Genomic DNA, 72,089 nt, shown 5'->3' on the forward strand with positions numbered 1-72,089 from the left:
GTAGGAATGGAATGATTTGACAATTTACTAGATATGTGAAGTAAAAGAGGCTGAGTAGTTGAGGACTGACTCTGAAGAACTAAGATAGTCTATATTTATCCTCACAATAACACACACACACACACCATATCACACAGATAACAATGGAATGGCACATGGTGGATAGGAGCAGGTTGCAACACATAGCCAGAGAGGAGTTTTGAAGAATAACCAGAGTAAAGGATGAAATCAAGAAATCATGTGAGAGAAGGAAAAGCTGGGCTGGTCATGTCATAAGAGCAGGGGAATACAAGAGGAGAGCCAATGTGCTCCATTGGAACCCTGGCAACATTGGGATAAAGGAAAGACTTCATCATGTTGGGTGGACTCCTTGTTGTGAACTTTTGGGAAGATGTGGGCAACAAAGAGTTGATGGGATAGACAGACATGATTAAGAGCTACGTGGTTTCAGGAAATTCCCAAATCAACGAGACCACAGATCCATTTGAGTTCTGCCACCAAAAATAAGTGAATGGCCTACTGCTTCTTTAGAGGAAGAACCTCATGAGTACAGGGGGTATCATTATTTAGATCCTCAGAACCATGTCTTCCGTAAATTATTCCTGAGGTTCATTTAGCTTTGGTCTGTGGCTCCAGGTGCATCCTTAGAGAGGTCATAAAAATGTTAGATCAGTTTTTTCTAGGAGGGGCAATAGAGATGCCTCTGAAGAAAACTGAGAAGCAGCTGATATTTATTTTTGGTGCATTCTCTTCCATCCCACAACATTTCTATTCCTGTCCTTACCCACTTAGGCTACTGCTCATAAACAACCATTACGTGAAATGTGGTAGTAGAACCTTATAGAAACCTGCAGTCACCTGTTCTCAAAAGCCCTCTTCAAGCGAATGTGTCACCTACCCTCTTGTTTTCTCACTTCTGCTCCTGTAGCTTCCCCTGCCTTTCTCCACCTATGGAAACCTTTTAAGACCCAACTTAGATGCCAACTTTTCCATGAATCCTTCCCGATAAAACCCCAGTGAGAAGTTGCAGGATCATAGATCCTGAGGTGGAGATCATTTACTTGTCATTTCTTATAGCACAATAGTATTCCATTACAATTGCAGCTTATTCAGTCAGTTCTCTAACTGATGGGCATCCCCTCCATTTCCAATTCTTAGCCACCACAAAAAGAGCTGCTATAAATATTTTTACATAAATTAGGTCCTTTTCCTTTTTTTGAAATCTATTTGGACTACAGACCTAGTAGTGGTATTGCTGAAAGGGTATGCATAGCTTTATAGCCCTTTGGGTATAGTTCCAAATTGCTTTCCAGAATGGTTGGATCAGTTCACAACTCCACTAAGCGTGCTTTAGTGTCTCAACTTCCCCATATCCCCTTCACCATTTGTCATTTTCCTTTTCTGTCATGTTAGCAAATCTGATAGGTGTGAGGTGGTACCCCAGAGTTGTTTTGGTTTGCATTTCTCTAATCAATAGTGATTTAGAGCATTTTTTCGTATAACTACAGGTAGCTTTGATTTCTTCATTTGAAACCTGTTTGTTCACATCCTTTGACCATTTATCAATTGAAGAATGGCTTGTATTTTTATAAATTTGACTCAGTTTTCCTTGTATTCAAGAAATGAAGCTTTTATCGGAGAAACTAGCTGTAAAAATTTTCCCACAGTTGTGATTATTAACTGTTTATTTCCCTCCATCCTGTCCCTAACCCATCCTCCCTCTAATCTTTTTCTCTCTCCAGAAAGATAAGTTTTAAGGAGATAGATTTAAGTCTCACGTGAGGAAAAATTTTCTAACAACTAGAGGTATATAAAGGACAGTGGGTTTTCTCCCATGAGGTCTTTAAGGGAAGGCTATATGACTCCTGAGAGAGAGGGCTGTGACAGATATACTTAGGAAAGTCTAACTTGGACTGTATAGCCCTTTTGGTGTCTGTCCCACTCTGATTTTCTCTGATCATAGATTTAGAACTGGAACACTGGCCTTGGAGTCAGGAGGATTTGAGTTCAAATCCAGCCTCAGACTAAGCTGTGTGACCCTGGGCAAGTCACTTAACCCCAATTGCCTCCAAAAAAAGAGAAAAGCAAAGAGCTGGAAGATACACTGGAGGTCAGCTGGTCTAACCATTTTACTCTATTTATTTTTTAATTCGAAGTAGATCTGGGTGGTATAGTGAATAGAGAATTGAACTGGTGGTGATCCTACATCACTCACTAGATGTGTATACCTGGGGAAGCCATTTAACCTCTGTGTGCCTCAGTTTTCTCATTTGTAAAATGGGGATAATAATAGCATCTAAGTCTCAGACTTGTTGTGAGGATAAAATGAGATATTTCTAAAGTGCTTTGTGAACCTTAAAGTGTTATATAAATGTGAGTTATTATTCTATTGATTCACTTTTATTTCCTCCCCTTAAAAATGAAGGTCAAGTCTCCCAAATCACCTCTCCCATCACTTCTTACCTAGACTATTCCAATAGCCTCTTAATTAATGAAGCCCTTCATTTTACAGGTAAGACAGACAGGTAGTAATTGGCTGAGTTAGGCTTTCAGGCCAGTGATTGTCCCCCTGTACCACAATAGAGGAAAAATTTCTATAGTGAATCACCTTTGCTTCTGTTCCAACCTTCTCTTCTTCTTTCCTCACTGCTCCACACACTTAGTTACAAATATCCTTCCTCGCCTGGATTGGCTGAAGGGAGAGGGGAATCAGGCATCTCAGGGTAAAAGTATGTGGGGCACCGCTGTGCTGGCTTTCCTGCTACTTGTCTGCTCATCCCCACCTCTGTGCTCCTGCCTAGACTTCTTGATGTGAGATTGTTTCTCTTATAAATCCCCTTAAAAAGTTCAGTCTTATATCTCCATCTACGTCAGCCAGTCAGTCAATAAGCATTTTAAAAGCTCCTATTATATACCAGGTACTGTGCTAAATACTAGAAATACAAAGAAAGGCAAATAAATATGTATCATATTTATGCAAATGTATATATGCATATGCATATGTATATGCATATGCATATGTATATTTTATATGTATGCATAAGTCCCTGCTCTCCAGGAGTTCACAATCTAATGGGGAGACTGTGCAAGTAACTATATACTAAATATGTATATACGTGTATACACACACACATATACATATATATACATACATATACATATATATGTACATGTACGTATATATACATATATGTACATATATACATATACGTGTATATATACATATATACACATAGGTATACATATATACATACACGTACATATACAGTATATATAATATATGTGTGTGTGTGTGCATAATATATGCATACCTATATATACACATAAACTGGGAGCAATTTCAGAAGGAAGGCATTAAGACTAAAGGGTGATCTGAAGTCTATTTGTAGAAGGTGAGAACCAGTGGGCAGAGATGAGGAGGGAGAGGTTTGCAGGCCAAAGGAAGAGCCTGAGAAAATGCCCAGAGAAGTGAGACACAGTGTCTTGTATGATGAACAGCAAGGGGGACAGTACGTGGACAAGAGTAAAATCTAAGAAGGCTGAAAAGGTGGAGGGAGGTCAGGCTGTGAAAGACATTAAATATCAAACAGAATATCTATATTTGATCCTGGAGGTAATAGGGAACTGCTGGAATTTGTCGGGTAGAGGAGTAACATGGTCAGATGTGCCAGTTAGGAAGACTAACTTGACAGCTGAGTGGAGGATGGTCTGGAGTAGGAAGAGATTTGAGAGAGGGAGATTAACATGTAGGCTATTGCAATAGTCCAGACATGACATGATGAGGGCCTGCAGCAAGGTGGTGGCAATGTCAGAGGAGTCAAAGGGAGGAGTGATAAAGGAAGAATTATTGTAAGGAGGTTTTTCTCTTATTTTAAACCCAAATCTACCTCTCCATTTCCCTCTCATTGGTCCTACCTCTTCCTCCAGGGATCAAGCAGAATGAGCTATTATTGCTCTCACAGGAGACCTACTTTGTCTATGTCACAGCTTTCCCTGGGTCCAGCTCTTCTAGGAGACCCTTTTGCTCCAGGAAAAGGAGGTCTCAAAATTAGGACTATGCTCAGAATGAGCAAAGTCTTTCTATAAAATGTGGTGCAGTGGATACAGCACCAAGCCTGGAGTCAGGAAAAGCTGAGTTCTAATCCACCCTCACATACTTACTAGCTATGTGAAGCTGGGCAAGTTGTTTTGCCTCTTTTTTGCCTCAGTTTCATCATCCCTACAATGGGGATAATAAGAACACTTACCTCCAAGGGTTGTTGTGAGGATCAAATAAAACAATAATCGTAAGGCTTGTAGCGCAGTGGCTGGCACATAGTAAACACCATATAAATTTTAGTTATTATTATTGCCTGGCAGGGTTGTTTTGAGTGTAAAAGGAGATAATAATTGTGAAGCACTTAGCACAGTGCCTGGCACATAGTGGGTACTATAGAATTGTTAGCTATTATTATTATAATGTAACATAATATTATGTACATATAATATATTTATATTTTCTCTGCTACATTTGTTGATAATCATGAAAACAGGTGTATAGAATACCATTTCATTCCTTCCGTAATTGCATGTCCTTGGATGTATATGTAAAAATTGGCACTAAGCATTGGTTTGGCGTTGTGGCAAAAATAGGGGTAGATGGAAATGTTTCTGAAGAAATAACTGCCCGGAAGCCTTCTGCAATATAACCCCCAAATGACCTGGCTTGTTCTATTCTTAATTCACTCCAGGAAAAGCATTAACAGAGACATCTTCTTTTCTCAGTGGTTATAAATAAACACACCGTGAATTGTGGAAAATGTTAAAATCACTATTACAATCAAAACTACTACTAAATTATCCCACCGATGAAAAAAATCCCCCCAAAACAAACCCCCAAACCCTGGAGGAAAAGTTGAAACTGGGAAAATGTAACTTGTTTCACCTCATAAACCAAGATCAAAGAGATTTTATTGAATTTTCCCCTAAAGTAATCATCTTTGCTGTGTGATGAAAGCATGAGGACTTGAACTCTAAAAGAAAATGCTTAAAATCCCCCTAACTTTATAACCAAATGAAAACGCATGCTAGGATAAGACATTAACATCTCATTCTAGTGAAACTTTCATGGTGATAATACAAGAAGGGGTATTTTTGGAAGGGGATTTCTAGAGGAAACAGTGTGTAGTAGAAGACAACTGTGAAGATGCTCTTAATTCTCCTAAATGTTTCAGTGATATGAATCTGCTTTGGAAGGGCTCTTTATTTTTGAGAAATGGGCATGTAGTTTACACCTCGTATGACGAATGAGACATACATTTACAGGCAGAACCAATGAAGGAATTTACTTTGTTTGACTATATATACGTGTTATGAGGTTTTTTTTTCTTTTTCTTTTTTCAGTTGGGCGTGGGAAGGTGAGAAGGAAAAGAGTGATAGGATTGCTAAGAAAGAAAGAAAGAAAGAAAGAAAGAAAGAAAGAAAGAAAGAAAGAAAGAAAGAAAGAAAGAAAGAAAGAAAGAGAAAGAAAGAAAGGAAGAAAGAAAGAAAAAGAAAGAAAGAAAGAAAGAAAGAAAGGAAGGAAGGAAGGAAGGAAGGAAGGAAGGAAGGAAGGAAGGAAGGAAAGAAGGAAGAAAGGAAGGAAGGAAATGTGGGAAAGTAATACAGCTTGAATGTTATAGGTAGAGAGAAGCTTCACTCACTGGGCCTTAGCAATAACTCTGTGGCTTTGATCACAGAATGGGATTGTGGATTCAACTTATAGACACAGGGTGGTATCTTCAGCTGAGAAAATAGCCAAGGACCTCAGGCCAAAGGTCAGCCTGTAGTTATTTCACCCAGAACTAGCAAAGCCTTCCAAGCAGCTGACAGGAGCTGAGGTCAGCAATAGTCTACTGGTACTCCAACCAGAGAAATTCTGAAATTGCGTTAACCAGAAGCAAAGTGGGGTCTGTAGCTTGCAAAATTTGGACAAGGTAGACAGAAATAAGACTTTACACTAGATCAAACCATTTCGAGCATGCTGAAAGTTTGCAGATCCTCAGTCTGAGGTGCCTCTGAGATCCTTGAGGAACATAGCACTCTAACATATCTGGGGAAAGTGACTTTAGGACCCTAGAGAATAGAGATCAGGACTAAATAGGGCCTCGATATTCTCTCCAGAAGTGTATGGAGGCTGACCCTGATGCAAAGTTCCAATATAAGAAATAAAATTGAAAAAAAAGAGAGTAAAGAAACCCATCTAGGATAGAGTACAATTATAGAGCCAAGAGTGGCAAAGACAAAAACCCAGAAGAAGAAAGTAATTCTATGACATCTATAAGCAAAGCCTCAAGAAAAATATAGCTTAGCTACAAGGTACACTAGAATTCTTAAACAAAAGAAGTAATAGTTTAAAAATCATATTATAAATTAAATGAAATCTCTCCAGGAAAGAATTGGAAATTAAATGAAAATGCTAGAGGAAATAATTGGAAGGATAATTAATAGCTTAGTACACAAGATTAAAAACAAAAAATACTTACCCAAGTTATAATCTCTTTGAAAATTAGAATGGATCAAACAGACGTTATGAGACAAGAAAAATATTAAAACAAAATCAAAGATTGAAAAAATAGAACAAAATACCTTGTTAAAAAACAAACAATTGACCTGGAAGACAGGCAAAGCAGGAAATAAACTCATAATTATTGAACTACCTGACAACCATGATCACAAAAGATTCTGGATTCCATATTTCAAGAAATAATGAATGAAAATTACCTAGACCTCTTAGAATCAGAGTGCAAAATTAAAATAGAAAGAACCCACTGGTAACCTCCTTAAAGAAATTCCCAAAAGGAAAGTTTCTAGGAACCTCATACTCAAAATCCAGGTCAAAGCAAAAATACTGCAAGAATCCAGAAAGAAAGAGTTTAAGTACAGAGGAGTCACAACCAGGATTATATAAGATTTTTCATCTGCAACATGTAAAGGACAGGAGAGCTTATAACATAATATTCTGCCAGGCAAGATATATAAGCTTACAACTAAGAAAAATTTACTCAGGAAAACAAAGAATAATCCTACAGAGGAAAAATAGAGTTTTAAGAAATAGAGGACTTTTACTCATCTCTCATGAAAAATCAGAGCTGAGTGGAAACTTCAAAATTCTTTTTTTTTTATTATAGCAGCAACATTTTATTAAGCTTCTCAAATACTCTGCTCATAGTCAGAAACCTGGGACTTCAAGCCAATGAGGAGAGAAGTCTCCTTTTACAGGTTTCCCCTTCCAGCTAATAATTGTTTTTTTTTTATTCTTAAGTTTCTTTCTTTCTTTATTTAGTATATTTAGTTTTCAGCATTGATATTCACAAGAGTTTGAATTACAAATTTCTCTCCATTTCTACCCTCCCCCCCACTCCAAGATGGCATATATTCTGGTTGCCCTGTTCCCCAGTCAGCCCTCCCTTCTGTCACCCCACTCCCCTCCCATCTCCTTTTCCCTTCCTTTCTTGTAGGGCAAGATAAATTTCTACGCCCCATTGCTTGTGTATCTTATTTTCTAGTTGCATGCAAAAACTCTTTTTTTTGTTTTTGAACATCTGTTTTTAAAACTTTGAGTTCTAAATTCTCTCCCCTCTTCCCTTCCCACCCACCCTCCCTAAGAAGTCAAGCAATTCAGCACAGGCCACATGCGTATCATTATGTACAACCCTTCCACAATACTCATATTGTGAAAGACTAACTATATTTTGCTCCTTCCCAACCCATCCCCCTTTATTGAATTTTCTCCCTTGACCCTGTCCCCTTTCGAAAGTGTTTGTTTTTGATTACCTCCACCCCCATCTGCCCTCCCCTCCATCATCCCCCCTTTTTTATCTTCTTCCCCCTTCTTTCCTGTGGGGTAAGATACCCAATTGAGTATGTATGGTATTCCCTCCTCAGGCCAAATCTGATGAGAGCAACATTCACTCATTCCCCCCTCACCTGGCCTCTCCCCTCCTCCCATAGAACTGCTTCCTCTTGCAACCTTTATGTGAGATAATCCACCCCATTCTATCTCTCCCTATCTCCCTCTCTCAATATATTCCTCTCTTATCCCTTAATTTGATTTTATTCCTTTTAGATATCTTCAACTCACCCTGTGCCTGCTCTCTCTCTCTCTGTATATGTATACACATACATATATACATACATACACATTCACCTATATATATACATAAACATATATATATATATGTGTGTGTATATATATGTATATATATAAACATATATACATATATGCATATTCCCTTCAGCTACCCTAATACTGAGGTCTCATGAATCATACACGTCATCTTTCTATGTAGGAATGTAAACAAAACAGTTCAACTTCAGTAAGTCCCTTGCAATTTCTTTTTCTTGTTCTTTTTCTTGATTACCTTTTCATGCTTCTCTTGATTCTCGTGTTTGAAAGTCAAATTTTCTATTCAGCTCTGGTCTTTTCACTGAGAGAGCTTGAAAGTCCTCTATTTTGTTGAAAATCCGTATTTTGCCTTGGAGCGTGATACTCAGTTTTGCTGGGTAGGTGATTCTAGGTTTTAATCCTAGCTCCATTGCCCTCCGGAATATCGCATTCCAAGCCCTTCAATTTCTTTATGTAGAAGCTGCCAGATCTTTGATTATTCTGATTGTGTTTCCACAATACTGAAATTGTTTCTTCCTGGCTGCTTGCAGTATTTTCTCCTTGATCTGGGAGCGTCGGAATTTGGTGACAGTATTCCTAGATTTCTTTTTTAGGATCTATTTGAGGAGGTGATCGATGGATTCTTTCAATTTCTATTTTGCCCTGTGGCTCTAGAATATCAAGGCAGTTCTCCTTGATAATTTCTTGAAAGATGATATCTAGGCTCTTTTTTTGATCATGGCTTTCAGGTAGTCCAATAATTTTTAAATTATCTCTTCTGGATCTATTTTTCAGGTCAGTGGTTTTTCCAATGAGATATTTCACATTGCGTTCCATTTTTTCATTCCTTTGGTTCTGTTTATAATATCTTGATTTCTCATAAAGTCACTAGCTTCCACTTGCTCCAATCTAATTTTTAAGGTAGTATTTTCTTCAGTGGTTTTTTGGACCTCCTTTTCCATTTGGGTAATTCTGCCTTTCAAGGCATTCTTCTCCTCATTGGCTTTTTGGAGCTCTCTTGCCATTTGAGTTAGTCTGTTTTTTAAGGTGTTGTTTTCTTCAGTATATTTTTCAGTATTTTTTTGGGTCTCCTTTAGAAAGTCATTGACTTGTTTTTCATGGTTTTCTTGCATCCTTCTCATTTCTCTTCCCAATTTTTCCTCTACTTCTCTAACTTGCTTTTCCAACTCCTTTTTGAGCTTTTCCATGGCCTGGGACCAGTTCATGTTTTTCTTGGAGGCTTTTATTGTAGGCTCTTCGACTTTGTTAACTTCTTCTGTCTGTATGTTTTGGTCTTCTTTGTCCCCAAAGAAAGAATCCAAAGTCCGAGACCGAATCTGGGTGCGTTTTTGCTGCTTGGCCCTATTCCCAGCCAACTAACTTGACCCTTGAGTTTTTCAGTGGGGTATGACTGCTTGTAGAGTTTAGAGAACTATGTTCCACGCCTGGGGGGATGTGCCAGCTCTGCCACACCAGCACTCCTCCTTCCCCAAGAACCCCCAACCCGGACTGGACTTAGATCTTCAGCAGGCTCTTCAGTCCTCCTCTGATCTGCCACTTAGTTCCTCCCACCAGGTGGGCCTGGGGCCAGAAGCAACTGCAGCTGTACTTCTGTAGCTGCCCCACCTCTGCTGCCCCAGGGGCGGTGGCCAAACGGAACTCCTTCCACTCCTGCAGCTTTTCCCACTAACCTTCTCCACTGTCTTTGGTGTTTGTGGGTTGAAAAGTCTGGTAACTGCTGCAGCTCACTGATTCAGGGCACTAGGGCATGCTCCGCCCAGCTCCTGGTCTGGTTGGTCTGCGCCGCTCATGCTCGGCTCTGCTCTGCTCCCAGCTCCATGCGGGATAGACCTCACCCAGAGACCATCCAGGCTGTCCTGGGCTGGAGCCCTGCTTCCCTCTGCTGTTTTGTGGATTCTGCAGTTCTAGAATTGGTTCAGAGCCATTTTTATAGGTTTTTGGAGGGACTTGGCAGGGAGCTCATGCTAGTCCCTGCTTTCCAGCCGCCATCTTCGAAACTTCAAAATTCTAACATAGGAGTGAAGAGAAACATAAAAAGTTACATATGTTTGAGCAATTAGATGGGACCATGCAAAGGTGAAGTGTTTACATCCTAATAATGAGAGAAGAGAGAAGTGATCCATCAGAAGGTTATAGAGGAAATTAAATGAAACAAAGGGCCTGGGAACGACTTTGTCATATCTTGATGTTATTAAAAGATTAAAGAAAGGAGAGATAAAAATGAAAACACTAGAAACAAAAGGGAAGGAAGGAGGGTACTTATTCTCACAGAATCTAGGTAGCAAGTAGAATACTACACAAACAAGGAGCATACATCACTTTAACCTCACTTTCCACTGAACCAGTCAAAAGAGAGTAGGATAAACAGGCATGAAAACTTAGTATAAAAGTACATTCAACTGAATAGGGAAATAGGAGGGAACTAGGAGAAGCAAGAAGGGGGAATTCGAAGGAGGGTAGAGTCAGAGGGATAAGTTGTAAGTAAAACTAGCTTCAACTTCATAGAGTGGATTTTGAATGGAGTTCAAAATGATGAAACATTCTTTACCAAAACAATGACAGACCTGATTATTTGGAGACATATGAATTGCTCATGGGGTAGGCCAAGCCAATATAACAAAAATGACAATGCCACCAACATTAACTTATTTATTCAGTGCCATACCAATCAACCTACCAAAGGGTTATTTTATAGTAATGATGCAGTAATATAGTAATATTTTAAAGTAATAATGAAATTCATTTGGAGAAAAAGGTCAAAAATATCAAGAGAAATAGTAAAAAAATTAAAAAGTGGGAAGGAAAGGGACCTAACAGTACCAGACCTCAAACTGTATTACAAAGTAGTAATCGTTAAAGTGATTTGGTACAGATTATGAAATAGAGATGTCAGTCAGTGGAAGAGATCAGGTACACAACATATAGAAGCAAACAAACTTAGTATCCTATTGTTTGATAAACCCAAAGTCCCCCTTTCTAAGGTACAGAATCGCTGCTGGGAAAGCTGGAAAACAATCTGGTAGAAATTAAATACAGAATAACACCTCAAACAATATGGCAGGATAATCTCCAAATGGATACCTGACTTAGGTTTAAAAAGTCACATCATAAGTAATTTATAGGAGAAAGGAAGACATTTCCTTTTGAATCTATATATAAGGAAAGTGTTTATCATCAAACAAAGAATAGAGAAGGTTGAGGAAGATAAAGTGAATAATTTTGATTACATAAAAAGTCTTTTTACAAAAAGTTTTAACACAAACAAAACTAATGCAGTTAAAATGAGAAGGAAAACAGCCAACTGGGGAAAAAAATCATTGTAGCAAGCCCTGATAAAGCTTTCATTTAAATGTAACCCTACTTCCAAAGCCCACTGATATGGGACTCTCTCCTCACTGGTGGAGATTCATGACCTGTTCTGCATGAGAGGCAGGGCAGGGTTGGTGACAGTAAGAGCTTCAATATCTTCAGTCTTCTTTGAGTTATCTTCCAACTTTGAGCTGTTCTGAGCCCTGCAGTCACTCTGGGTGCCTCTGGCTTCCAACTTCAAGAAGGAATTATGTAAAAGAAACTGATTGAAATCTATAAGAACAAGACTCCCTGATCAATGGATATGAATGGGCAATTTTCAAAGGAAGCCATATTAAAAATACTCCAAATTACTAATATTTAGAGAAATTCAAATGAAAGCAACCATGAAGTTCCACTGCACATTTACCATATTGGGAGACACGATAGAAAATGTATATGACAAATATTGGTGGAGCTACTGGAAAACAGCCTCATTAATGCATTGTTGGTGGAGCTATGAACTAGTATAGGCATTCTGGAGGGAAATTGGCTTATATGCTCCCAAAGTCACCAATTAAAGCATATCATTTGGCCCAGAAATGCAAGTTTTAAAAACAAGTTTTCCCATACTTTATTATTTAACAATTTTTTAGTTTTCAGCATTGATTTCCACAAGATTTTGAGTTACAAATATTGTCCCCATTTCTACCCTCCCCCCACTCCAAGATGGCATATATTCTGATTGCCCCATTCCCCAATCAGCCCTCCTTTCTGTCTCCCCATTCCCTCCCCATCCCTTTTCCCCTTACTTTATTGTAGGGAAAGATAGATTTCTATGCCCCATTGCCTGCATATCTTATTTCCCAGTTGCATGCAAAAAGAACTTTTTTTTGATCATCTGCTTTTAAAACTTTGAGTTCCAAATTCTGCCCCCTCTTCCCTCTCCACCCACACTCCCTAAGAAAGCAAGCAATTCAACATAGGCCACACATGTATCATTATGCAAAACACTCCCATAAATAGTCATGTTGTGAAAGACTAACTATATTTCCCTCCCTCCTATCCTGTCCCCCTTTATTCAATTTTCTCCCTTGACCCTGTCCCTTTTCAAAAGTTTTTACTTTTGGTTACTTCTTCCCCCATCTGCCCTCCCTTCTATTGTCCCCCCTTTTTTATTCCCTTGCCCCTACTTTCATGTGGGGTAAGATACCCAATTGAGTGTGTATGTTATTCCTTCTTCAAGTTAAATCTAATGAGAGCAAGATTCACTCATTCGCCCTCATCTGCCCCCTCTTCCTTTCCAAATGAACTACTTTTTCTTGCCACTTTTATGTGAGATAATTTATCCCATTCTATCTCTCCCTTTCTCCCTCTCTCAACATATTCCTCTCTCATCCCTTAATTTTATTATTTTTTTAGATATCATCTCTTCATATTCAACTCACCCTGTGTCCTCTGTCTATATATATGTATATTCACTTCAACTACCCTAATACTAAGAAAGGTCTCATGAATTACACACATCATCTTTCCATGCAGGAATGTAAGCAAAACAGTTCCATTTTAGTAAGTCCCTTATGATTTCTCTTTCTTGTTTACCTTTTCATGCTTCTCTTGATTCTTGTGTTTGAAAGTCAAGTTTTCTATTCAGCTCTGGTCTTTTCACTGAGAAAGCTTGAAAGTCCTCTATTTTATTGGAAATCCATATTTTTCCTTGGAGCATGATACTCAGTTTTGTTGGGTAGGTGACTCTTGGTTTTAATTCTAACTCCTTTGACCTCCGGAATATCCTATTCCAAGCCCTTTGATCCCTTAATGTGGAAGCTGCTAGATCTTGTATTATCCTGATTGCATTTCCACAATACTCAAATTGTTTCTTTCTGGCTGCTTGCAGTATTTTCTCCTTGACCTGGGAACTCTGGAATTTGGCGACAATCTTCCTAGGAGTTTTCTTTTGGGGATCTTTTTCAAGAGGTGATCGATGGATTCTTTCAATTTCTATTTTACCCTCTGGCTCTAGACTATCAGGGTAATTTTCCTTCATAATTTCTTGAAAGATGATGTCTAGGGTCTTTTTAGATCATGGCTTTCAGGTAGTCCAATAATTTTTAAATTATCTCTCCTGGATCTATTTTCCAGGTCAGTGGTTTTTCCAATGAGATATTTCACATTGTCTTCCATTTTTTCATCCCTTTGGTTCCATTTTATACTTTATTGATTTCTCATCAAGTCACTAGCTTCCACTTGCTCCAATCTAATTTTTAAGGTAGTATTTTCTTCAGTGGTCTTTTGGACCTCCTTTTCCATTTGGGTAATTCTGCCTTTCAAGGCATTCTTCTCCTCATTGGCTTTTTGGAGCTCTTTTGCCATTTGAGTTAGTCTATTTTTAAGATGTTATTTTCTTCAGTATTTTTTTGGGTCTCCTTTAGCAAGTCATTGACTTGTTTTTCATGATTTTCTTGCATCCTTCTCATTTCTCTTCCCAATTTTTCCTCTAAATCTCTAACTTGCTTTTCCAAATCCTTTTTGAGCCCTTCCATGGCCTGAGACCGGTTCATGTTTATCTTGGAGGCTTTTGATGTAGGCTCTTTGACTTTGTTGACTTCTTCTGGCTGTATGTTTTGGTCTTCTTTGTCACCAAAAAACGATTCCAAAGTCTGAGTCTGAGTCTGAATCTGAGTCTGCATCTTTTTTGCTGCCTGGCCATGTTCCCAGCCAACTACTTGACCCTTGAACTTTTTGTCAGTGTATGACTCCTTGTAGAGTAGAGAGTACTTTGTCCCAAACTTTAGGGGCCAAGTGCTGCTGTTTTCAGAGCTACTTCTACACAGCAAACTCTGCCACACCAGCACTCCTCCTCCCCCAGAACCATTAACCCAGATTGCGACCCAGATTGAAGCAGGCTCTACACTCCTGCTCTGTTCTTCCACTTAATTTCTCCCACTTGGTGGGCCTGGGACTGGAAGCAACCACAGCTGTTGCTCTGGAAGCAGCCCCAGAGATGCACCACTTCTGCGCCCCTAGGGCTAGGCTTCTCACACTCTTTTCACTCCTTTCCTGTAGTCTTTCCACTAACCTGCTCTGTTGTCTTTGGCATTTGGAGGTTTAGAAGTCTTGTAACTGCCACAGCTCTCTGATTCAGGGTGCTACACCCTGTTCTGCCCAGCCCCCAGTCTGGTTTGTCCTGGAGCGACCCACTCTGGGCTCTGCTCTGCTCCCAGCTCCCTGTGATAGACCCTTCCTAGCTACCATCCAGGCTTTCCTGGGCTGCAGCCCTGCTTCCCTCTGCTATTTCATGGGTTCTGCAGCTCTATAATTTGTTCAGAGCCATTTTTTACAGGTGTTTGGAGGGATCTGTGGGCGATCTTAAGCAAGTCCCTGCTTTCCAGCTGCCATCTTGGCTCTGCTCCCCGCCCCCAGAAATGCAACTATTAATTCCATATCCTAGATGCATGAGGAAAAAGACCTCTTTATGTAAAAATATTTATAGAAGCTATTCATGTAGTTGAGAAAAATTGGAAACTAAGGGGGTGCCCATCAATTGGAGAGTAACTAAAAAAATTATGGTATGTGAATGTGGTGGAATATCATTACATCTTAAAATGATGAAAGGAATGGTTTCAGAGAAACTTAGGAAGACCAGTATGAAATGATGCAAAATAAAGTAAATAGGATTAGAAGAAGATCATATAAGAACAAGAGCATTTTAAAGACAACTTTGAAAGACTTAAAAACTCTGATCAATACAATCATCAATGACAATTTCAGAGAACCAATGATGAAGAATGCTACCCCCTTACTGACGGGGAAGTGATGGACCCAAAATGAACAATGAGACACGTATTTTTTAACACGTCCAGTGAAAGAATTTGTTTTGCTTGACTATGTGTATTTGTTACAAAGGCTTTATTTTTGTTTAGAGAGTGAGAAAATAAATGCTTGTTAGTTGACAAAATGGATAATGGTATGTTGAAGTTGTGTATTAAAGGGAAAAGGCTGCTGTATATAATTGAGATTTTCAGTTTCATGTACTCTTGAAACCCATTTTCTCCTCTGCTTTGTATATCTAAATGTTCATTTTAATTTGTGTTTGTCAAGTTCAGAACAAAAAGAAAGATTGGAAGCCACCCACCCTCATGAATGATAAAGTCTGAAAAAGAGTCACTGGGTTTTTTTAACTGGGAAGCTATTAGTCTCCTTTGGGAGAGTATTTTCGGTGATTGGGATGGGGGAGGGGGGAGATGTAGGAAGCCTAATTGCAAGGAATTAAGCAGAAAATCCATAGAAAAGAACTGAAGGTATCAGATATAGGCAACTTTTTCAAAAAGCCTGTCTGTGGAGAGATGAGAAGAGGGGTCATGGGAGCTTTTGTAAAAAGAAAAAAAAAAGATTGTTGAGTCCTGAGCAGGTTTGTAGGCAAAGGTCAAGGAAGCAGTAGTTAGGGGTGAGAATGCATAAGAGAGGGAGATTGATTATTACAGCAAGACTCTGAAGCAGGTGGACAAGAAAGAGATCAAAAGTGCTAGCACAGGGATTAATTTAGGTGAGAAGTAAGGGCATCTTTACTTGCAATATAAAAGGGAAGCAGAAGAGAGAGATGCTGGGAAATTGTGACAAGTGGAAAAGGGCAACTGAGGGAGTTCACATTGGGTGGCTTCAGTCTCCTCAGAAAATCACAAGGCTGAATAATCTTATATATCGGGGAAGATGGGGGAGATAGGGGTTTGGTTGTGGACTAAGAGGAGAATAAATGTTTTGTGCTATTACTAAGGGAAATGAGATAAAGCTGGAGAGGTGGATGTAAGGGCTTAGCTGAGGTTAAGTACTTTGTTTCCTCCTCTCTACTTAATTGTGAAGTTATTCTGAAGATCAATTCAATAAATTTAGTATAAATTGCTTTCTTTGTACAAAGTGCTATACCAGACACAGGGCATAAAAAGGCAAAATTACACAACTGTACCTTCATGGAGTTTCCATTCTACTTGGACAATACAGCATATACATGGATGCACAAATACAAGGTATTTGCAGTAGTGACAACTGGGGGAAATCAGAAAAGGCTTTGTGGAGAAGGTGAGGTTGAAGAGATAGTGTGGTGAAATGGACCTTTAGCAAGTCACATTCCATGGCTTAAGTAAGGAGGGAGAAGTATGTTACTGTGTTGAGGAATTGTGTCTTCAGGTTTGTTAGAGGGCCTGTCAAGATGAATATTGACATTCTAGAAGGTGATGGGAGACAAAGGGATAGTGAGAAAGAACAGGAGTCAGATAATTAAGTCATTGAAAAAATTTAAATGATTTGGAAGTTAGGAGATGATGGCAATATGGCTGGGAAGAGGGTGATATGAGTGGAAGTCATAAACCTTGAAATGGGAAAGGTCATTGAGAACTGGTAGTAGAGGAATAGCCTGGAGTTAACAGCAGGGAAGATGGATGCTTGAAAATCCTGATCCTTCAAGTCAGAGGAAGTAGAGAAGACCTCTAGGGGATGCTATTTCAAGGGATTTGGTGCCCTCATGGATGAGAGTCAGTTTTCTGTTAAACTGAAAAGGTGGAAACAATTTTGGTTGAGAAGTTATAGATATAGTTTAGATTGTTTAAAAACACTTCTGGGATTTCAAAGATGAAGAGCTCAGTGAGAGGTAAATCAGCTTGGAGTTATGTTGGAGAGGAGTAGAAGTGTTGAGGAAGGGATTAAGGATTTTGGAAGAGGTATCCCACATGCCAACTGGACCCAATACGATGACTGGCACAAGTTCAGATAACCAGAAATTGGGAACCATTACAGAGAAAGCTTAATTCAATTTGTTATGTTCCTTTAATGGAGAACTCACTGAACTAACAAGGTACTATATTGCTATATTTCTCTATAAAATAATTTCCCCAATTATCCTTTGTTCCTTGATTGAGGGAGCTGGCACTTGCCTCTCAAGGTTATTGTGAGAATCAAAGGAGATATGTATATAGAGCATATAAGGGTATATAAAGTTCACAAGAAAGGGTATTACTTTTATTTTTTGGTGTAGATTTATGATTTTGTAGGTGTTGGGAACTTCCAGGATGGAAACTACCAGCAAAGCAGATCTTCAATTCTTCTGTGACTTCTGGCATTCAAGAATTGCTTGGTGGCATTGAGAGGTGGTCACTTAACCAGAACATGTCAAAGGCAGAACCCTAACCCAGGTCTTCCTGACTCAAGTAATATTATTATTCCCTGCTTTCTGATCTGTGATTTCATTGGTATAGGGAACTCCGGGTAAGTCAATTCTTTTGGCCATCTTTTTCTTACCCAGTCTTAAATCACTGAAAGGGCATTGCTTCAGACAAGCTGAGACCTGAGAAGGACCTTGGCTTAAAAAGGCCAGGGTCTCTCAATGCATCCAGGGACATCTCCAGTCATTCTGATCTATGTCTTGTTACTGGACTCAGTTGACCCAGGAGAAGATCTACATGTTTACCTACCATCTATCATTTATCTCATCCATCTTTGTCTATCATCTCTGTCATCTACCTCTATGATCTCTTTACCATCTCTACGATTTCTCTCTGTATTATCTAGGTGCATATTTATCTATATCATACCACATTATCTATCGTCATCTGTCTTTCATCTATATCTATCTCAGTCTTTTATCCATTTCTGTCTATCATCTATCTCTATCATCTATCCATCTATCTATCCATCCATCCATAAATCCATCCATCCATCCATCCATCCATCCATCTATCCATCCATCTATCCATCTATCTATGTATCCATCTATCTATCCATCCATCTATCCATCCATCTATCTATCTATCTATCTATCTATCTATCTATCTATCTATCTATCTATCTATCTACCTACCTACCTACCTACTTACCTATCTGAAAACACGAATACACATGCAGGCCCCTCCACTTTACAAGACCTCTAATCATTCCTAAATGGTTCATAGCTGCTTCTCTCCAGTGTGTTTTTATTTTAGTCTGTCTCCTGACAATAGCTGTGACTTCTCTAGGACTGGGTTTGTGACTAGACACCAGGCTGGAGTCCCTGTTCTGTCACCTGCTAGCTATGTGAATTTAGACAAGCTGCTTAAGTTCTTTGAGGCTCAGAAAAGGTCCTCATTCTTAAAATGCAGACAACAATATTTAGTACTATCTATCTCATTGGACTCTTTTGAGGCTTAAATGAAATGATGTCTGTAAGACAGTTTATAAGCCATAAAGTGCTGTCCATCTCTGTTTCAGGCTACTGTTTAAGATTATAAATGACTGATGGAGGGGAGGGCAGATGAGGGTGGAGGTAATCAAAAACAAACACTTTCGAAAGGGGACAGGGTCAAGGGAGAAAATTCAATAAAGGGGGATGGATTGGGAAGGAGCAAATTATAGTTAGTCTTTCAAAACATGAGTATTGTGGAAGGGTTATACATAATGATACACATGTGGCCTATGTTGAATTGCTTGACTTCTTAGGGAGGGTGGGTGGGAAGGGAAGAGGGGAGAGAATTTGGAACTCAAAGTTTTAAAAACAGATGTTCAAAAACAAAGTTTTTGCATGCAAGTAGAAAATAAGATACACAGGCAATGGGGCATAGAAATTTATCTTGCCCTACAAGAAAGGAAGGGAAAAGGGGATGGGAGGGGAGTGGGGTGACAGAAGGGAGGGCTGACTGGGGAACAGGGCAACCAGAATATAGGCCATCTTGGAGTGAGTGGGAGGGTAGAAATGGGGAGAAAATTTGTAATTCAAACTCTTGTGAAAATCAATGCTGAAAACTAAATATGTTAAATAAATAAATTTAAAATAAAAAAAGAAAAAAAGATTATAAATGACTGATCTGTATAGGTGGGGGGAGTTTCCTTATTGGGAGTTCTCTATGCCAATGAAATCACAGGAACTGACCAAAAGGGAGAAAAAGTACTCTACAAACACATCATTATCTTTCATTTGCTTCACTACCTCCATTTTGCCTTTGCTCAAAATGAATTTATCTTGTGTCTTTAAGAGATTTTAGACATATTTGACCCTTGTTATGTGATGCATCCTTAATGGAGTGTATTTACTGGAACAGCAAAAAGATTAACAACTCAACACACTTTCTGACTCCCTCAACTTCAACAGGGCGTATTCCCGACCTCTCAGAAATGGGGCAAGCTTAGAATTGAGTAGCAAACAATTGTTAGCATCCCACTCATTGTGAACCTTCTCAGATCTTCGCCTTTGTTCATTTTCCAAATGAGGAAACTGAGGCCCATAGAGGTTTAATTTTGCACAGAGGGAACTATAGGACCCACTCATAGTGAAGGAGCTGTTTTCTTCCTCCAGCATCAACATGAGAAATCTAGGGCTGGGATAATGATCTTCATCTTTAGCCTCAAATCCACAAGATTTACAATTTTTTTTGGTGTGCATATCCCCTTTACCAAAGCAGATCTCAGTCCCTTCACACCTTAATAGACTTTTTTTCATGAATTGCTGTGACTCTCCCCCTCTCCACCCATCCCTCCAATACTACTGTTTTGGCAACAAACTTTCTGAATTTAGGTAGATAGGTACTCAGATTAAAGGCATATATAGTTTCACCTGGAAGATTCTTGAAGTCTTTCTAACTTGATAGGACCAGAGCTTAATTAGAGTTATTAGTGAATGGAGTACTAGACTTCAAATCTAGGCTCAGAGCTTGCCTCAGACACTTATTAGCTGTGTGGCCTTTGGTAAGCCACTTTACCTCTCTGTGCCTCAGTTTTCTTAACTGTAAAATGAGGGGGTTGGACTAGGTGGTTTTTAAGGTCCCTTCCAACTTCAAATCTATGATCCAATGAGTCTGTGGAAATATCTATTTTATGGATAGTAGCTAAGGCACTGTCCTTTGCTTTTGAACTGGCACATACTGTTTGTGGGTAAAAGAATAATCAATCTATGAATGCTGACCAGACCAACAGCCCTCAAACACCATTATGGTGACATAAGGGAAGAAGAATGAAGGCGAATGTGGATGGGGGTACCCTTGCTGTGCTTTCCAGCCCACCCGCCCTCTCTTCTCAGAGAACTCTCATGTGGCACACAGCTTACCATAACCACTAGCTGCTTATGGTCTAACACTCTTCAAACTAAGGCCAGTCACGGTCATTCACCTTGCAATACCACCAGATGTTTCTTTACTTCCTGGTGCCCCTAAATGTCCCTGTGGAGCTATAATTAATTGCTCCCCTCCCCAGTTGGTCCCCTTATAAAAGATTCAACATTGCCAGTATCCAGCCATTGAGAAATTAAGTTTCTGAGAGATAAAGCATTTTGCTTATTCAAGAAAAGAAAAGAAACATATTACCGAAAGAACTCAAATCTTCTGGCTTCTAGGTTACTAGCCTTTAGACTAGACTAGACTAGCACCTTCTTGTTTGACTATGTCAGTCAATTCTGGCAGCATCAACATGAAGGACATTATCAAAATGGAGAAACTCAAGGGGAAAAGAATTGGGGTTATTTGTGGGGATTTTCCTTAGATTGGCAATGTCTTAGAAGGGAGATTAGGCAGTTTTGAGAGAAATTTTTGTCCTATTAACTTTACTAACCTAGTTAGATGGTAAATTGCCTAAAGTATAGCACCATCATTTAAAAACTATAAACTTATATTTAGCAGATGAATTATGATCAAACTCGCCTGCTATCTTGAAGAGCCTTTAGCATATGAATATATATATATATATATATATATGTGTAGGTATAGAAATCTGTATGGATACATGTCTGTGAATATATTTTACAGAGGAGATTTAAAAGTTTTATTGATACCTTTAGTTTTTTTTATATCACAGTCATCTCCAAATAAATCCATTCTCTCCCTCTTCCCCACACTGAGCCATCTCTTGCAACAAAGAGAAGGAAAAAAAGGTTAAGTGAAGCCAACCAGCACATATACTACATCTAACAGAATATACAACATTGTACAATCATAGTCCCCCACCTCTCCCAAGAAAGTTATATTTTATCTTAAAAGTCAAGTTGGGGCATTATATAATAACACAATTCAACCATCTTTTAGATAAGCTTCACAACTGAGTAAATCACTTATCTTCTCTGGGATTTGGTTTCTTCATCTATTAAAAGAAAAGGAGGATTAGATTAATATTAACCTTTTTTGTCCCATGAACCCTTTTGTAAGTCTGGTGCAGACTATAGATCCTTCTCAGAATAATATTTATTTAATGCATAGAACAAAATACATAGGATCCCAATGGAAACAAACCATATTGAAGTACACATATAAAAAAAATAAATCAAGTTCATGGACCCCAGGTTAAGATCCCTCAGACCAAATGATCTCTAAGGCCCCTTGTACTGGCCAAGGGACCTCTTCTCTGCCTTAGTTGCCAACAGTCTCACCTTGACTAAGCTATAACCTTTCCTGACCTCCTCACCCTCCCCCCCCCCCCCCAAGAGGTTTCATCTGAAATACTATATCTTGTTATCTCAGACTATTGGCTAATCGTATGTCTCCTGGTTGTTGACTTTCCATGGTTTTCTAAGTGTCTTTCTGAAAAAGCATAGTGAAGATGGAGAATGCTTTATAGATTCAGGAGGGGACAGTAAAAACCCTTTCACCTGACAAAGCCTCTGATCAGGTGTTGAGATTAGAGGAATTACTGATGTCACTATCCATTGTAAATTGGAGCAGCTAATCATAGCGCTCTGGTGTGCTCTCGTGGTATACATTTTTAAACAAGTCTTTGTCTACAGTTGTATCTCTAAATAGCTAGGTGGCATAGTTTATAGAGCACTGACCCTGGAGTCAAGATGATCTGAGATCAAATATGGCCTCAGACACTTATTATCTCTTTGACCTTGGACCATTATTTAACCTATCTGCCTCAGTTTCCTCAACTATAACACGGGAATGATAATACCACCTACCTCCCTGATTGTTGTGAGGTTTAAATGAAGTAGTATTTGTAAAGTGCTTAGCACAGTGTCCAGCACATAGTAGGTGCTATAGAAATGTTAATTGTTGTTATTTCCTAAGAGGCATTTCTTCATGCCTCTTTTTAAACTTTGGGAGTGGAGTGAATATTTTATATCCGAAGTTCACAGCCAATAGAAAATCCATCATATAGGTTTCCAGACAAGTATGTTCTTCCTCATCTGAAACCATTATGGTCAGGAGCTAATAACACTGAAAACCTACCTCAAAATAAAACAAAATCCCAAATTCAAAATACCCTAACATGAATCTTAATCCTTTTATGAATTATTGACATTTATGGAAATTTAGTTCTAAATTGTCCTAATTACTGACCTTGATGCTTTCCCAATTCTCTCCCTAGTGCTGTTCGTAACACTGACCATATTTTTTTAAAAAAAGCACGAAATGGATGATTTTTCTCATAGGAGCATAATAACCATTTTGAATGCAAAATATGATAACTATGTTAAGACACCACCCAAACACCATGTGTTAGAAGTTTTTTCAATAGTTGTTCAGTAAAAACAAATGCATCATGGAATTTTCCATAAATTATAGTACTCTGGAACTGACTCAAATTAATTGAAATTAAAAAAGCAAGGAAAATTTTAAAAAAGAACAAAGATTCCCTTTGACATGAATCTGAACTCTTAGGGTATGCAAATTAACATCTTTCATTATTCCACATCTCAAAATTCAGACAGTATTTGTTTTCAATAGCATGAATGTTCTCTCTTAAACTACTCTTCATCATTTCTCTCTTTTGTTGAACTCTATCTCCCCCCACACCCTTTTTTAGAAATACAAAAACAGCTATGTATATGGCTCATGGATTCTTGAACTGAAAAAGACCCAAGAGGCCATTAAGTCTAACCCTTTTACTTTACAGAAGAGAAAATACAGTCTGAGAGAATTTAAGTGACTTTCCCAGGATCACTTGGCTAATTAATATCTGAGGCAGTATTTGAACTCAGGTCTTTCTGACTCCAAGTATAATGCCTTCTCCACAACCATATAGAGTAATACCTCATTTATTTGGCACTCTTGGGGGATGATTCTTTTCACATAAGTAAATTTTCCAGATAAATGACCTTGCTGTTGGTGGTGGTGGTAGTATTATTAAAGTAAGGTAAGGATATTGTTGTGTTTGTATAAAAGCCTGCAAAGACAGTCAGCTTGTATCCATAGATAGGAAGGAAAGAAACATTTGTTAAGCTATGGGCCAGGCACTTTTGTAAGCACTGGAAATGCAAATAAAGACAAAAACACAGACCTATTCTCAAGGACATTACATACTAATAAGTGAAACCACTATATGAAAAATAGATAGATAGATAAAAGATAGAGTAAATAAGAGGTAATCTCAGAGGTAAGGCACTATCAATGTCAGGTGGTGTGTGTGTGTGTGTATGTGTGTGTGTGTGTGTGTGTGTGTGTGTGTGTGTGTGGAGAGGGATCAGGAAATACCTTTAGCAGAAGGTGGAATTGGAACTGAGTCTTGAAGGCATCCAGAAAATCCAAGAGGATTCCAGCTTCCATCCAGAAGCAGAGAGAAGATTCCAGCAAAAGAAGCCAGGTCAAAAGATGGAAAAATCATGTGGAGCAGGGATGTGATGGTGACAACTAGTTTTCTAGGATTAAATATATATACATAGGATGCACTTTTAGTTTAGTTTGGACTCTTAGCACTTTATCCATCACTTTCTTACAATAAAATAGTAATTTTGGCATTTGTGATACTTGGCTTTCGCCAGTTTCTGCGGGGTAAATGTTTACACTCAATATTTAACAATGGCCAGGTACACGTTGGCTTCAGCACACCACCACGGGTAGGCAGAGCAAGAAAACAAAGAGTGTGGAGTGTGTGGAGGGGAAGTAAGTTAAGAAGACTGGGGAGGGAAACAGATCATGTTTTGAAGAAAGAGATGACAAGATTTGGCCACAGATTGGATATGTGGGGTGAGTGTGAATAACGAGTTCAGGATGACACCAAGGTTGTGAACTAGGCAACCTGCAAAGTTGGTCCATGTCCTCAAAAGTAACAGGGAAGTTTTGAAGAGATTTACAGCCCACAGCATCATTGGGAGAATATTGATGCTCACTAAAGGGATCTGGGGTCTATGAATGCACTGAGTAGGCTTCTAAACATGATGCAACTGAATCTTAACCTCAGGTCCATCTCATTATCTATTTGTGATGCTTACCTAAGATACACATATGGATCAATCATTGTTCAAATACATAATGCATAAGAAGTACTTTATAAACTATAACAAATCGAACCCATTGAAATTAAAATCATTATCAATTTCTGTGGTTCCATGCAGACAGTGCATTATGGAGTTTAGTTTGATTCTCTAACCTGTAGGAACGAAAAAGATTAGAATGACAGGTAAGTTATATTTAGATATTATCACAATGATTGAGTGTGTAACACTACTATTGAGTAAACTGGCAGGAATTATCAATTTTCCCAGAAGTATCATATTTTATGTACGTAGTTCTTTTTAGCTGATGCTTTCCCAGAACTTCTAGGGATTCCCCAAGCACTGCATCTCTTGGTGGAGAACCTGCATATAACAGAGAAACATGGGAACTAAAGGTGAAAGGGGACCATAGAGATCTTTTAGTCCAAATTCCTTTATTTTATGCATAAGGAAACTGAGGCACACAGGTGTGAAGTAACCTACTCAAGCATATACAGTTAGTGACAAACCAAGGCTACAACCCAAGTCTGCTGACTCCCCAGCCCACTATTTAGCATAAGAAGTTGCCTCCCAGAAACCGCTGAGTGACTGGTTAAAGATCTTGAAGTATCTAACCATAACTAGAGTAGGGCTGTTGAGCTTTGCCCTATGGAACTGAAATTTATTAGGTGCAAAAATTCAAAATAATTGTATTAAAAGATTGTGCAATTTTAAAATTTGTTACATTTACATGTTTATAATATTTTATTACTTTAACAGGGTAGAAATGATTGACTTTGGCATTCAGTCAGTTGAAATAATAAGCAGCTATACTTTTTTAACAATACCTCTCTATGAGCAACTCCAGCATTTAGTTCCATTTCCTGCTCAACTAAGATGGATTAATTATTTGTATTATTTTCACAACATGAATTACAAAATTGGTTTGCTGGTACTTTTTGTGCTACTTGATCCTGGTGTACGGTTTACCAAAATTGCTAGGGCTCATAAAAGAAGTTAGAGCAACATTTTTTTCCAACATCATCTAATAAATGAAGAATAGGGCCATGTAATATATATATACATATATATATGTATATATATATATACATATATATATGTATATATATATATACACATACACATATATTTTTTTAATTCACTAGGATAGTGACCAGTGTCAACAGGCAAGCACAATTTTGCAAAATGTACATGAAAAACTAGATTTATTAGAAGAGAAAAGAACATGCATATGAAACCCTACACTAGTACAAAGAGTTCACAATCCAAACAGAAGCTTGAATATTTATGAAATTGAGACAAAGAGGAGAAGAAACAGAAATCTCCTTCTAAATAGGAGTGGCAGGGGAGGAGAAATCACGAATAGTTAAGAAGGCAAAAGCAGCATTCTGTCCCCTTGGGAAATGCTAGACTATGAAGATAGGATAATCTGCTTATCTACAAGGATCCCAGCTGCATAAGCAGTTTCCCAGTCTACTGCAGACTGACTGGCAGCTGTCTTGACTGCCAAGGACACACAGGGAGTCCAGCTAGGGGTGCAAACTACAAATTATGTCAACACAGCGAGGGAAGAGGCGGGTGGGGTGCTTCATCCTTGATGCATGAAAAATCTCCTGCATACTCCAGGTTCAGTATTTCCAGAAAGTATGGCAACTCAAAAAGACAAGTTCAGGGGATGCCTTAACATTCCTCAACATCCTCCCCTGTTAGTCAAAGGTGACACCTGAGTATGCCTATGACCACAGTATGTCCATTTTCATTGAAGACAAAATATGAAGAAAAGGGAATGAAAATGCAGCATGAAGGTTTTTCTTGTTTTGGTCTATACCTTTGATTTCAGTTGTGTTGGGACCTCAAAGGGTGAAAATTCTCTCCCACAATGCAGATGGGGAGCTTGAAGAGTTGTCTAGTGCATTGAGGGGATAAGAATTTCCCATGACCACAAAGCCTCGTATCTGTCAGTGAGGACTTGAATCTGTGTCTTTCCTGACCCCAAGGCTATTCTTCTATTCCATGTGACTTAGACAAAAGCAAAAGTTTCCTAACAGTAAATGCTAAAATGGAATGAGCAAGAAAAGGGGTGGATAGAATCATTTTGCTTTAGAAACCACCGAAAAGATCTCTTGGTATTCTTTACGGCATAGTTCCGGGAGAATGAATCTGATCACCTCTATGCTCTGTGATTCTACGACTCATTTTCCTTTCTTTCAGGGCATTCTTCCTGTTACAAACCTTTGGTTCTAAGAGGCACCACTTTTACCACTTCACCAGGGAAATCGCTAACACTCAATTGCCCAGTGAATCAATGTGGTGAGAATCTGAATGTGTCTTGGGTCAAGGTAAACGGAACAGAAAGCTTCCGCCTTCGGGATGGACTTCGGGAGACTAGATCATGGGATAAAGAGAAGAACTTAACCATGTTCAGCCTGCATTTTGACCCTGTGCTTGAAGGCGATAGTGGCTCATATCTGTGTACTGTTGGCTTTACAAAAAAGTCTCTGTCTTCCAGCCACATCATAAATATCAATGTAACAAGTGAGTATCAGGTGGAAAGCCCAGACATCTATGTAACAAGTGAGTATCAGCCCCCAAACCCATTCTTCTTATGGACATTCTCATCTTATTTTACTCATGGAAGCATGCCTGATTTTCTATCCTCTTTTAGGGAATGAGAGGGTTCCACTCCTGTTAATTTTATTGTTAAAGTGAAATCTCCTGTGAGGAAACATATTCTGTCTACGCAGGTTGCCAACTGCTCTGCAACTCAAAGCCTTAGAGAGATTTTCTAAGCTTTACTTTTGCAAGGAGATGAGGTACTTGAGAACATCCCCAGGAAAGAGTCAAGTCAACTAAAAAATGATCACTCCTGAGAGCAGTGGCTGCTGATTCTAGCTAGTCTTTCCTTTTTAAAATTCATTTATTCATTTGTTTGTTTGTTTATTTCTTCAATTAATATTTGTTGTGTTCCTTTTATATTCAGAGCAATTTGTCAGACTCTATAGTGAGTACTCGGGCAGCTGGTTGGCGCAGCGGATAGAGCACTGGGTTTGGAAGGAAATCCAGCCTTAGACACTTAATAGCTGTATGACCCTGGGCAAGTCACTTAACCTGTTTGTCTCAGTTTCCTCATCTGTAAAATGAGCTGGAGAAGGAAATGGCAAACCACTCCACTATCTTTGCCAAGAAAACCCCAAATGGGGTCACATAGAGTTGGACATGACTAACTGACAAAACAAGAAATCTAGACCTTCAGTTCTAATTTATCCCCCTTTGTGCCAGGCCTGCATTCTGTTCTAGTTGATAACTGGAGAGTTTTTATCTGGATGTACTATTGACATTGGTAACAGCAAACACCCTGGTACACCCAGGATAGCCTGCTAGCACAGGTTCTTTAATCTGCTTTCCTAAAGGAAAGGCAACTTTTAAAGGGGTTAACAATCTTAATTGAATGACAGATAAGTAGAAAATACAAGCAGAGAAATTAGCACAGAGATTCAATAGACAGGGCTCCAACTGTCTGAACAAAGTAATACAACCATCTACATACACCACTAGATCCGGGGAGCACCAATATCTGAGTACTTGGGGAGGAGTACAGGGAGGGGGGCTCTTAACAAATGGCTACTCAGAGTCCCATCCAGGGAATGAAAATGTCCGTCTCATGAGCGAACTCCCAAAGCAAAATCTGGTCTCAGAATATATATACACTTTTGGCTAATAGACTCAGAGCCAAAAGGCATCACAACCCTCCGGACTCAGTGCCTAATTAGCTTAGTACCAAAAGGTGCAAAAGCCTTCCTGCAAGCAAGCCTCCCCTAAGCAAGACTCCCCCTAAGCAAGCTCCTCCTTAGGCAAGTTCTTCCCCCAATGGGCTCTATGTGACTCAGGATTTAGCACAGCTGGGCTGGAGTTCAAAGCCGCAAGACATCTGTGATTGAACACACGCAGTCACAGAGGCCTATTAATGGATGGGGAAGATCTTCCTATTCTGTTAATATTACAACATCTCAACTTCATTGGGTCTAAAATTGAGCCTCTCTTATCACTACTGCTCCTTCCCAATTTTTTAAATTCATCCTCAATAATTTAATTCATGGGTTTAATTCACTTAATTAATGGTAAACTGAGGCCTGGGAGAAACCTAATTTAGAAAGACCAAGGTCACCCACTACATCCTGGGCCACTGCTAGTTGTCTTGACTTTTGTCTTGCTGCTGGATTTTGACGACTCTGGAGGAGAGAGTGAGGCTGATGACTTTGCCCAGCTCTACATCACTTAAATCTGATTCTTACACAAGTCAAGACATCGCCCTCATAAGGTCATTGGTCTTCTTTGAGAATAAAGGTACAACAATGACCAAAAGAGGCTGGGTGGCACAATGGAAAGAGGGCCAAATTTGTTGTCAGGGTTCAAATACTGGCTCTACCGTATATTACTATATGTGTAATTTTGGGCAAATGACTCAACTTCTCTGGGCCTCAGTTCCCTAATCTGTAAAATGAGGAGGCTGCCCTTGCTTTCATCTGAGGTGCTTTATAATTCTAAGTTGTTGACTCTTCTCTTCCCCCTGCCTCCCCTATTCATTCTCCTTCAAGGCCTAGAAATCTCAAGGACCCTTAGATTCATATTTACTGCCTCCACCCAGACCAGAGAAGGGAATAGCTACAGCTACTAAATAGCCACTTCTCCTTGGGAGGACCTTCTCTGAGCTAGCTAGACATCCATTCTGCTGCTACTTCTATTGAGTTCTTTTCAGTTGTGTCTGACTAGTTGTGACCTCATGTGGGGTTTTCTTGGGAAAGTCAATGGAGTGGCTTGCCATTTCTTTCTCTAGCTCATATCACAGATGAGGAAACTGAGGCAGACAGGGTCAAGTGCCTTGCCCAGGGTCACACAGATAGTAAGTGCTGAGGCCAGATTTGAACTCAGGAAGATGGCCTGGCACTCTAGTTGACCCGAGCTAGCTAGATCTCTAAAATAAAGAGCTTATGAGTATTCATCTCTCTTCTGCTGTGCTTTGGGTCAATTGATCAACATATGAAAGGAAGGAAGGGAGCAACCATTAATTTAGCACCTACTATGTGTCAGGCACTGAGGTAAGCACTTCACAAATACTGTCTTATTTGATTCTCAGAACAATCCTGGGAGGTAGGTGCTATGATTTTCTGTATTTTATACTTGAGACAGACAGATTTTTCCAGGGTCACACAGCTAATAAATAACTGAAGATAAAATTTTAACTCTGGTTTTCCTCATTGCATGCCCAATGCACTATCTACTGTGCCAGCTAGCTCCCACTGTGAGTAGTCTCAGGTCCACAAGTACTATATTGTTTGTGTGGGTACATTAAAGAGGAAGTTAAAAGGGAGAGAGAGAAACAGGAATGATCTTTTTTTTTTTGCTACAGGCAGTAAATATCATCCAGAAATATCACTGGAGGACTTTGCTAATTGTGGCTCCTATTAACTCCCACACTTAGAGGAAATAAGATGCTATTCCCTGTAACAGACTAATTCCATACATAATTCCACAGACACATGGGAGAGAGACTAAAAACAGAAGATCATTATTTCATACGCAAAGTCTTACAATCTAAGAACTGGCTTTAAGCACATATTCTTGGAGGGAGTGCTGATGGCTTTACATAAATTGAGTTTGAGAGAAGTCACTTAATTGTCTGGGGCAAGTCCATCTACTTCAACCTTGGTGCACATTTCCCTGTTAAGATCTCCTGCCAGTGGATGCTGGTCTAATAATGGGCCTGAGTGTCCATTGGCAATACTAGAGTCAGTTTATTTTCTACATTTTGCTTTTTCTCTTTAAGAAAAAATTTTAAAATCGGCATTTATACACCATTTTAAAGCTTACAGTACAATTTACATACATCACCTCATATTAGCCTTACACCAACTCTGCGAGGTAGATATGACAGACGTTATTCTCCCCATTTAATAGAGAAACTGAGACTCATTTTCAGTTTGCTCATCTGTAAAATCTCTCCATGGTACCTTTCTGCTCTAAATCTATGATCCTGTTATTCAGAAAAGTGAATTCACACATGGTCACATGCTAGTAAGGGAAAGAGGCAGAATTTTAACAAAGATCTTCCTTACTCCAAGAGAGCATTCTCTCTGCTTTATCATAGGTCATGTTCATACAGTGGACCCACTAAGAAGTAAATTTTGATTTATCCAACTAAAATAAGGGAAATCTGGTTTGTTTAGTAGTCAGCAAATATAGGATATAGGAAAAGTAAGATCTTGTTTATGTATATAAACAAGATATATAAGATATAATAACATATATAAAATATATAATGCTAATTATTATTTTTAATCTCCTGTCCCCTTCCCTCCCATCATTCTTAAAGCAGGGGAAACTCATCATCCTGGGAGGCAACGTAGCATATACAGCTCTTTGCAATTGGAGTCAGCAATTCTTGGGTTCAAATCCCAGCCCTGACATTGTGTAGTCCTCGGGAAGCACTTGAACGTCTCTGGGCCTCAGTTTCCTCATGAGGAGAATAATCCCTGTAGTGCCTCCCTCACAGGTTTCTGTGAGAATCAAATGAGTTTTGAAGCTTTACAAGTTTAAGATTTGCAAAATTTAAAGTTTTATATAAATGTTAGCTTTTATGATTATCTTTGCTGAATGACTTGGTCACCATTATATGTGATTCTCAGAGAAGGTTTCATTGAGGATTCGAGGCATCCGTCATGTCTTTGGCCCATTCCCTCTGGGGTTTATGATAATTCCCATCCTGTCTGAGGAAAGAAATTAAATCAAGTGGGTTTTCTAGCTGTCACAGCTTTCTTAATGCTCTTGAGTATTGACTGAATTTTCAGATTCAACTGAAGCCCCATTGGAACAGAGACCTGAGAAAGAAACTAGACCATGGCTCCTTTACATGCTTCCTTCAATGGGGCTGCTGTGTATACTTATCTTTACTTGTCTTGGTCTGTTCTTCTGGCAGAGGAAGAAGCAAGGTGAGTTCTCTTTTATAACAATATTGTTCTGCAGACATACTCAGACTTTTCTTCATGGTGATGTTTTGTTTAGTTTCTGATATTTCTACCCCTCTTTTGATTTCTTGCTAAATGATGACAAGGCGAAGGAACTGAGGTAGTTATCCTGGAGGAAAATAAAAAGGTGGGGTATGGTGGGGAAATGATTATTCTCTTCAGGTATTTGAAAGGCTATTATTGAGGAAGAGAGTTTGGAGTAATTCTGCTTGACATCCAAGGAACCAAACCAGGAGCATTCTCAAAGGGGCAAATTTTGTCTTGATAAAAGGAAAAACTTCTAAACAGTCCGAGATATCTCAAAGTATAATGGATTGCCTTGGAAGCTGATGGGTTCTCTTGACTTTTCCTTCCCCCATGCCTTTCAGATGTCCCCTTCATATGATTTGTGACCTGATCCTTTCTTCAGTGCTTTCACTCCTAGGTCACAACAGCAACAATTGCCTCTGTGAACATTTGGTTTAATCCAGCTTCTTCCATTTTTGTTTTTTGTAGTGCCATTTCTATTTCTTCTATAAGGACTTCCTTGGGCTGTGATGTTAGAGTTCAAGTCTTGTGGTTCTACTGTCCTTGATGGTGAAAGTAGTTTGTGCGTGTGCATGCGTGTGTGTGTGTGTGTGTGTGTGTGTGTGTGTGTGTGTGTGTATGTGTGTGTGTGTGAAATTTTGTAGATAGTTTCCATTTTTCTTCTTTTTGTTCCTTCTTCCATTTCATCTTCTCTTAGGATGTTTTTGCTTAGTTGCGTCTCTCTCCAGATTTTCTTTATAGTGATACTCAGCCTTCATTGTAGCTGAGTGGCCCAGTGGATAGAGTATAGATCTGAAGTCAGGAAAACCTGAGTTCGAATCTGGATTCTGACACTCACGAGCTGTGATCCTGGGCAAGTCATTTAACTGCTGTTTGTCTTAATACACTGGAGAAGGAAATGGCAAACCACTCCAGTATCTTTGCCAAGAAAACCTTGTGGATAGTACTATAGTGCTACGGCCTACAGAGTCATGAAGAGTAGACATGTCTGGAATGACCGAACAGCAGCAGCAGCAGCGAGTCAAGGATGAACCAATGAGCCCTTCACTGCTGCTCCCTGCTTTATGCAGTGATATTGAGCATAATCTTACATTGGCCTCCTTCATGAGACTTTAAAAATTAATTTCTATACTAAACTATTATCACCTTTGGCCTCCATTTGGCAAATAAGTCAAGTATTTGCTGACTAGGTGTTTTTAGGTTCTTTTTTTATTCTTATGACATTGATTTATATCAGTTATGCTTCTTTATATAATTACTATAATCTGTTTTTATATTCTTTTTGCTATGCATTACTTTTAAATAATTATCTAATTAATTTAATAATTAGCTTAATTTAATAATCACACAATTAATAGTAACTATAAATCTTAATAAGTCAGGATTGAGTTGTTTTAACTGTTGCATTAATTAAATTGCCAGGCTTCTCCCCCCTTCCTTCTCTAGAAGAAGCTTCAGGTTATTTTGGGCAAATGAAGATTTCTGTGATTTTTTTCAGTTTCCTTCTCTATTAAATTTACTCCATGTAGTGGAGCCCTGCAGAGAAACAAGAGTTTCTTTGAAAAGAGGGGGTTTGGTTGTGGTGGGAAAAGCATGATCTTTTGAAACCAACCCCTTTCTGGTTTTTAAGAACAACATGCTTAAAGCTACCATAGGGAGGAGAGTTATAGAGAAGTTCCTTCTTTTTAATCTCTTGCACCCTGTGCCCCCACTGATGCTTTTATCTCCCCACCCCTTGCAGTACTGTTCCATCTCTAAATTCCAGCATTTTATGATTCTAATAGCTCTAACACAGGCAAGAGTCATTAAAGACCTTGTCAGTCTCTCATATGAGATAAAGGCAAGGCAAATGTTTCCCCACCGCTTTGAGGTGGGAGTTTCAAGAATCACCTACAATCTTCTCAAGGCCACTACATTTTTTGCCGACCACAGGGAGCCTTCCATAACTTGACTCTTTTGTTGTTCAGTCATTTTCCAGTTGTGTCTGACTCTTAATAGCCCCATTTGGGATTTTCTTGGCAAAATCTGCTGGAGTGATTCGCCTTTTCTTTCTCCAGCTCATTTTATAGATAAGGGAACTGAGGCAAACGGGGTTAAGTGACTTGCCCATAGTCACTCAGCTAGTAAGTGTCTGAAGCCAGATTTGAACTCAGGAAAATGAATCTTTCTAACTTCAGGCCCAGCACTTTATCTACTGGCCACCTACCTGCCTTCAGCTTGACTAGACTCCTTCATCTAGTTTGAGATCTCTCTGGAGCTTTTCTGAAAGATACAAGAAAAATAGGTGATCAGAAGAATCCCTTTAAGTGCCTACATCCAGAATCTTTCTTGGAAAGAAAGGACCTCAAATTTCTAAGCAACGACTTAGCAATAAAACTATACAACCACAGAATTTGAGAGTTGGAAGGAACCTCATACCTGAAAATGTTTCCCACCAAAGCATGCCTGACAAGGGACCATGCGGTACCTGCTTGAAGAGTTCTAGTTAGGAAGAACTGAGTACATTCCAAGGCAGCCCATTTCACTTTGGGGCAGCTCTAATAGCTAAAAAGTGTTTCTTGGCATCGATTGTCAGTTTACCTCTGTATAACGTCCATCTGCTGCTCCCGATTTCTTCTAATTGGTCTGCCTGCCTAAAGTTTTCTTCCTACTCCAATTCATTCTCTTCATGGTCGCAAAATGAATTTCCTTAAGTACAGATCTGATCGTGTCACTCCCTTGCTCACTGGTTCCCTATCACCTCTAGAATAAAATAAAATGCCTTTCTTTGGCTTTTAAAACCCTTCACAACCTGGACTTCACATATCTTTCCAGCCTTATTTTATTTTATTCCCCTTCTGGCACCCTATGATCCAGACAGACTTGGCTTCTTTCTGTTCCTCACATATCAAACTTCATTTTCTGTCTCTATGCATTTATTTACACTGCCCCCCCCCAAAGCCCATGCCTGGAATGTACTTCCCCCTCACCTTCTCATTACAGAATTCCGAATCCCTTCAAGATACAGCTCTAGCTACATGATATTTTTTCCAATTTCTCCAAATGCTAGTGCCCTCCCTCACTAACTACTTTCCATTTAACTATCTTACTTTTATTTTGTATGTATTCCACATTTGTTTATTCTGTATTTACTTATATTATGTGCATGTTGTTTCTCCAGATAGAATTTCAACTGCTTGAGAGCATGGATTGTTTCATTTTTGTCTTTGTATCCTAGCACCTACAACAGTGCCTTGTATGTACTAAGTGTTTAATAAATGATTGGTTGAGTCATCGATTGTTTACACCCATCTGGGGCCAAATGGAACATCTAATCTTTCTTCCTCCGAGTAGCCCTTCAAATATTTGAACACAGTTATCATATCTCTCCTTCTCCCCTTCCCATCCCCCCCCATCTTTTCTTCTCTAGGCTGAATATCTCTAATTCATTAAACTACTCCTTAAATGATGAGAACTCAAGGACCTTCACCACAGTGGATGCTCATCAACTTATCAGTGTCTACATTGAACTGTGATACCCACATGTGAACACAATGTTCCTGCAACAGTATAACTAGTGATTTTGGGCACCAAAACATAAAAACTCCCTAGAGAAAAGCTTAGCAGCTTTGAAAAAGTGATTGCCTGGTATTCTAATCTTTTTCTGTTTTGCCTGCCAGGTAAGAAGGGAAGAGAGAATCAGTGAGTGACACATGTTAACCATTGACTCTCAGAGCTGATTGGCATTGGTATTTCCCACAAATTACTGGGAGCTGGCCAAAATGGCAGCAACCCTTCAAACTAATAATTGGGGTGGCATGCCACCTTAGGTGACCTCTCCTAGAGCTTTTCTGAGTTTGATTGACTGTTTCTTTCTTCTTAAAATTTCTTCCAGCAAAACAAAAGAAGCATCCTGATGCCTTAGGAAGGGGAACTAACCAGGTATGTCTTATCCTTCCTTTGAAAGAGTAAATTGCATGTGATAAGATCAAGTATAAAGTCCTCTGTTTGGTATTTGAAATTCTGTATAACCTTGCCCCTTCTTACATTTCCGGTATTCTCATATCTCATTCCCTTCTGCATATTTAACTACACTTGTCTGCCTGCAGTTCCTTGAATATGACTCTTCCTTTTCTTTTTCCACGTTTTCATTCTGGCTATGCCCCATGCCTGGGGATGCTCTGCCCCTTCACCTCTGTAACAGCAATCCTGGTGTAAATACATTTTTATTGATGTCTCTTATTTCTTATATCGCCAGAATTTCTCCCTGTATTCATCTTCCTTTCCATCTCAGAAAGCCATCCCATATGACAAATAATATTTTTTAAAGAAAAATAAAGAAAAAGAACAAAAAAATCAGAAAAACCTATCAGTACATCAAAAAATAATGGGCCACACCAGTGGACTTCCTACCTCTTCAATGGAGTGGAGTAGGGTTATCTTCTTATATCCCTTCTTTGGGGCCATATGTATTCTTTGTAATTTTCCAACATTCATTTTTTATTTTTGTATGTGTGTTTTTCTTTCCATTTATGTTGTTGTACTCATTGTGTACATTGGTTTCTTCACTTTACTTACTTCATTCTGCCTCAATTCATGTAGATCTTTTCATGTTTCTCTGTATTCATCATATTTATTATTGCTTACAGCATAATAATATTCCATTACATACATGTACCATAATTTATTTAGCCATTCGCTAATCAATGGCCATCTATCCATCCATCTGTCAATTGATAAACATGTATTAAGTGCCTACTATGTGCCAGGCACTGTGCTAAGTGCTGGGGATACAAAAAGAGGCAAAAATGGTCCCTATCCTCAAGGATCTTACAATCAGAGACAACATACAAACAAATATTTACAAAACAAGCTATATACAGGATAAATAGGAAATAATTAAAAGAGGGAAAGCACTGGAATTAAGAGGGGGTGGAGAAGGTTTCCTATAGAAGGTGGGATTTTAGTTGCGACTTAAAGGAAATCAGGGATGTCAGCAGACAGAGTGGAGAAGTGAGAGCATTTCATGCATTGCAGACAGCCAGAGAAAGTGCCTGGAGCTGAGATGGAGTGTCTTGTTTATGGAATAGCCAGGAGGGCAATGTCACTGGATTGATGATATAGTAGATATCATATTTTTGTAATATAATGAGATTACGCATTTAGATCTGGAAAGGTGAGGAAACTGAGGCAAAGAGAGGTTAAGTGACTTAACCAGGGTCACACAGATAATTAATGTATGAGGGAGGATTTGAACTCAGGTCTTCATGATGCCAAATCCAGCATTCTCTCCAATACTCCATTTAGGGGCCTAGCTATGTAACTAACCAACAAACATCGAGTATTTGTTATTTGCCAAACTCTGTGTTGAGCAAAGTAGATTATTTGGTCCTCTGGAACTGGAAAACTCTTCTTTATTTCCCTTTTCCCTAATATGAACAAAGAAATCCTGGTTGTTGGTGCTACTTAAGGTCCAGATCTAAAACCCAGTTGAAATAATGAGTTCTTAAAATTTGTAAATATGGAAAAATGGTTTTTGGTTTATAAGCCGAACAAATTCTGCATAAGTCGTTGTGCAGATTTATAATAAGCAATACAGTTCAACTCAATGCAATTTATGGAGTGCTTATTGTGGCTTTTGGCTTTTATTGGACTTATGATATCCTTAGTAAAGGGAGCTCCTGGTGAGGGACTTCACTAATGAGACAACTAAATGGCACAGTGGTTAGAGCCTATGACTTGGGGTGAGGAAGACATGAGTTCAAATGCTCCCTTAGATGTCTCCTAGCTGTGTAACCCTGACCAAATCATTTAGTTTCTCTGTGCCTCAGTTTCCTCATCTGTAAAAAATGGTGATAATAATATCTATATCCTAGGGTTGTTGCGAGGATTATATTAGTTAACTTATATAAAGTGCTCTGTAAACTTAAATGTGCTTTATAAATATTATTGCTTATTTGTGTTTGACTTTTTGTGACCGCATTTGGGGTTTTCTTGGCAAAGATACCAGAGTGGTTTGCCATTTCCCCCTCTAGCTCATTTTATGGATGAGGAAACTGAGGTAAACAAGGTTTAGTGACTTGCCAAAGGTCATATAGCCAGTATGTGTCTGAGGTTGGATTTGGACTCAGGTCTTCCTGACTCCAGGTTGGGTGCTCTATGCATTGTGATATCTAGGGGACCATATAAATATTATCTCTTATTATTATTGTTATTGCAGATCCATTCCTTCTCTGCAGGTTATAGTCTTAGAAAGTTGCCTTGAGGATGCTTAGAGGCTATGACTTGATCACACAGCCTGTATACATTAGAACCAGGAATCTACCCAGCTATTCCTAACCCAGAGGCCCGCTCTCTATCTACTGTGTAATGCTACCTAACATATGCTCCAAGAACTTGGCAGGGGGGTCCTCTGTGGAGGCTTTAGAGGGAGAAATGGATAACACTTACACAGGAGGGGCAGGCACAAATGAACTGTGACTTGCATCGTTGGAGGGATGTGACATCCATCACATCCTAGCCCAACTTAAATACCTACTAAGTGCGGTGTCCCTGACACTTCACTGAGTTTGGGCTTCATGAAATCCAGACTAGTGACAATGCCTCCACACTCTCCCATTGGTTTTCACAAAACAGGGTTTGCTTTATTTAACAGCCACAAAATGTCTGCAAAGCCCCAGAATGTGCATATTGACCTGCTGCCATTCTATATCTGTGGGGTTGTAAACTACCTGAGAAGGAAGTTGAGTGAGAATTTGTGGCCAAAGCAATAAAGAAAGTAGGGAAGGGAACTGATGGGGACAGTGATTCCCATGCAAAGCCTACAAGAGCCAGCTATGCTGCAACTCTGCCCCAATCTCTGAATGACCCTTCATGGCCATAATGAACCAGTGAGCCTGTCACGAGGTGTATTGAACCATTTCCAAAGTGATCAAGAGAACAAGATGACAGGGGGAGACGGAGGGACTCATTGACTGTTTACTTTGTGCATCACCATTTCCAGAGATATGAGTCACACTTTTGTGTGGAAAGAAAGGAGAAACCAGTTAACTCAATTAAAAGATGAAAAGTAAACCAAAACCTAGCCAAGAAATCAGAAAAATAGGTTATACCTTAGAGATTCATTGATGCTTCTATTTCTTTTTTTTAAAAAAACTGAATATTATACTTTTCAACGAACAAAAAAATCTGTTGGCAGCAGACAAGGTCACAAATATGCACATAATATGGCAAGAATTTCTAGTAGCACTGACTGATTAGATTATGACCACTTCTCTCCTACATCTCCTGTCCCAGTTCCCAGAAATGTCAAACTTAACCTCCCACTAGTCTCTCCCTCTCATCTCACCCACGTAGAAAAAGAAAGAAAAACAAAATCTTTTTAACAAATATGTTATAAATGAGCAAAACAGATTCCCATACCAGCTATTTCCAAAAATGTGTTGCTCAATCTATGCTCTGAATCCATCACTTCTCTGTTAGGAAGTAAGTAACATTTTTCACAAGAAGTCCTCTGGAGTTGTGATTGGCCATTGTGATCATCAGAATTCCTGAGTCTTTCAAAGTGGTTTATTTTTAAAATATTATTGTTTTGTATAAGTTGTTCTCCTGATGATGTTCACTTCACTCTGCATTGATTGACTAAAGTTTCCAGGTTTCTCTGAAACCATCCCCTTCATCATTTCTCATCTCATAATAAAATTCCGTCATGTTTCTATATCCCCTCAAAGGTACATCCTCCATTCCTTTTTCATCTCTGTTTTATAGATCGTCTTCCCTCATTAGAATGTAAATTTGTTGAGGGCAGCAGCTGCCTTTATTTTTGCTTCTGTTTATAACCCCAGAGTTGAGCACAGTGCCTAACACATTGTAAGCACTTTAACCATGCTTAATGCCCACCTACCTATTGTGAAGAGTGGCCTATTACTAGACCCCAGCTGACAAAAGTGACTCTATGTTTGACTGCTGATTGACCTTGCTATATGATACCCAACAACTCACTTGGTCAACTGCATTTAGGTTTTAGAGTGCAAGATTAGTAAAATTTACTAATCACAGTGTCCTTTTGGTGGATGATGACCAGTAGAAATCAAAGGACAGACCACTCACTGACTGACTGCCCCTAAGATTTTTCTGCCACTCACTCCCTATGAATTGGCCCAGCAACAACAATCAGGTATAAGGGCTCTCGACTGGAGTAGAGGCCTGAAGCTACTGTCGTCATTGTGTGTTCAAGGGACTGTTGGGCAAGGGAACCACAAAGTTTACATTCCTGCGAGTGATAAACTGCTTGACCTGTAAGTGCTTATGCTCCTGCTTTATATGTCCTCACTCATGATTCCTTCACACCTACCTAAAATGCTTTGTTTATCCATTCCCTAATTGATAGATACCCTCTCAGTTTCCAGTTCTTTACCACTACAAAAAGAACTACCATAAACAACTTTGTACGTGGGTTCTTTTCCTCTTCCTTTAACCTCCTCGGAGGTACACTTACTAGTGGTATCCATGGATCAAAGGCTATGCACAGTTTAAAGCCTTTTGAGCACAGATAAAAGTTGCTTTCAGGAATGGTTGGACCCCTTCATAGGTCTACTAATAGTGCGTTAATGTACTTGTTTTCCCACAAACCCTCCAGGATTTGTTATTTTCCTTGATGGTAATTTTTAAGTCATAAATCATCTCTTCCTGCTTGAATACATCCTATGCTGGTATCAATTTGTCTTCTTCCACTGGGGGCAAGAACATTTTCCATCTTAGCTTGAATGCTGAAACAAATAAGGCAATTACTAAGTCTTAAATCATACAAACTTTTCAATTTTTCCAGGGTAGTTTAGTATGTAGATTCTCAGTTTTAGGTCAGATTTCTATTTGGCACAATCCAAAGGAACAGTCCTATCATGGCACAAAATGCATGCATCCATTAGGGGCCCAGCTCATGAAAAGTTAACTCAAGAAACATCTATAGCAAATTGACTAAAGACTTAAAAATTAAGTCACATCTAAAGGATATCTTATGTTGACAAAGTCAGGATTTTTGAAAAGGGGGACAAAAGAAACCATAGCATCTCTGCTATACTTTATTAGCACTGCTATCAGGTACCAACATCCTTATTCTCCTTCACTAAATCCACATTGATCATCTAATCACAATTTGGTGACTGTCGTCAAGCTATGGGACATTCATCCTCTTTCTGTAATAAGTTCCGTACCTGGCTCACAATTCTTTCTCTTTTCAACTCCTGTGCTTCCATTAGGGAACTTCGACATACATAATGATACTCTCTCAAATCCTCTAACTTCTCAATTCCTCAATTTACTCATTTCATATGACCTACTTGTGTACCCCACCCTAGCTTCACACAAAGATGGTCAAACCCTTGATCTTGCATTCAGCAGCAGATGTACCACTTTCATATTCCCAAACTCTGAAATTCACAGTATATGTCATTCCACCCCTTCCTCTGCCTTCCAACTCTAAGCCTTGAAATTGCCAGTTTTAAGACTTATTTTGCTTCTAAAACTTGTGGTTTCTTAGAGTACCACTCATAGGATTTGTATAAAGTACCTTATGCATGTAAACTTATTTTATTTGCAAAAATAACTCACCATTAGCAACAGACAGGGCCAGAAATATACACATAACATGGCAACAATTTCAAGTAGGAATGACTGATTAGATTATGACCACTTATCTCCTACATCTCCTGTCCCAATTCCCAGAAATGTCATACTTAACTTTCTACTTTGCATGTCAGTATTTCCTAAATTTAGCTTTTTGTTTTTTTGTTTATTTAAAAATTTTTTCAGTTATTTTCAGTTTCCATCATTCAGTTCCACAAGCTTTTGAGTTTCAAATTTTTTCCCCCTCCTTCCCCTCCCTCCCAAGATGGTGTGCAATCTGATATAGGCTTTACATATACATCCATATTAAACATATTTTCACATTAGTCATGTTGGACAGGAGGTTGGGAGTTGAGGCTAGAGATCTGAGTCATTTGTTTGAAGATTTCATTTGAATCAGTGGAAGTGGATGAGATTATTAAGGAAGTGTATATATAATTGAGAAGAGGTTCTCTTACATAAACAAAAGGCTTTCAGGGATTTCAACTCCACAAACATTCACTAGGCAACCTTTACCTTATGAAGAGTTCCATTATCTGCTATGGAAAATACAAAGTTTAGGTAAGTCATGATCTTTGTTCTTATGTTCTTATGAATGAATAATTAATTTATAAAATTATCAAATGGGGCAAGAGAACCTGGTTCTTTGGGTACTCACTGGGAAAGACCACGATGGCAGTGGGGAATAATGCTTCAATCACACTTTAATAAGGCACAGAGGGTGTAGGGGGAAATGACATAGAAAACACAGAAAGAAGCATTGAAAAGGATGGTATGATGACAGGGGATAGAGTGGTAAAGGAAGGCAGACAGTGATGAGAAAGAAGATGAGGAGGGGAAAGAGGCTCAAATAATCACTCACATAGCCTGGAAGCACTTGGTAGTATGGAATTGATGGAGATGGAAGAGGGCTTGAAGGAAAAGAGTTTGAGTTCTCATTTTTATAGGGTTTTTGGTGGGAACAGAACAACTCTTATCTGGGCTACTTTGGGGCTGGTTCACTAACATCCAAATCTTTTCAACGTTGTCAGTAAAACTTTAAAGATAAATGTCCATATGATCTCAAAATTATTAGCAGTCTTTGGTGATCTGCTGGTCTTACTGCATACGTCTGGACCTTGTCTGAGATATACATATCAAAGGACCAAAAATGTGTAACAGCAAAGCCTAGAGGGCTTCCCCTGATTCAGCAAGTATTATCACGATGTGATTTTTGGTTAATATGTGATACAATTTGTAAATTACACTCCTGTACATGTCTGTACATGACTTCTAGGCTCCCCTTTGCAATCTTTCACTCTGCTCTTGCTACTTTTATATTGGCTATTTATACGTTTATTTACTGTGCTGACTAGAAGAAGGGGTGGTGATCAGGGGGACCAGAACAAGAATCAATTTGAACACATATGTCAAGTGTGAAAGAGAAAAAATATATTACCAATTGGAGAGATCAGGGAAACTTAGAAGCAGAAAATAACACTTGTCAGATATTGAGGATGTGACAAAAATGGGGACAATTCCAAGCAGAATACGCTAAATAAAAGGCACAAAGGCAAAAAAATACAGAGCATATCTTGGGAAAGAGAACTGAGTGAAGGAGTTTTGTTTGTTGGTTTAGGGTGATGAAGATCTGAATAAGTTCGTTGTCAGAGGGAAAGGACCCAGTGGAAAATGTGAGAGTGAAGATATGAGAGGGACAATAGAGGATAGTACTCTATGAAGCAGGATTTGATGAGACCAAGGTACAAGTATGGAAACTAAACTGCTCACTTACATTAGGAGCCTTCATTTCATCAATAAATTAGAAGGCGATGTCATCCTCTAATAAACAAGCCAACAAGCATTCATTAAGTGCCTACTATGTGCCAGGCACTGCACTAAGTGTTGGTGTTATGATGAAAGGTGAAAACAGCCCATATTTGAAAGACTTAGAGAGAGAAGAGTATCAAGGAGAAGAGGGTGATTGACGGTGTCAAAGACTACTTTAATTAAGAAAGATGAGGACCAAGAAAAGGGCATTAGATTTGGCAATTAAGACATCATTGATAACTTTGGAGAAAGCAGTTTCAGTTGGATGATAAGGTCAAAAGACAGACTACAGAGAATTAAGATGAGAGTGAGAGAAAAGGAAGTGACAGCATTGATCTTTGATTAGAAACTTTAGCCACAAAAGGAAGGAGAGATGAAGGATGATGGTAGAGTTGGATGGCTGAAGGAAGTTTGGTTGTTGCTGTTTTCTGAGGATGGAGTTAGACATGAGTGAGTTTGGAGGCACCAAGGAAGTAGCCAGTAGACAGAGACTGAAGATGAGCAAGATGGTGGAGATGACAGCATGGGCAATCTGCTGAAGAAAGACCACCTATTTATGTGAGACAGGGGTGAAAGGAGGGATAGTGATAGCCAGTGCAGTGTTGATAGCTTGATAAAGAACTGCGAGGTAGAGGGATTGGAGGTCACAAGGAAGATTTGAGATATAAGGCAGTGGGAGAGTTGGAATGAAAACATATTGTGATCAGATAAAGGAATTTCTGAGTTCAGGAACATGAACATGAAAGTGGAATATTCAACTCACTCATTTTAGGGAGAAGAAACTCGTACGTAGGAAAATTAAGTGACTTGTCATACTGCCAGCACCAAAAATTTCCAATGGTCAGTCTACTGACTTTCTTTTCTAAGTAAATATTTATCTTACTCCTCTTTATCTTTTATTTCTGAATTTCTATAGCACTGGAGGTATTATTAAAACACTGAACACATTTCACACTCTTCCCCAAACCCCATTTCTGTAACAACCACATTCTATCTCTCACAAACTCAGTGCAACATTTAAGAGCTATCACATTCTCACATGAAACTGAAAGTCATCCTCTTGTCTTGCAGGTTACTTCCCACCAGCCCTTTGGGTTCAACCAAGCTGAAGAGGGCACAATAGATAACTCCATTCTACCTACACCTCTGTCTTTGTCATCTGAAACTGTAATTTATAATAATGATGCATGGCCTAAGGTCCAGATGGGGCCCAAAGTAATTTATTCTAACCAAGGCTCAGAGGAAAATCAGCCTGTTATTGTTTATGCTTCTCTGAACCATTCTGCCAATGGAATGAACTTCTTAAGGAGAGCAGAACATAGGACAGAGCAACCTACAGAATATGCATCCATATGTGTAAGGAAATAAATTTGCATCTGGTTGCTCTTTCTTTCCCATGGGAGAGGCTGCCTAACTTTTCATTAACCAACTGTCTATTGGGCAACCCATCCATGGGATGTCATTCTTTGACCTTAAACACTTCAATGAAATTGATGTTCATCCTTTGCTGGGTTTCAAGAGTCCACATGGAGAATACGGAACACCTCTGGAGATTCACTGGAAATTTCATAGTCTCTGATCAACCAAACTTCTTCACCTGAAATGGAGATCTAGACCACAGCCAGCCTTCATACTTGGATGGGAAAAAAAGAGAACCTTGACATGTTTTTACCTTGTTAAATATTACCCAAGAGATGTGACTGATAAGTTATGTTCTTTGGAGATTTTCATCAAGAAATTGAGGGAAGAAAATGAACTTTTGTTTTCAGGTTCAGTTCACTACACCCTACTTAAACAGGAGGAATGGAAACTCCAGCTACTAACTCAGAAACATAATAATGATAGGACATTTCATTCCAGTAAACCTGTAATGATAGGTCATTTGGTGGCATCCCCTCAAACCTCTCCAAAATAGAGATTATGGGCAAGAGCTAAAATAATTTCAGATGTCACCACGGTCTAGACAGAGGTATTCAAACTATGGCTCATTGACCAAATCCAGGCAACTGCTTGTCGTTTTTTTGTACAGCCTCAGAGCTAAGAATGTTGTGTTTTTTAACATTAAAAAAGTTGCAGGATTCAAACGCAGGCCTTCCTGACTCCTAATACAAAACTCTATACACTGCACCACCTAGGTGTCCCTTATATGAGTTCATTAATATGTAAAACCATACAAATGCTTTTTCTTTTATAGGTACTCTATAACAAAGTGATTAATTTTAGGGAAGGGATAGGAGGTAGGAAGTGTAGGGGGAAAGTCAAGGAGTAGGAACTGAAAGCAGGTGTGAGTATAGAAAGAGTTAGTTCCTCAAACTTTTCCACAGGTCCCAGGGAGAGCTGGGCAGTTGTGACAGTCAGGGAAAGGCATTGCTGCAGTCGTGTCTGTGGGGTCATCGAGGACCCTGATCTTCACCCTTCATTGAAAGCCATCGAGCTGAGCTCCACAGTGTGTGTGTGTGTGTGTGTGTGTGTGTGTGTGTGTGTGTGTTTGTGATCAGCTGTCAGATTGATTTTCCTGAAGCACAAGTCTGACCATGACAACTCCCTACTCAATAAACTTCAATGGCTCCCTATCACCTCCAGGATCAAATTCTCTGTTTGGTGTTCAAAAGTTCTTCCTAACCTGCCCCTCCTTCCTCAACCTTGCCAGTCTTCTTACACCTTACAGCTCTTCCCACCCAAGTACTATTTGATCTGGTGACACTGGCTTCCTTGCTGCTCACTAAGCTCCACCTCCCGACTCAGGATGTTCTGCCATTTTCGCTGAGTGTCCACTATCACAGGAAGGCACTCTTTCTTCAGCTCCACCCCTACAGCTTCCCTGACTTCCTTCAAGCCCCAGTTAAACTCTTACCTTCCACAGGAAGTCTTTCCTGATGCCCTTTAATTCTAGTGCCTTCCCTCTGTTGATTATCTCATTTTTTTAATAGTTCTTTGCATATTGTCTCCACCACTGGATTGTGAGTCTTTTATATTTCTTTTGTATCTCCAGGGCTTAGCATAGTGCCTGACACATAGTAGGTGCTTAATAAATGTTTATTTCTGGAGAAGGAATTGGCAAACCACTCCAGTATCTTTGCCAAGAAAACCTCAAATGGAGTCATGAAGAGTCGGACATGATTGAACAAGTGTTTATTGACTAATTAAGGTGAGGGAAGAGAGTGACACTTTGAGAGACCCTGGGGTTCTCCCATATCACTTTCCTCTAAGGCAGCTGGACTTGAATGCATCTTCTCCAACGTCAAGGCTTCCAAGCCCCAGGCTTCTGGCTCTGAACCAAGGGTTCTTAACCTTTCTTTGTGCCCCCTTGGCAGTCTGATGAAGCGTGATGGACTCCTCAGAATAATAGTTTTAAATGCATAAAATAAATTACATAGGTGTATAAAGGAAATCAATTATACTGAAATACAATTACTATTTTATGATTATAATTATCAAAATATATTTCTAAAAAGTTTACAGATCCCAGGTGAAGAAGCCATGCAATAGACAAACTGCTGATCACATGACTTAAATTGTGAATTATTTACAGAGTTCAGCCTGGTTCAGTGGAAAGAATGTTAACTATACCTGGAGTAAATTGACTTTAGCTTAAATAAGAGTTCTACTGTGGTTTTGTTCTATTTAACCTCTCAGAGTCTCTATTTCTTCACCTGAAAAAAGGGGAGGGTAATAATATTTGCATTTCCTATCCTTCTAGCTTAGTTGTGAGGCTCAAAATAAGAACACGTATATAAAGTGATTTAAAACCATATGTACCATAAGCTACTTCTTCATTTTACTTTAGGTATGATTATTCACGAAAGAAACTATGACTTCACAAATTGCATCCAATTATATAACAGGCCCACTGGGATTACTGATCATATTACCCCATGAGAAAGATTTCAGGGCTACAGATTGGACTAGATGGCCTCTGAGGTACCTTGCGATTCTGTGAGTCAATGATAATGGATTTTTCCCTATTTGCATTATTTGTTGGGCCAAGACAGCTAAGCTTTTCCATTTCTTTTATCCTATCATTAAGTAACAGATTGTTCTTTAAGTTTTATCTTCCCTCCTCCATGCCCACCTTGAATCTACCAGCTTCTCGCACAATGGGAGCCATCAAATATGCAGGAAAACAAACATGCCACAGAAGAGCGGAGGTCTCTGATTTGATTCAATTTTTCAACAAACATGCGATGCAATCCTAGGGGAAACAGGTCACGCACACAGGTAGCTAAAATACAAACCAGAATGAGCTGAGTATGTGAGAGAAGTGCAAACCAAGTGCATGCTGACATCTGAGGAAGGAAAGAGCATGAGAAGAATGTGGGGGCGATGTGGGTGGAGCAGCAATCTCTTTCCTCCAAGTCTTGCAGAATTTATATTCATTTGCTATTTCATGATAGAGCTAAATGTTAGCTCTTTTGTTGGTCCTAGAAGAGAATGTGATCCCCAACAATGACTGTTCATTTTCCTAAAATTCTATTTCACAACAAAACAATGTGCCATGGAGTTTATTATAAAGCTATCTTTGTCAGAACCTAAAACAGATCAACAGAATCTGAGTTGCAAAGGGATCTCAGAGGTCATCTAGTCCAACCTATTCCTCCACTGGAATTGCCTCTACAATATCTCCCCAAAGGGGCTGTCCAGTCTCTGTTGAAGACTACCTAAGGGAAACCATTCCACTTTCAGACAACTCCAATTGTTACAAATTTCTCCTACCAAGCCAAAATCTTCCACTCTGCAATTGCCTTCCATTCACTGTTCTACTTTCTTTCCTCTGGGGGCAAGCAGAATAAATGTGAGCCCTCTTTCCTGGAGTAGCTCTCCCAGTGACTAAGGACAGCTGCCATAGCTTCACTAAATCTTCTCTTTTTAACTTAAAATTTCACTAATTCCGGAGGCCGCTAGGTGGCGCAGTGAGTAGAGCACCAGCCCTGGAGTCAGGAGGACCTGAGTTTGGATCTGGCCTCAGACGCTCGACACACTTACTAGCTGTGTGACCTTAGGCAAGTCACTTAACTCCAATTGCCCTCCCTTTCCCCCTCCAAAAAAATCCCACTTATTCTTTCTGCTGGGCTTTAGATGGCTTGCCCACCAAAATATTGAGGGGATTAGAGCCAATGTAGTTTTGGAGTCAGTGTAAAGGTTGACTTTCTGCTGCTGACTTTATAGATCTTTGTTAATTGGTGGCCATTAGTGGCAGCATGAGCCATTATATGTGCTCTACCTCTGACCCTACAATTGTAAGTGGCAGTCTGTGAGCATCAGGCGACATGTAGGCACAAGACAGATTTCTAGGACCAGAAGAAACTACGTGCCCTAAGCCAGCAACATAACCTAGGAGTAGCAGGAGGGCAAGTCAAAATCAAAAGTGGCCAAGAATCAAAGTGGAGTAAATAGTGAAGCATGTGAGTTTGAATGTCACCTCAAACACTAGTTGTGTGACCCTGGGAAAGTCACCTAATCTCTCTCAGCCTCAGTTTCCTCATCTGTAAAACAGCGATATTAGGATTACTTACCTCACAAGGTTATTGTAAAAATCAAATGAGATAAAATATGGAAAGTGCTTTGCAAACCTCAGAGCACTGTGTTCAGTGCTTGATTTGACTTAACATCTAAATTCCCTCTTGACACCAAGATTCCGTGATTCTAATACTAGGGTAATTATTGCAATGTCCTTGTTAGCCATCACTGTCATCACTGTGATCATCGTCGTCGTCGTCATCATCACCATCATTCCAAGCAAGCCTGTGGCTAATGAAGGTTGAGAACTCAGCAAAGTGACTATGCATTAGGCACAGCTCACCAGCAACAAGCTTATTATTGAATCAATTAAATTCTGAACTCTTTCTTTACCTCCTACTTAGGGCTGTAAATGGGATCTGAGAATGGGTGGGATGGTGCCCACAGATGGAGGAAACATGTTTCTTTTGTTTTTACTATGTATATGCATAATGCATGCATGCATGTACACACAGGACATTAGTGGCAGCATGAGCCACTACATGTGGTACTGTAATACTCACACACATATATACACACACACACATGTATACATAAACACATGCAATATAGGAACAGAATATGCCCATATGCTCACATGTATATCTAGGCAGGCACACACACATGCACATATATGAACATACATTATTATGTCAGAATATGCATGTGCATATAAACATATGGATACACACAAACATACATGCATATGCACATGTATTGTGTTAAAGGTATTGCATGTGTGTGTACATATATATATATGTCTATATGTATGGTACATGTATGTATATAATAAGGAGAGGGGGAGAGAGAATAATAGTAAAGGCATAGGGCCCAAAGGATTTGGGCAATGCTGTTTTCTCTACCCCCATTTCTTCTGAGAATGACCAATCTATTGGGAAGGCTTAGGGCAAAAGAGAGATTTTGGCCCTATCTTGACCCCTAGCTCTACGAAGGGAAAAGAGACAAAGCCACAAGAAAGAGAGAGTCGGGAAGCTTCTAGGCTAGAGTTACAGACAGCACAAATACCAGCCAGCCAGGCCCAGATACCACCAAAGTTTTCTGCATTCATTGCTGTCAGCCTATCTCTCACACAATTCAATCTCATTTAATTTTTAACCACTTTCAGCTGCAGATCTTGTGGTATGAGGTTTAACAGGAAATAAACTCCCACTTAACATATTTCCCACCCATCTTTTTTTTCAGAACCCACTGTCCTACTTTGCATAGTGTCTTCAATAGGTTATAGAGTTGTAGGGACCTCAAAAGAAGGGGTTGGAAAAAACACGAGGGTGGATCTGATCCTCTGGGCCACTTTCACTCACTTCCTATTATCCTGACATATTTGAGGGGGAGGATGTAAAAAAAATACCCACAGTAGTAGGCATTTGGCTTGTAATATCTCTGTAAGTAGAAGTTTCCGAAAAGCAGAGTGTGGACTGATGCACAGAAAGACTTTCTAACAATCAGAGCTGCCCAAACTGGACTGGGATCACTATGAAGGCAGAGTCGCCTCTCTATATAAATCTTCAGTGGAGGCTAAATGATGACTTGACAGGAATGCCAGAGATGGAATTTCTTTTTAGTTATGGATCTTTATCCCCAGCATATATAGCACAATACCTAGCACATAGTAGGCACTTAATAACTGCTTGTTGATTTGACATTTGAGGTCCCTTTTAACGCTGAGATTCTATTATTCTACTACCAGTATGATTATTGTAATATCCTTGTTTTAGTGTCTTTTAGGTAGATTATATATGGAATTCTTCATTGAGGGTACTTAATAAGCATAATTTTGATTCTGAAGGGATTAGTGCAAATATGTCAGTATGTCATGCTGACCCATGTCCTTTAGATTACCTGCCACCCACGAAATTACTTATCTTGATAAGTCACCATGTCAACTCAATAACAAGCCAGTCAATCAATCCTAATACATTTTACGACGCCAGTAAGCTGATACAAGTAATTAACCTACATATGGCCTTCCTGTTGGCATTGGTGGAAGGCAATTAACCTCCAAAATACATAGAAACCTCCAGTGCATCAAAGAGATGGGAGAGCAAACAGAATTTACCCCCACTACAAAGACTCCCTGAGGCCTATGAAGATTGCAAAGCTTATTCTGCTGCCTGTTCATTTGAATGAATGAAAATGAATAAAACAGCATTTACTAAACACTTACTGTATGTCAAATACTGTGCTAAGCACTGGGGATATAAACAAAAAAACCTGATTTTGTCTCTGTTCTCTAGAAGTTCACATGCAAATTTGGGGAAAGCAATGCATAAAGGAAGGTTCTGCTGCAGAACAAGTGAAAAGGTCTAGAAATACTCAGCTCAATCAGCAGGGCTGAATTTAGAGTCAGAGATCCTTAGGTTGCACCAGTAGTTCAAATGACAGTGCCCTGGCACATAGAGGGCATAGAAATAAAAGTCCAGAGGACCTCAGGATGGATGCACTGACAGGGAGGATGGTCTTCATGGTCCTTCATCTCATCAGAACGAATACAGTTGGTGACTCCCAACTCATTTAAGATATGGGCAATAAGGTCTGGGAAGGCAAGTGGTAAGTGTTTGCCTGGCAGTGGTGGGTCTGCCTGGCCAACCCAGATTGGTTCATTTGAGTATGAACTTAAATGGTAATTGGAGATGGATTCTTTATGGCATACTTGTGACTACAGATAAGGCAAATGGTAATCATAAGAGGAAAGACAATCCTATGAGAATACTCCTGAGTTTCCTTCTGCCAGTAGATTGACACAAACACTAATTCCATGAAGTAGGACCCAATTGTTGGTCTAAATTAGAATGTGGTCAATGACCAAAATTCTTTTTTTTTATTGATTGATTTCTTTATTCTCATTAAAAAAGAAAAGTGATGGACCATGTACCATTATGAAAAATCTGGCTTTTTGGTGACACTCATCCCACTGCCATATAATTATTTTTTAAATATATAATCTTCATAATATTATTTAATTATAATTTTCAATTTATACATAAAACCAGCTAATAGAAAAATAATGATGTATTTTGTCTTTACATAACAATAATTTCCCCCTCTAACCCAGACCACATTGAAACCTATCTTGGTTTATTTTGTTTGTTTGTTTTAATATTTTCTTTTTTCCTGTTATATGTAAAAACAATTTTTAGCATTCATTTTTAAACTTTGAGTTCCCATTTTTCTCCCTTCTTCCCTCCTCACCTCACCTCTTCGAGAAGGCAAACAATTCAATATAGGATATACATGGGTAGTCATGAAAAACATTTCCAAAACAGTTATGTTGTGAAAAAAAAACACAGATTAAAAAACTCAAGAAAAATAAAGAAAAAGTATGCTTCAACCTGTATTCAGACATCATCAGTTCTTTCTGTAGGGATGGGCAGTATTTTTCATCAGAGTTGTCTTGGATCATTGTATTGCTGAGAATAGCTAAGTCATTCACAGCTGATCATCTTATAATATTCCTATTACTCTGTACACAGTACATTTCACTTTGCATCGGCTGTCTTTCCAGTTTTTTTCTGAGAGCATCCTGTTCATAATTTCTTATATTAACTATAGTATTCCATCATAATCACATACCACAACTTGTTCAGCCATTCTCAAAATTGATGGGCTTCCCCTCTATTTCCAATTCTTTGCCCCCAGAAAAGAGCTGCTAAAAGTATCTTCGCACATATAGGTCCTTTTCCTTTTTGATTTTTTATCTCCTTTGGGATACAGAATGGTTTTATAGCCCTATGGGTATAGTTCCAAATTGCTCTACAGAAAGGTTGAATCAGTTCACAACTCCACCAACAATGCATTAATGTCTCATTTTTCCCACATCCCCTCCATCACTTGTTATTCTTTTCTATCCTATTAGCCAATTTAATAGGTATGAGGTAGTAGCTGAGAATTGTTTTAATTTGCATTTCTCCAATCAATAGTGAGTTAAGAGGATTTTTTCATATGGCTATAGATAGCTTTGTTTGCTTAACTGCTCATATCTTTTCATCATTTATCAATTGGGGAATGGCTCTCATTTTTATAAATTTGACTCAAAACATGTTTGAGAAATGAGGCTTTTATCAGAGAAACTTACTTCAAAATTTTTTCACAATTACTAACTGTATTTCCTCCATCCCATTCCTCACTGCCTGGTTTATTCTTTTCTCTCTCTTTTCACCCTACCTTCTCGAAAGCATTTAACTTCTGACTACCACTTTCCACAATTTGCCCTCCCTTCTATCACCACCCCCCTTCTCTTGTCCCTTTCCCTTCCTACTTTCCTGTAGGGTAAGACAGATTTCTATATCCAATTGAGTGTGTATGTTATTCCCTCTTTGAGCTGATTTTCATGGGATTAAAATTCACTCATTCTCCCTCACCTTCCTCCCTGTTCCCCTCCACTGTAAAAGTTTTTTCTTGCCTACTTTATGCGAAATAATTTACCCCCTTGTAACTCTCCTCTTCTGTCTCCCAGTACATTCCTCTCTCACCCCTTAATTTTATTTTTTAGATATCATCCCTTCATATTCAACCCACACCTGTGTCTTCTGTCTATATCTACTCCTAACTACCCTAATAATGAGAAAGGTCTTTCAAGTTAAAAATATCATCTTCCTATGTAGGAATATGACAGTTTAACTTTATTAGTTCCATTATGATTTCCTTTTCCTGTTTACCTGTTTATGCTTCTCTTGAGTCCTTGTATTGAAAGTTAAATTTTCTTTTCAGCTCTGGTCTTTTTTTATCAAGAATGCTTGAAAATCCTCTATCTCAATGAATATCTATTTTTCCCCTGAGGGGATTATACTCAGTTTTGCTGGGTAGGTGATTCTTAGTTGTAATTGTAGCTCTTTTGCCCTCTGGAATATCATATTCCAAGCCCTCCAATCCTTTAATGTGGAAGTCTCTAAATCTTGTGTTATCCTGACTGTGGCTCCACTATACTTGAATTGTTTCTTTTTAGCTGTTTGCAGTATTTTCTCTTTCACTTGGGAACTCTAGAATTTGGCTATAATATTCTTGTCAGTTTTCATTTGGGGATCTCTTTCAGGGGGTGAACAGTGGATTCTTTCAATTTCTGGTTCTAGAATATCAGGGAAGTTTTCCTTGTTAATTTCTTAAAAGATGATGTCTAAGCTCTTTTTTTGATCATGGCTTTCAGGTAGTCCAATAATATTTAAATTATCTCTCCTGGATCTATTTTCCAGGTCAGTTGTTTTTTCCAATGAGATATTTCACATTGTCTTCTATTTTTTTCATTCTTTTGGTTTTATTTTCTTGATTTCTCATAAAGTCATTAGCTTCCATTTGTTCCATTCTATTTTTTAAGGAATTATTTTCTTCAGTGGGCTCCTTTTCCACTTGGCCAATTCTGCTTTTTAATGCATTTTTTTCCTCATTGGTTTTTGGGACTTCTTCTTATGATTTGGCCTAGTCCCCTTTTTTAAGGTGTGTCTCCTTTACCAAGCTATTGACTCATTTTTCATGATTTTCTTGTATCACTCTCATCTCTCTCCCTAATTTTTCCTCTACCTCTCTTACTTGATTTTAAAAATCCTTTTTGAGTTCTTCCATGGCCTGACACCAATTTATATTTTTCTTGGAGGCTTTGGATGTAGGAGCTTTGACTTTGTTGTCTTCTTCTGAGTGTATTTTAAACTTCCTTGTCACTATAATAACTTTCTATAGTCAGAGGGGTTTTTTTCCTTTCCCATTGTTTGCTCATCTCCCTGGCATATTTTGTGACTTTTTAACCCTTTTTTAAGGCAGGACTCTGCTTCCAGGGTGGAGGGCACACTGTCCCAAGCTTCAGGGGTTTTGTGCAGCTGTTTTCAGAGATACTTCTAGGGACCTGTATGTTTTCAGTTCTTCCGAGGTGGTATGATCTAAAGAGAGATGTTTTCTCCTCTCCTGGCCTGTGCTCTGGTCTGTGAGTGACCACAAGCACTCTTTTCTACCCTGGAATTGTGAAGAAGGTCCCCATTGCACTGCTGCCACAAACTCTGCAATACTAGTGCTCCTCCTTGCCCTGGGACTTCTACCCAGGACCACAACCCAGATCCAAGTATGGGCAAAGCAACAGACCCCAGTGCCAGCAAAGAGACCCCTATAATCTCCTTCTGATCAGTCGTTTGACCTCCTTACCATTTATGGGCGGAGAGCTCTGAAAGCAGCTGCTGCCACTGCTTCTGCCACCACTGCTGATTCAGTCACTCCCCAGGTCTGCTCTTCGTTTGCTGTGGCTGGGGCTGTGCCAGTGCAGCCTGTGCTTGCGTATGCTCCACTCTCACCCAGTTGTGACAGACCTTTCCTGCCAACCTTCTAAGTTGTCTTTGGCATCTGTGGGCTGAGAATATGGAAATCACCACTGCTGCCAATGATGCAATTGCCCAAGGCCTGCTCCTAGTTTGCTGGGGCCTGTGATGAACTGTGCTTCTCTCTCACCCTGGTGCAATAGACCTTTCCGGCCAACCTTCCAACTTGTCTTGGGCTGGAAATTAGTTTTATCCCATCTTTTTGTGGGTTCTGCTGCTCTAGAATTTGTTCAGTCATTTTAAAGGTATTTGGAGGAGTTTGGGGGAAAGCTCAGGCAAGTCCCTGTCTTTACTTGGCCATCTTGGCTCCACCTCTAAAACCTATCTTGTAACCAATGACCATCATTTTTGAGCCATAAGCTGAGCCTGGGAATTCAGTGGTACACCACGGGGTTCAGATGAAACAGTATTCATTTCCTGTGGTGGGACAGTTGGGAGGTAAGTAACACAATATGGTGAAGTCGTTTTGAGATTAGAACCCCAAATATCACCATTGAGAACATCATTCAGCATCTGTTTCATATAAATCCTTCCTTTCCCATGAAACAGGGACATCTGAGTCAGAAGATAAATAAATCAGTGCTAATCTGAGGAGGAAGAGACAACTAGGTTGGTGAAGAGGAGTAAGAGAAACAGTCTGTATGACTAAGGGATTGCTCTCTGCCTAACAAGCACCCTGAGCTAATATTCTAAGTTATTATTTATCCAACCAGTTTTTTTATTTTAGATGTTCACTGAGCATGGTATCATCTTGTTGTGACTCCTCAGTAACAAATGTCACATTTACATAGCACTTAAAGGACTTGCCATGGAATAATTTGGTAAACTAGATTACATAGATGTTATTAGGCCCATATGGCAGATAATGTTTGGAGGGAGCAGCTATAGAGCTATTCTAGGACAAGGTTCTTATTCTGGGGTCCATGATTTTTTTTAAAGATCTTTAATAACTACATTTCAACTCTAGAACATATCTGCTAGATGATCCCATTATATAATGCCCTCCTCTTCACATTATGTTTTCCTCCTAATTAAATCCTTCAGGAAACTTGCCAGAACTGACCTGTATAATAAGCAGGCCTGGTTAATCAGATCTGCTAGTTTAGGTTTAGTCTTGGATCAAAATGACACTGAAGTCATTCAACAGTTAACAAAAGGAGGTTTATTTAGCCCTGAGGTTCTTAACCTTTTTTGTGTAATAGAACTGTTTGACAGTCTAGTGAAGTCTATGGATTGCTTATCAGAATAATATTTTAATGTGCAGATTAGAGAGGAAATTAGTTCTATTGAAATACAAATATAAAAATATTTTAAGTTCATGCACCACTTCTGGTCATGTGACCAATAAAACAGAAGATCGGACATGTTCTCTGATCCTTACAACTTCTCAAAGCTGTCATGAACAAGAGATAAAGCAATTTGAGGATCTCCAAGGTGTAGAACCCTAAGGAAATAAAAGCTGATCAACTAACAATAGGAAAGGCCAGTAATCCCTAATACCTAATAGAGTTCTTCATTACCCCTGGCCCACTGTCTACCATGTTTGTCACAGGGCTGCATAAGCCAACCCATAGATATGAAGCAGAATTCAACTCGACTCCCCTAAACCCCTCTCCAGTGCTCATGAAATCCCAATGGCAGAAGCTTGCTTGGTCTGGGATAGCAGTGAGAGACCTGAATGAACTCTAAATGGTTTTTTTTTGTTTGTTTTTTGTTTTTTTCTTTAAAGTGTGCACTTTCTTTTGAACTGGTCTTAGGTAAGTGTACAGGTAAAGCTCTTCCAGTCCTGCACCAATCTTATAAAACTCTCAGACTGTAAAGTCTTCATTTACATCCATGTTGGGGGCAGGGAGGGAATTTAGGGGGGCATTCATTATGGCTGACATTTTTTTAAAAAGGAACAAATATTAAGGCAAAAGATGCAAAAAGTCTTTTTTAAAGGATTACATAATTTACATGTAAAGCAATAGTAATACCTTCCCCTCTCCCCGCTCTCCATCTAGATTTTTGTTATGTGGCTGTAATGGCAAACAAAATGGGACTTTTGAATGGGAAGGTACGGCGTCATCTTTTGCCTTGGAGTGTTTCTCAGCACTAAGACAACAGAGAGTCATTAGATTGTATATGATGTGGTGCGAGTGGTTGGAGCTTTCCCACACTGATTTCTCACACTCTAAATGGTGAGCCTTAAGTGCCCCAGGGCCCTGAGATGGGTATATAAGATCTGAGGTTGGCATTTAACTTTTAGGGGTACACTCATTGAAAGAGTATGAGTGACGAGACTCTGGGCAAGCTGTTGAACCCACCCCCCCTTGGCTTTGTAACCCAGACAGATAGATGTTGGTGCTTCTCTTATAACTATGAATTGTGATTTGAATCAGACAAGGTCTGTCTGTTGATGTTTTTAACTTCTGTTTGTATTTGCCTCGAAGTTCAGGGGGCTGATCTTTTCTTCCCGACTAAGTAAATGATATATGTATGTTTAATTAAAGTGAGATTGTTAACCCCTTAAAGTTGCTTTCCTTAGAAAAGAAGATGAAAGAACCTGGCAGCTCTTGTTGCTGATCTTGTGTTGGGTCTTACCCCCTACAGCAGCTGCAAGCCCAATTGTTGTTACGGTAATTCCTTTGCTCTAGCAGAGCACAGCCTTCACAGAGTAACTCTGTAACAATGCATTATACAATATTTGGAATGACTATTAAAATAAACAAATGTACAATCAGGGTCTTGATGATGCATTGTAGAACTTTGGGAATGTTTGACTCCAACATACTTAGACTGCTCCTCACCTTCACCATTCCAGTTTTTAAATCCTGAGTCAAGTGCAAAAAAACCCCCCAAAACAAAAAAAACCCACAAAACCACAAATAAAGCCATGCCAATCTCATCTCTTTTGGGGGGCAATTATCATGTCACACCCTTTGACAAAAGAAAAAAAGAAAAAAACCTCACAGTCTATTTAGAAGCGTTTGTGGCAGACAATGGAGAGCCCAGATTCATTATACTCCAGCTTGCTGATCCATATCTGCTGGAAGGTGGAAAGAGATGCCAGGATGGAGCGCTCAGGTGGGGCAATGATCTTGATTTTCATTGCGCTGGGAACTAGGGCAGCGATCTCCTTCTGCATCCTGTCAGCAGTGCCTTGGGTACATGGTGGTACCACCAGACAATACAGTATTGGCACACAAATCCTTATGGATGTCAACATCACACTTCAGGATTGAGTTGAAAATAGTTATGTGGATTCCAGAGGATTCCACAACTAAGAAAGATAGTTGGAAGAGAGCTTCTGGGCATTAGCACCTCTTGTTGCCAATGGTGGTAACCTGACCATCAGGCAGCTCATAGCTCTTTTCCAGAGAGGGGCTAGATGCAGCAGTGGCCATCTCCTGCTCAAAGTCCAGGGCCACGTAACACAGCTTCTCCTTGATGTCATGCACAATTTTCCTCTCAGCTGTGGTAGTGAAACTATGCTGTCTTTCAGTCATCTTCATAAGGCAGTCCATCAGATCATGGCCAGCCAGATCCAGATGGAGGATGGTGTGGGGAAGGGCAGAACCTTCATAGATGGGCACAGTGGGAGTCACACCATCACTGGAGTCTATCACAATACCAGTGTTGTGACCAGAGGCATACAGGGACAGTACAGCCTGGATTGCAATGTACATAGCTGGGGTACTGAAGGTCTCAAACAAATTCTGAGTCACCTTTTCTCTGTTGGCTTTGGGGTTCAGGGGGGCTTCTATGAGCACTACAGGGTGCTCTTCAGGGGCCACACAGAGCTCGTTGTAGAAAGTACGATGCCAGATCTTCTCCTTGTCATGCCAGTTGGTGACAATACCATGTTCAATGGGGTACTTCAGGGTCATAATACCTCTCTTACTCTGGCCCTCATCCCCCGTGTAGCTGTCTTTCTGGCCCATACCCATCATTACACTCTGATGTCTGGGGTGCCCAGCAATGGAAGAGAAGACAGTCCAAGGGGCATTGTCTCCAGCAAAGCCAGATTTGCACATCCCAGAGCCATTGTCAATAGAGAGAGCAGCAATATTATTATACATGGCAAACTTTGAAGTGGCAAGTTTAAACTCGTAAGAGAGAGAGAGAGGAAGTGATGCTGCACCTGGAGGCAGGGGGAGGAGGTAAGTGCTTACTGGGTGGAAGAACTCACAGCTTGAACTCTAAATGTTTAACTCTACTTACTGCTAGGGAGGTCATGTTTTTCCTTCAGAGAGTGACACTTGGCTTCTGAGCTTCCAATAGCTTTCTCTAGATTGTCTGTAGAATTTAAAAGTCTTAAAACTAAAATGCTGAAAAAAAATAAGCAAACTTTGTTGTGTTTAGGATCTGGTTGATCAAAGTCACTTTTATTTATTTCTTTACATGCAATCTTCAGGGAGGTTCTAAGGTTGGCATTGTTTTAGAACTCCCAGAGCAAAACAAGACAAAAAAGCTTACCCACGCCAAATTGCTCTAGGGCAGGGGTGGGGAACCTGTGGCCTTGAGGCCACCTGTGGCCTTCTATATCCTTGGGTGTGACCTTTTGTCTGAATCCAAGTTTTACTGAATAAATCCTTTTATTAAGAAGATTTGTTCTGTGATGTTTGGATTCAGTCAAAGGGCTGCACTGGAGAACCTACAGGGTCACAGGTTCCCCATTCCTACTCTAGGAGTGCCTTTGGGGTCAATATCTAGGAAATGGAATTTTACAGAATAGGACATAGTAAGTTGCAACCTATCTTGGGCAGATAGGTTGTGTAGTAGATAAAGTGTTGGGCCTAGAGTCCAGCCTCAGACACTTACTAGCTGTGTGACCTTGGGCAAGTCGCTTAACCTAGGTGTACCTCAGTTTCTTGGGGACCATAGAGAAGGAAATAGAAAACGATTTCAGTATCTTCACCAAGAAAACTCCACAAAAATGCAGTCATGAAAAGTCAGATACCACTAAAAAGACTTCCACAAAAACAACTTGTCTCACTTTCTTTGGATGTTTATTCCAGAAGATAAATACTTCAAGTATTCCCAGCCGTAAAGGACTAATTGTGTAGCTGTTATTAAAAAGAAAGAAACAAACTTTTGATTCGTGGATGAGTGAGTGAGCTCAGCTCTTTTATCTCTGGTACATATTAGCCGGTAGGGGTAAGGCTTGCTTAATTGCCTAATCCCTCTTCTACATTGGGCAATTTGAGGTGCGGTGGATTTGCAGAGCTGAACCTGGAGTCAGGAAGACCTGGGCTTGACGCTTACCTCAGACCCATTGACTGGGTGATTCTGGGCAAATCAATTCATCTCTCAGTGTCCTAGGATAGGGGTAGCCAGGTGGCAAAGTGAATGGAGCGCCAGCCCTGGAGTCAGGAAGACTTGAGTTCAAATCCGGCCTCAGACACTTACTAGCCATATGACCCTGGGCAAGTGATTTAACCCTGTTTGCCTCAGTTTCCTCATCTGTAAAATGAGCTGGAGAAGGAAATGGCAAACTAATCCATCATCTTTACCAAGAAAACCCCAAATGAGGTCATGAAGAGTTGGACATGACTGAAATGACTAACCAACAATGTCCCAGGATAGTCTCCAAGATTTCAAGTTGCTGATCAGCATTGGAAGAGGGGAGTTTCCTCACTAGAAGTTCTCTACTTCAGTGAAATCATTGGTCTGGACAAATATATGTTTGTCTCAGAGATGGAGGCTATAATGCCAGAACCTTACCTCTAGCTAGAATTCCAAAAGATGAACATACCTCCATCATCTGTGGCAGGAACAATAAAACTTGATGCTAACGTAGTAGAACTGATTGGAGTCAACTGGGACCCCACTCCCAAGGGTGGGTACTGGAATGGCTTGAACAAATGATAACAGACAACAAGTCAGTATGCGAGAAACTCCTCCAGGCCACGGGCTGTTTAGCAGTGAGAGGCAGTTACAGAATGATGCTAGCAATAAGATGCCTGACAACCTGCCTAATCTCCCTGTGCCTCAGTTTCCTCATCTGTAAAATGGAGGGCTTTAGAAATAGGATATTATGATACTTAAGTTCAATATGGAGCCCATATTGTTCCTAGACAGGAAATATATACACACACATACATGCACACACATGTGTACATATTAATATATTTGCATATTATTTATAGATATATATTTATATATGTGTACACACACACACACACACACACACAGAGCATGGAATTGAATGGAATGGCATGAATGGTGTGCAAAACAACTAGTGGAGGCTGGGCTTCTCTTGTTCTGAGGGTTCCCGGCAGAAGCCACACTATTTGGACAGCTGCAGAAGGCTAGGGGTGCAAAGGGAGCTCTCACTAGCTCTTTTCACTGTCCTCCCTCCAAGGGCTATGCTGCAGTAGTGCCATTCAGCTTGGATGGATGCAGACTCTGGGAAGCCAGAAGGAAGGGAACTGAGTGAGGGACCTAGGGGCTGAGTCAGAGGTGGGTGAGGGAGGGAGGGACATGTCATTTGGGGTAGGGGATTGCACCCAGAGTGGGGATGGACTGGTGGAAGGAGATGAGACTAGGAATGCTGGATCAGTGCTGCGGGTGGCAGCAGTGGCTAGAGCAGGGGTTCCCAAACTTATTTGGCCTACTGCCCCCTTTTCAAAAAAAAAATTACCTGGTGTCCCCTGGAAATCTACTTTCTTTAACCCTTTAATGGTTTTTTTAATTGTATAATTTCAAAAAAATTACATAAAATATTTCTTGTAAAAAATTAATGCCTCTTAAGTTTAATAATTTATTGCAAATTTTTGGTTTCTTCTGCATCGAACTTTTGATGATGCAATATTGCATCATGTAACCTTATAGTATCGTATTGTCACCAAGACATTATACACACATATTTGTACTGATGCATGCTGGGCTTCCTAACAATGCTCTACAAGATCACCTGCCAATTTGCTTGTTAAGACCTGTTGGTGGACTTAACCACTGACCAATTATAACTTGCATTTTGTGTGTTTTATTTGGAAAATAAAGTAATCACTACAACTTTAACTCTGTTACACAACAGATGAAACATGTATGAATGTTTTTTGAAAATTTTCTTCTCTTCTTCCTTGTGCTTCCACCACGGCCCCCCACTGTGCCCAAGGGTACTACCACCGTTCCAGGGGATGGTGTTGCCCACTTTAGGAACCTCTGATTTGAGATGACATTTGGTTGCTGCAGCAATAGCAGAGGAAGCCATATGGTTTATAGAAGTTCGTCCAGAAACTCTCTGGTTCTTTCAATAATCAATCCATAAAAATTAACGTGCCAGGTAATGAGGTAAGTGCTGGGGTTACAACAAAAGAAAAAGACAGTCCCTGCCCTCAAGGAGCTCATAATCTAATGGAGGAGACAACAAGCAAACAAATATATACAAACAAGCTATATAAACAGGATAAATAGGAAATAACTAACAGAGAAGGCACTAGAATTAAGAGGGTTTGGAGAAGACTTCCTGTAGGAGGGAGGATTTTAGTTGGGATTAAAAGGAAGCCAGGGAGGTCAGTTGGTAAAGTGGAGGAGGGAGAATATTCTAGGCAGGGGGATAGAAAATGCCCAAGGCTGAATGATGGGGTGTCTTGTTTGTGGAACGGCCAAGAGGCCAGTGTCACTGGATTTAAGAGTATGTGCCAAGAAGTAAGGTGTAAGAAAACTGGGAAGATAGGAGAGGGCTAGGTTATGAAGGACTTTGAATGCCAAACAGAGCATTTTCAAATTGTTCCAGGAGGCAATAGGGAAGCAGTAGAGGTTTTTTTTATTATTAAGTTTTGTTTTTGAATTTTTGGAATAAAACAAGCATTTCTATAATGTACAATAAAAGAGATGAATGCACACGAAACTGCCCCCATGTGGGTACCTTCTCCCTCCCTGTCCCCTGTTTTCAACTCCTTTTTATTCATTATTTTCCTCCATTCTAATATAAGCTCCTTGAGGGCAAGGACTGTCTCTTTGCTTGAACCTGTATCCCTAGCAAATAGTATGGTGCCTGGGATGGTAAGCACTCAGTTAATGCTTGCGGATTTGGTGCCTGTTTTTTTTTTTAATATTGTTCATCATACCTCTCCATTTGTTGAATTGCTACCTTAAATCTGAACTCAAATCCGACCTTCTCCATGAAACCTTCCCTGATGCCCCCTATTGATGGGGTTGCTTGGGTGCTTGTGCTTGGACCCTAATTCTAACATCACATTTCTCCTTAGCCTCTGCTTAGGTGCCTGTGCCTGGACCCCAATTTCAAAATCACATCCAGTTTGAAAATCACATCTCTCCCTAGCCTCAAATCTGTCTCAGACAGTTCCTCTCCAGTTCAAGGGCAGCATGCCCTAGCAAAATACTTATCTCTCCTTCTGATACAGTGGACAGCTGTACCTATAGAATTTATTGGTCCAACTCCCTGTGTATGTGCTAAACTGTCTGTGCACTGGACCATAACAATATTTACTACTTACTGACCTTACTGATATGTATTTTAGACATAGTCAAATGTATACTCCCTTATATTCATCTTGTCTAACAAGTTGTTATTGGAAGCAGCCTGGATATTTCCAGTCAACCCTGACTGTTAGTTTGCTTAGTGACATTTCAGGGCTAAAACCACACCTCCAGGTAGCCCCTGCTTGGGCTATTTCCCAATGAACTCTGGGTAAGATACCTGTGCAGTAGATACAAAAAATGCATGTTCCTTTAAGAACTGACCACCCCTTAACCACTCCCTAATCCCACCACAAAACACCTAACTGACATGTTTTACCATCAAAAATCCTATGAAAACTTTACCTGCACTCCTGTAAGGTTGCAGGTTCCCTAAGAACTCTTGCCCACTGTAAAGTGTAATAAATCTTTGCCACCTTGACTTGAAGAATGCTTGAGATCATGAATTCATTCAGATGGACCCAACCCTCTCCAGTACTTGGGTCCTTGAGGGGTACTCCCCCTCAACTACCTTGTCTGGCAGCTCCAGGCTGGGGTTCCTGGATCTCGTCTCCCAACCCTCAACACTATCAGTAATGATTTTTACTCTCAGACCTCACACACCATTTTGTTTTGCAATTGTCATGTATTATTATGTATTATTATTATTATTTTTATTTTTGGTCTGACAGCAGAGATCAGAGGTTAAATACTCACAGTAGCCAGCGCTATCAAGCTTTAAGAAGAGGGCAGCTTCAAATAGGAAATTATAGGCTTCATGGAGGCAGGAACACTGTGGTCTCACTGACTTAGATGTTCCATCCACAAAGGCAGATCACACCCCACTGGCTCATGAGATAGTGTTTCTTGTTGTCTTTGGGTATTAGACAAATGATCAGGCTCTGGCCTTTTAAAGGCCTGGCCCTACCTGAAGCCACTGGACCCCTCCAGTTATGACACTAAGCCCCACTGTTGATGGGGAAAATGGGTTATGCTATTCAAGAGATCAAATCCCAGAATCTGAAATAGTTTTATAAAGAAGTTTATTAGGCTGTTTGGTAAATGTGAGCCTGAAGGGAGGTGTGGCTCCACTCCTTTTCCAAGCTCTGGAAGGTTTACATTATCTATGACTTTGTCAAAAGTTTCCATATACAGATCACACAGAAATCATCTGACAAAGATATCACATATGAGTCCTACGTTAATCACATGAAGGGAACCCAAAACACAAGCTTGAGTGTTCCCAAAAAGACTAGATGTGGGGACCCGAAAGAATATATTCAGGGCCTGGGGATCCCAAAATTCCTTGTACCCTTCTCCAGCATTTCTAGAGAGTTACTGGGTTCAGACCAACATGCTGGCTACAAACAATCTCTAGTTAGATTTAAACAGCATAATAAAACAATATAATGAAACATTTTTTCCATGGTTTGAAATTTCTAGCTACAAACTCATAAATCTACATTTGAAACAGACCCATTTGATGTATGGAAACTGCCTTGTGCTGTGTGCACTCTGTCCTTGGCTACACTCTTTGATGTTGATTATTGTCACAAACATTTCCACTTAACTCAGATTAGGCAGCACATCCCATTCCCACTCCCTTCATAATTCAGAGCTATTTCCTCTCTGACTTATCACCTGCCATACCCTCGATTTCTGCCCTCAAAATCCGATAACATTAAGATAGTATCTTAAATGACCCCTCATGTTCTTTTTCATCTTTCACACTGTGTCCTTCAAGTCCAATTGAACAAAATGTGCTAACATTTACTGAATAAAATATCCACACTAAGCCAGACTTTTGTGAACATCATATACCTAAATGACAAAGGACAATGTATTAAACCCCAATGCCACATTTTAGGAAGACCATTGGCAAAATGGAAATGGCCCAAAAAAGGGAGACTGGGATAGTGAAAGGCCTTATGAGTATGTTGTATAAAGATTAATTGAAAGAACTGGGAATGTTTAGCATGGAAACGGGAAGACTTAGGGGGAATACGACAGCTATCAAAGTATTTGAAGAGTTATGATCTCCTTAACCACAGAGTATATAACCAGGAACAGTGAATGGAAGTAGGAGGGGTAAAATTCAGCTCCACAATACACTCTAACAATTAGAATGAACCAAAAGTTGAATGGGCCACCTCAGGAGGCAATGAGTTCCCTACCACTAGAGGTCTTCACGAAAATCAATTAACAAGATTATTAAGCATAATGTATAAAGGTACACGGTAGAATTAGTTAAGCCCCAGAATCTGTTCCAACTTAAATTCTATAATTCTCTGATAAATTCATATGGGGAAAAGTCTTTGTGGGAATCCAATGCTGGAATTAAAGCAACTTTGCAAACGTATCACCAGACCAGTCAGTGATGAAAGCAATCAATGTTTGTATTTGGTACACTTAAGGGAAGATCAGTTGACTTAACTGGAGACACTGAGGGGAGCACAGAGGGGAAAGTTGACACAACGAAGAAGGGCATTAAAGTCACATCCACCTCCAAGCTGGGACAGTAGCTGAGGTAGTCTACTAGCCTCCTGGGCTAAGTTGACACTTCCAAACCAGAATAACCTACTAACCTCCCCAAATGAGGCCAACATTGACATCAGCATGTGAGATCTTGGAAGGTCAGGGAAAGGGTACAATCAGAGATATTTCCAGGGAACTCTAGGAATAATAGTCTTCAGGCCAAGGTGAGTGGGGAGAGTCCATGAGCCTTGAGGTAAATTTATAGTTATGGGATGTAGTTAAGATAGGTTGATGTACCAGCAAAGGAGACTGAGCAGGGGTGGTGAGACAGATAGGAGGAAAACTAAGAAAGAAAGGAAACCCTAGGGAAGAAAGCTAATCCAGGAGGAGAGGGTGGCTAATAGTTTAAGTACTGCAGAGAGGTCAAGAAGGAGGATTGAGAAAAGGCTGCTCAATTTGGCAAAGGATCACATGGTGAAATTGGAAATCAGATTGCAGAAAATGAAAAAGAAAATCTTTAAAGGTTCAAAGTATAAAAGTGTGCAGATATGGGGAGTCAGGTGGGAAGGGAGGCATCCAGAAATGAGGCAGGGGGCATTGGGTGGGAGAAGGGAGTGTGGCCAGGCTAGGGGAGGCTGAGTTATGAGGAAGGTCCTATAAGGAAAGCTATCTGATTGCTACCCATTACTGCAGGGCAGTCGGTGACCTTCTCTAGCTAGACCCAGAGATTATGATTCTCCTCTCTCTTCATTGGGAAAGCTGGCTGCAGCTCAGGTCTTCCTCCCTCTTTCACCATCCACAGTGCATTTGCAGCAAAACCCAGCAAATTTCAGTTTAATCAGCAATGTCTAACCTCAGGAGACAGGGCCACCCACTGGAACAGGAATTGTTTGTTATTAATGGGACTGGCTTAGACGCTTTTCCCCCCTCTTAGTCATTTCCTTTTCCTTCCTGCATGGCTACACAGTACAGGTGTGCAGTGTTTTAAAAAATAAAACAGAAAATATAAAGAGATATGTGAAAATCCAAATTCATGAACATATATCATTGGGTCATTGATCTAGATCTGGAAAGGGTCTTAAAGATGACCCGGTATATGCCCTCATTTTGGCAGAGGAGGCTCACCAAGGTTAATTGACTTGTTCCTGATCACACAGCTAATAAACCAGTGGCAGTATTTGAACCCAGGTTCTCCTAATTGCCCAGTCAACACTATTTCTATTATGTTGGGCTCACGGGTAACAAGTTCAAATTTTCCTCATTACATGATTCTATAAGTTACTATGCCGAGGAGTGGTTCAGGGAGGACCAGCACCTCTGTCTGAAAAGGGCTTCTGAGCCCTTTTCAGGGCTGCTCATCCATCTTTGGTGTACAATTCTCACCTGTAGCATGTGCAGCAGCCACACCCCAGTAAGCCATCTCAGCAGATAGGCAAAACTAGGTTGAGGGCAACTGATGGGACTGAAACCTCTTGGTGAGTTGGGGGATTGTCCATCTCAAGCATGTGAAGACTTTCCCCTGGTGGAATGGGCAGATGAGAACAATTTGTTCCAATGGCCATGAAGATGGCTCAACCAGGTGCTGTGGAGCACTCAGAGCTCGGTCAGACATCAAAGATTGTATCCACTGCATCCCGGATCTTTGCCAGTTGTCCTAACTTTTTGACCTGCCACTGGACTTCGATGACTCTAGAAGAGAGAGTTACGCTGCCTCACTTAGATCCAATTCATCTGTGAGTCAAGACAGCATCTCGTAATATCATTGGTCCTCCTTAAAAAGAGGAACAAACAATGATTATCATCTATAATACTCTTCTTTTGTAAAGTGGGAATGGTAATATTAGCTCTACTTGAATCATAGGCTTCCTATGAGGAAAGGCTTTTGCCAATCTAAAAGCACCGAAATGTGAGTAGTTTAGAAATATGAATACTTATCATTACTGTTACTAGTATTACTTCTACTTGTGGGTAATCTAATGGTTTAAAGAAGCAAGCAGTCATTCTGTCTCTAACACTGGCAACCATGCAAGGATTACGGAAGGACCTAGTATACGCCTTCAATAACAGTGACCTCAAACCTATATTTATTTTTGACAAAAGAGTTGTTTTTTTTTAATAAGCAAATTTTCTCCTGGATTCTTTCTCATAGGACACTCTTTAAGAACATTTTTAAAAATTGTGTTTTTCACTACCAAAAGAAACCTCACAAACATATGTGTATATATATGTATGTATATATGTATATATTTATACATTTAAAATGTTGATATGTTCCTTTTAATGTTATATTACCATCATTTATGAATTCAGCATGTCCCTCCTCCCATTGCCACCCATCTGGAGAGCTATCTCTTAGATTCTAAGGCTTAGAACAAAGAAAATAAAACGGGCAGACATGTTAAGGAACACATGTCTAGCTTAGGATAATTCACAACTGTATCTTTTTTTTCTCCTTGAACTTGAACTCTACCAGAGGGATAGAGTAAAAAAAAACACAGGACTTTTCTTCAGAGGATCTATGTTGCATCTCAGCTCTGCTACTCACTATTTGTAGCATCCTGGAACAAATCAGTTTACTCAACTGAGCCTCCATTTCCCCTCTTGTAAAATTAAATGGCTGATCACATGATCTCCAAAGTTTGTTCCTGCTCTAAATCATGTGATTCTCTCTTCTTGTCTTGCCCTCTCCAGTTGCCAGTACTCATAGCTAGAGTGGATTATCTCTCCACCTCACCATTTCAATCTCTCTCTTCCTTCAATGTGTAACTGACACTGCCATTCATGACACTTTTCCTGCCCTCTCTTCCCTAAAAAATGTTCTCTCTCCTGACTAAATTTTTTATGACACCTAGTCTGTACTTATCCCACTGTCTGTGGTATCAGAATTTAAAGTATTAATTTTTATGCATGTGTCTTTTCTCCTTTTAAAGTGTGAAGCACTTGAGATCAGGATCTGAGTCTTGACTGTTTTTATCTTTTTTTATCCCAATGCCTTGCACACAGTGTGGACTTAATGATATTTGCTGAATTTAAGCAAGGCAGTAGAAATATTCCTGATTATGGTAGATATAAGTATATCATAGGCATGAGTGTATTAAAATATAGAACACTTTAATGAGATCCACAGGGCTAAGATAAGATTCATCTAGTACTCAATACAGGAAAGAACAAAAACAAAGGAGAATGCATAATGTTCAGACTATGACAGGCACTAGGCTGGAGAATGATTGAATTAGTCCATACCACATATGGCTTGGACCGCAAATAGTAACGAGCTGAATCCAGAATAGGATAGATGAAGGACACAAGGTTAAATGAATATGGAAAATCAAACAGCATAATGTTACTAAAGGTCATCATCGCTGTCTGCCACCAAAAGTGACTTTTTAAAACAACACCAATATTCTCCTAGTGAGGCTATATCAGCAAAATATCAAAGAATGAAAATTGCAGGGATCTCAAGTATATCAATGGAAAGATGCATCATGGGCATGATGCTGCCATATATTACAATGGAGACTTGGGCAAAAATTAGACTAAAAGACAACATCCAGGACATATATAAGCAGAAAAATAGGTGAGCTGATCATGTGGTGAGAGCAAAGTATATCAGAAAGGCTATCCTAATGCTGGTATCCACAAAATAGTAAGATCATGAGAACAGCTTCCAGAACATTGGGTGTACCTAAAATATTTATAGAATAAAATGGACAAGGTTTGCACAAGATAAGAAGGTATGGATGGATTAGTATTCTTTCTGATATACCAACATCAGTATAGACAAAAATCCATGAAATATAAGGAAACAGAGAAGATTCCAAAACAATGGAAATGACTCCAAAGTGCACTTTAATAATTACAACAGATTAAGAAGATAACAATATCAATCTATGTGACTTCTTTTATCTCTATAGAATTTTCATGGGAATGTTCTTTGCGTACGTAGGGGGTTGATAAGGAGAAATTCATCAAAGGAAGAATTTACCGGTAGATGAGCCTTTGGGACTCTGTATTTTCCTATGGATAGTGTATACTGCCCATTGGCCACTCATCCAGAGGTTTATGGACATCCTTTTGGGTCTGAAAGATTTGTCTACTCATTTAATAAGGAAAAATGATTGAGTCTCACAATTGGGGATGAATTAATCCTCTAGGACTACTATGAACCTTTTTACTGGGCATCTAAAGAACCAAATAACTTGAGCTAGGGGAAACTACCAATGGCTACCTTTGGAAAGAGGCATGTTGCAGTCTTATGTACTCTCACCTGTATTGCCAGTACCCTTGGTTCTGATCTTGACTGGGTTGACTAACCCCATATCATAGCTTTTTGGCTTATTTTTTTCTTGCTCAGGCTTATCTCTGGGTAATCTCACCTTCTATTTCAAACACAATTTTCATCTAGGTCTCCAGAGATAGAAGTAAAAGGGTCGATGGCACCTCTACAAGTCCTCAAAGCAACACTGTATAACAGGAATAAGACAGTCATTATTTCACACCATTAAAAAAATCAGAAAACCATAAATGACTCACAGTAGTTCATAAATCATTGATATAATTTTACTTCCCCTCTGTGAGTCCTGCCTTCCGCCAAGGGCATTACATTGTTCTTCAGAATCATAGCGCCATCCAGTGGTTTGGACTCCATTTCAAAAAACAAACAAAAAAAACCCAGGCTTTTAAGTCTTCCACATGTGGTTTAGTGCCTTGTTGCTGTTGCAAAGCTAAGGCCATGTTTGCAATCTTTTCTTCTCCAAGAGAGGAATTCCTCTATAGAAGAATGCTCCATTATCTTTCTAGAAATCTATATTCTGGCATATTATTCTATTTCAGAGGCCAGTACTGGTCCAAGTACTCCATTTTCCTTCTTTAGAAGACTGGATCCTTGACTTCCCTAGGAACTCAGTATTATTCAGGAAATTTCGCCTTTCTATATCCAGAAGACTAAATTTCCAACTTTCTACTACTTGGCCACATTATTACCCTTTCTATAGATGCCATCTTTCAGACTGAGAAGTGATGCTATTGCTTCTCCTTGGATGAAGCCAGGAATTTAGAGTTTAGGAACTTGTGCTCTAGAAACTTTCCTATTGGGCTGAGTATGTAAATTCCAAGGAAGGTATTGATGCCACTTTGGGAGAGGCTGTGCCCATGCACAAAGTCTCTCTTTATGTCCCAACCCTACCCTAAACCATAGGCTTCCTTTTAGCTCTGCTTCTTTGGGGTCTGTCCAAAAGTGGGGAAAAGCAAGCCACTGAGAATGTCTGAATAGGCTTCACCACCCTGGCAAAGGGGTTCATGACATAGAAGATCGATGGGTTCAGTAAGATCAATGACAGAAGGTCTATCTGCCCAAAGACAACTAAACATATCTGGGGGACAGGATTGCCTAGTTTTCTAACTCCAAATCTTTTCCATTCTCAATAGGGTGGAGGAAAGAATAAACTTACCATTGGGCAGGATAATTTTCTCTCTTCTATTTGGTTAGTCATGTTTTTGGCTTTTTCATAAGCCAAAACAGCTAGCCAAAGGCAAAAGGAACTTTGAATTCACTATTACACAGAGAAATACTAGACATACAGATGAAAAATTATTTTTGTCATCTCCTTCACTCCCTCTCCTTTTCTTCCTCCTCTCTCCTCCTCTTTCCCTCCCTGCCCGCCCCCTTTCCTGAATCCTGGAAGTGCAGGGGCTACTCCCTGCCCAGCACTGCTCAGATCATCAGGGGAGCTTTGACCTGCTTTTTCTTTTTTTTAACCTGGGCCAGGTTGCCCCAACTTAGGCAACCTGGTAGTCCCCTGCTCCTGAGGGTTTCCAATATCAATACGAAACTTGGTGCATATATCTGATCTTTGACACTTAAAATGCATATACCCAAGCCTTAAAACTTAAACTCAGAACTCTTGAGCTCAAGAGATCCATCAACATCGGTCTCCCAGTAGTAGGAATTACAAGTATGTGCCACTACACTGCACTGCTAGTCTTTAAAAAGGATTTAGAGTCAATATTCTACAATTTCAACAGATGAAAATGTTTCTAGGAAGTTACTCAATGCTTTTCAGAGTGGGAATTAATCAGGTTTTTATATTTTGAAAATCTAAGAGAACAGGATCTGGGACTTACCTAAACTCTGCATCTCCCCCAGCACCCAGTGCTCTTCCTACACTATGACTATGTACTAAATTGGAGAAGGAAAGTGTTACCCCCAAATATCTAAGTTATGTGTAGCATAGGGGGAGCTATTTCTTAGCATTCTTTGAAATTGTATATTGCCTTTAAAATAATTATCTGAAATGGTTTTGATTTCTTTATGTCTATCAGTTGAAAAAATGCACTGGTGT

General features: G+C 39.6%; 1 protein-coding gene and 1 pseudogene across 1 annotated transcript; one reads left to right on the plus strand and one right to left on the minus strand.

Annotated features, from left to right (window-relative positions):
* Nucleotides 1-26,797: 26,797 nt before the first annotated feature.
* Nucleotides 26,798-45,896, plus strand: BTLA (B and T lymphocyte associated; the record flags this gene model as incomplete). The annotated part of the gene is made up of 4 exons (XM_036745542.1): nucleotides 26,798-27,167; nucleotides 31,439-31,579; nucleotides 35,517-35,563; nucleotides 44,126-45,896. Coding segments are annotated over 4 exons (855 nt in total), but the record flags the coding sequence as incomplete, so codon positions are not given.
* Nucleotides 45,897-57,823: 11,927 nt separating this feature from the next.
* On the minus strand, nucleotides 57,824-58,925 carry LOC118839247 (annotated as a pseudogene).
* Between the last annotated feature and the right edge of the window lie 13,164 nt (nucleotides 58,926-72,089).

This window comes from Trichosurus vulpecula, chromosome 2 (assembly GCF_011100635.1).
Source record: "Trichosurus vulpecula isolate mTriVul1 chromosome 2, mTriVul1.pri, whole genome shotgun sequence".
NCBI lineage: Eukaryota > Metazoa > Chordata > Mammalia > Diprotodontia > Phalangeridae > Trichosurus > Trichosurus vulpecula.